The following is a 71,740-nucleotide window of genomic DNA, read 5'->3' as shown; positions in this document are numbered from 1 at the left end:
CATTCTCAGTAATGCAAATACATCCCTAGTTTTGAATTTCCCCTCGGGGATGGAAAAAAGTATCTTTGATGTGATTGATTTTCCACCATGATGGAAAAACAGCATCACTATTGTGAGAATTTTGTGTTTTAGATCTTTATCAGGAGAATACACAGCATCTGATCGGGGTTTAGAGTATGATGCAGTGACGCATTTCTCATTAGTAAAACGTTTGACATTGACAAGACTTTCAAACAAGATGGTGATGAAAAAAAAGGCTCTACGCTAAACCCAGTAAACATAACAACATTGTACACTCATCAACACATATGTACTGTCAACTCCAAGGAGACGGAACAGGAAAAGCCTAATGCTGGCTGGGCAGCATGCATCCTGTAAGATGACACCCAACAACCTCAGAGAAGGCAGTGACAACTGCTCATCTTAACAAGCACTTGGGCAACCTTGACACCATGACAATAGGGATTCAAGAGTGTGTAGGTTCAAACTGGACGTTAGATTAGAAGAGACTGATGGCATTCATAGAAGGGAAACGCATACTAAATGTCAGCCAGCATCTGCTAAGAAAATCTTTTTTCCAGAGAGTGTGAATGTGACTCAGGACGCCTTCAGTAGTGGTGTTGGGTTTCTTGGCCAGCGCAGTGTAAATAGCCATAGTGGCCCTGAATAGATCTATAATGGCATCTGTAAGAGACAAGCCGAGGGTATTATTTCCCCTCTTGACACCTCTCAGTAATACTCCATCCCTTTGAGCCTACAGCCCATTTTTCTTCTTCTGACTTGTGCAGATATTTATGGAGTGCGTGCATCAATTTTAAGAATAAATAGCATGGTGCCTTCCTAATCGGGCATGGAAAATCTGCTGAAAGGTTTTATCAGTTTCATACCATGGTCTGTAAAGCCATGTCATCGTACTTTAAAAAGGTATGCTATTACTTGAATTTCATATATTCTGAGATAATCTCTGCTTTGCCCCGTTTACAGAACAAAATTAATGAGAAGAGCAGTTTGTGTGTAACAAACTGAGGCCTTTAAGACAGACTATATATAAATGTAAGTGATATTGACCAAGAGACACAGAATACCTGCTTATCTGCTAGCAGTACCATGTTTCCACAACAACTCAGAATGGTCAAACCAAAAACTGCTCTAAAGGAGACCTCTTAAATTTGAACCAGTTCAAAGGTTAGATAAAGGCTACATATTGTTTGCATTCTACTCCCTCATTACTTACATGTAACATCCTGCTCTTTTAAGCAAGACTTGTATGATTAAGATTACAAAATATCATAATGTGCAGATTAATTTTATTGAAACAGTATATTGGAGCATGGTGGACTGTTTGATCGGAAAACTAAATCAAAAAGTTTTAGTATGAATATCAACAGTGTAAACTTAATTTAAATGAAAATAAATAGGACGATAAAACTGGTTTAGAACAACCATCATCGCTTTAATAAATCCCAACTAGCCCAGCTTGTTTTCCACTGTAGAAAAAAAAATGTTGCTTTCAGGTTAAAGTTTAAAAAGTTGTCTTGATTTGCATGCAAATGATGTCCTATTTGCCACTTTTGATTTTAAGGTTGAATTTGTCTTGCACAAATAAACTGGAGTGTGTTCACATGTGGATATCAACATCAGAACTAAGTAACATTTCCCAGTGGAATGTGCTGACAACCAAAAGGCCAAGAATAGCTTTGGTGGATAACAAAACAGATACAAACACTTCCTCCTTGTTCTTCTGAACCGCCTGTGCACTACTCAGAGGCAGATTTATTTTTTTACCTCTTTCATCACTCAACTGTGTTGTTGGGGTCTGGATTTTCACATGAGAAGCTTTGCAAGTTCTAAGAATGAACACATCCTGCATCATGACGCTGATCTCCATCGATCTAGTTAAACCTGTTCTGAGACGGCGCCTCCCCAACTGACTTATTGCTGCCACTATGTGTTAACCAAAAACAATACCATGTTTCTCAGATATTATGACAAATATACATATGGCTGCTTTAACAAAGACCACATTGGCATTACGTTCTCAGTCGATGTCTTCTTTGAGACTGACCAAAGAATCTGGAACATTGGCAGCATGAAGTGTAAACACTTCCTGGATGTAATGCTTATTTCAGAGCGCAGATTAAGACATCATGATTAACACACCTGAGAACTGTAACATCGACACAAAGCAAAGACAGAACGGTGCTGAAATAAAGCATAGGTGCAACACTGACCATTTTTCTTACAAACTCAAACCATAAGATAAAAAAAACAATCTGCATAACACAATGTACTTTTAAAGTACTGTCCACAATGTGTTAGCATGCATCTCTTTACCGCCCTAAGAAGCAGCAGCAACTGTGGAAATGACCACTAAACAGGGCTTAATCAAATCCTGCCTGGGGTCTATATGTCTTTTAGCTGTGTATTTAATATGGCTCTGACTCTCCCCATTAAACCTCACAGCTCCCTCTGTCTCAGTTTATTGCAGCCTCTCTGGGGAAGAAGGGCGTTACAAGACACGATGAAGCGCGTTACGAGGGAGCTTACGACGGGAGTTACGAGGGGCAGTTCGCATTTCACGGAGGTCTAGGAATCCCACTAGGCATCTGGAGGAATTTACGAGGACGGAGGGAAAGCAAAGGGGGATGGATTTGGAGGGTGGCTGAGAGACAGACCAGGATGCTGCTGATGCTCCTACCCTAGTAAAAGCAGCTAATTTAGAGAAAAGGCACACACACACACACACACACACTCAGACAAGCAAGCAGAGCTGTGAGGACATGAATGTGATTGCTGACTGACATGTTTAAACACACTCAATTACACAAACACGTGTAAACATGTTATAATTCTGTGTATCCATAACTAACTATAGACATGCAGCGGTAGTGAGATGGTGTTGCTATGCATTCAAAGATGAGTGGGTGGCATTAAAAGATCATTCAAGTTTATTAAAACTCGGCAGTATTTTCATTGTTTTGGCCATCATATCCGTTGGATCTCATAAAATTGTACTAATAAAAGGATTTGCCGACAGATTTGACTTCACAAAATGTTTGACAGGTTGAATAAGCGGCAGCCAGACAATCACAGAATGTTTCCAATATTGAGTGTTACTGACAGTATAATAGTTTCTCAAAGCATAGGCTGCAAGGTGCACTTTACACTGCTCTATTGAAGTTTACAACCAAAAGTTTAGTCACAGTTTCAGATTAATAATCTGGTTAGTATACAATTTTCACATTTCCAGTAATCCCTCAACATGTCAAAGTTAATGTATCACTTGGCCATAAACTGAGTTGATGAGAGAGTCCAGAAGTTAATGTTACTTGCAAGAAAAACAATAGTCATGAAAAGCAAAACAAAATAAAACATAAAAAATAATTAAATGATGGCTGGAGACCTTAGCCAAATGTTTTGCCACGGTAACCAAAGTTAGGATATTTGTAAAATGACAAGGATTACAACTAATGTGGTTGCAACTTTGCTAAATTTTTAATTGAAAAAAACTAATGACCTTTTTCTTAAAACTAAAATCAAACAGCCAAAGGTCGAACAAATGTGCGGTAGCTGATACTTAAGTCCGCTTTTAGAGTTTGATCTTAAATGTCTTGACTTTCCTTCTCCTCTCACCAGGTATTAAAGTCTCCTCCAGAGATCAGAACTACAATTGTCCAAAATGAATCCAAAGAGTTAACAACTTCTAGCTAAGCATCACAACAATTCTTATGACTGTCTCGTTTTGAGTCATTCGGACTAGAACTTTATCTTCTTGGCTGGACAGTAACAACAGATCCAACCCCATAAACACAATTGTCTGCCCCAGACTGGCTGGCTGACTGTCCAGTGCTGTTGTCAACTGGCACAATGCGGCTTCAATTACATTAATTCCACCATTTAGGTGGCATGACCTCCACTGAATGAAGGTAAAGTATCTTAATAAACTAATTTCCTCAATAGACTGGCTGTCTTCCCAAACTCCTCCACAGGTGTAATTTTGAAAAACTAAAATGCATAACCATTACATTCACTATTATGCATCTCTTTTATCTGCTCTCCCCTCTTTATTATCTTGACACAGCAGGCAACAAGTGGCCAGTACAGTAGGAGGTGCCTAATGTTTTCCTCGCTGAGTCACTTCTAAATCTGGACAATAATATGTCACCAGGCAGCAGGCACACAGACTAAAGGAGCACCTGATCGCTGTAAACCAAACATCTTTGGCATGTGCATAATGCCATTTTAAACATTCAACAAGACGTGATGAAGTTTTCATATCAGAAAACTGAAATACAAAAATATGAAAATGAGAAACTCAATCAGCTCTACAATTATTTGATGTTCTAATTCTTCCAAGAAAAATCTGTGAACGAGTTCTGTGAAGTTCTGTGAGACATTTCCTAAAACTTCATCTCGCCAACTGTTGCATGCTGCCACAAACTAGCAGATGTCAAGAAACTATTTTGGAGGAACATAAGTGAAGCAAAAACTGACCCAGCAGCATATTTGCTAACTCTGCTATGCATTGTTCAAAACCCTGTTTATAATGCATATACAAATATAATGATATACAAATATCACAATAGTACAAGAGGCTTTACATTTAACTGTCAGAAGTTTCAGGTTTCACTTGAGTTCACATATAAGTTTGTTAAAGTACAGAGGTGGAAATGGGACAAGCTAATGTTGATGCACTGCTGATACACTTCTGAACTGGCAACCGGAGGTAATCACAGAGCTACAGTGGCACGTGAAAATGCACCACTCTTATCAACACCGTTCTCACTCATTTGATACCACATCTCAGGCTTGCTGTAGGTTGCTACACACTGATGCAGCACTGAGCCTCCTCCGTTTGTTTAGTCTGTGTGTTTCACTTAAAGGGGGCAGCAGAAGCTTACAGAGTATGTTCTCATTTTTTTTCTTCCTTTTTCATTAAAAAGGGCTTTTAAGAGATGCACGGCCTTCACTCATGTGTGGCAACATTAACTCAGCAGTGCTTTAAGCTCTCAGTCAGTCATAATAACGAAAGATTTACACTAAACCCAAGAAGATGTAAATGCAATTATGTAACGAGAGCGAAACTATAACAAAAAAAAAAAAAAACACTGCAAAATACTACCGTCAGCTATGCTGCAGTTTCCATTTACAAGTGGAAAAATAAAATTCTGCATGAAACTTACTATTTCCTGGAAAGCACAAAAGAGAAACAGTACTTATCTTCATATTGACAATGAAGGGATGGGATTTGAACTTCTGCCAGGTTTCCCAGCTGATCAATACCAGAAAAAGTAACGAAAACAAGGTTTTGACCAAAGTCTGACAGGGACCTAACTCACCTTCTCTCAGCATGCCAACTGCAAGACATTTCACATAACGACACGCTTGGCAAGATTTTCTCCTCCTTTTGGTGATTTCACATTCGTTGGATGCTGGGCAGCTGTATTCAATGTTACCTAGAGAGGAAGAGAGAGAGTGGAACGACAATGTAAGACTACCGTTTCCCACTTTTTGCTGGTGTAAAGATAAAATTCTCATTCATCTTTCATGTGCTTAACTTCTTTTTTTTTTTACCACAAATGTTACATTTAACAGAAATTCAAGTTATCCTGATTTAAGCCTGTATTGGCCAACCCTAAAATAGACTTAATCCAATATTTCCAGTAAAGCAATCTTGTAAAGTCTTTCATTGGATTGCCCCTTCCTTGTAAACTCTTTAACTCCACACCTACACTTTGTAATTTAGGGTTTTTGTCTTGAATTTTTGCTTTTATCATGACACTGACATTTAAAGTATTGGTTTTAAAAAAAAACTGATTTTAAGAATAAGGATTTAATTACTTGAGTGTATTCAAAACGTATTTTGAATGTGACTCACTTCATTTAAGATTTTTGTTAAAAAAAAACAACAAAAAAGTGGAACAAAAAGAAAAGAAATAAGTCCGGGTGGGAGAAAAAAAAAAAGTTTACTGTGATGTAAACTGGCATCTACTGGCCAAAAGGACAGGTTAAGCCTGATGGCTTTGTAGGCACTTCTAAGCTGCCTCCTCAATCAGAAACAGGAAGTATTTCATGATCGAGAAATCAGCTCTTCCTGTCTGATGTGAAAGCCACTCAACTCTGCCCTTTGGCCCATTTACAGCAGCCAACTTCTATAGGCTTTAAAGAGAAACCCACCAGGTCCTCAACCTGGGCCAGAGGTCAACACAATCACTTTAAAACACCTCCGTTGAATGCGGTCGTCTTTTAAAGGGAAGAAGTCAAAGCAAACACATCCAACAAAAGACATTCTAGCAGTCTGTCACTTAATAACACACACTCCTACATGTTGACTGTATAAACAATGCGTTTCATATCAGCCGTTTGCAAACAGATCTTTATTTAAAGCCTTTCTTGAGTTTTGAAAGCAGGAGGCGGAAGCTATGAACTATCCGATCAGGGCTTGTTTATACAAAAACAGACGCTTGGGGTGCAACTCCATCTGCACAATGTTGCTTGTAAAACAGGTTTATACGATGCAGGAATTCATTATCAGTCATGCATAATAAACTATAAACCAAGCATCTTCCTGTTCATGAACTTTTCTGTGTTTTGTCTTACGTACCCTGAATGGTCCTTTTAAAGAAAGCTTTGCAGGCCTCACAAGAGGCCACACCATAGTGATACCCCGAAGCCACATCACCACACACCAGACACAATCGTTTGGCCACTGAGCCCAGCATAAATTCACACTTCACTTGGCTTTCTTCCTCCTCAAACCTCCTGGATGGAAGTAAGAAAGAACATGCAGAGTATTGTTAGCGTCATTGGTCACTTTATATGAGACAAAGTAAGAAAATGCAGCAAGATGTGTTTTATACATCAACCTGTTGGTCCCCCCATTGTTGACCAGTGCTGCTGCGTGTCCATGGAGACTTGGCGAGTCCAGCCCGTTACTATGATGAAGACCCTTGGTGAGAGGACCATAGCTGGAGTTTGTGTCTGAAGAAGAGCTTCCCGGACTTGGCTGAGCTGGGCTGACATCACCCTGAGAGCTGGGTCTGAAGGGCTCACGCTTTATTAAAGAGGGACAGGTGGGGTCCAAGCCCCTCAGTGACATCCTGCCCAGATGTCTGCAGGAGAAAGAAGCGACAAGGAAAATGAGGAGATTCGTGTCGTAATGATGGAGCGAGCCATCTATAGAATGAGTGTCCTTGGCAAGATCTTTAATAATGTATTTAATTGACACTGAAGTCTATTGGCTCTTTGCTTTTATGAGTTTATAAATCAGGCATCATTTCAGCATTTAGTCATCTTGTTATAAGCAGCCTAAATGACAGTTTATGGGGTCATATCATTTCATTCTACAATACAAAGCAACAAAGACTCACTGATGAATGCATCCCCTCCATGTCCACACACCCCCATTTGTCCATCAAACCATCATCCTCAGTGTTGTCTAGAACAGCCGTTTGAGATCTTCCACATATGCAAAGCTGCTGTCCATTACACTACTTAGTTTTCAAAGGAGGTGATTGCTTAAGCAAACATAGGGAAATACCCTAAGCGGTGATCAACACCATTAACTTGCTTTTCCTATGTCTTTTTTAAAAATTATTTTTACCTTTTTTTTTCTTCTCTTTCTGCTCAGTTATTCATCACACTCGGCCAAACATTTCTCAGTTGACTACTATGTACTGCTCACAAAGATGTGTTTGAGATATAGATGAAATTTTAAATGAAGTTTCTCAAAAATACTGATGCAACTTTATATTTTATTAAGGTTAAAATTGAATATGGAGTCAAAGTGCAATGAGGATAAAAAACTAAGCTAAACCTTTGTGGGGTTTTTCTTTTTAATGGACTTTTCGCATCCAGATTCTTTTGGAAACGGGTTTCATTTCTATAACTTCAATGAGAAACTATGGAGGTAATGTAGGTTTGCGTGTTGACGCTTGTGTCACGGCTCTGTTATTAGATACAGAAGTGACCACAGCAGACTCCCTGTCCCCATGCTGAGGAGAAAAAAAAACATGTGAAACCAGCTGAAGTGTACAGTAGGCTCTAGGCATGTGAACTGCTCTTACACACAACCACTAACATCCTGAAAACGCACATACACCCATTGTGGTGTCAGACTTTCGCACGTGGATATAGAAATAAGAAGCCTGTCTCCTACTTCCCATTCCTGTGTTTAGGAACATGCTACACTTCCCTGCACACAGACTAACAGAGACATTTTAAAGCATGTGTCCTCATAAACACCTTAACACATACTTACATGCAACTGTGTGACGCCAGGACAACTTAAGATAAAAAAAAAAAAAAGTCTCTGCTGTTTCCCAGTGTGTTACAAGCTTCCATTTGCAAACAAATTAATAATAATATCCGCCCAGCTGTGATACCCCCCACCCACTCACGGTCCAGTGATACGGATGCCCAACTTGGTTTGTTTCCTGCCATGTAAATCAGTCTGCCCATCATAACTTATTTGGTAGGCAAAAACTTTGGCTTGGTTTAACCACCCACTGAGTAAACTATGGCCATGCGCTGCTGACCCCTCTACATAGCCACAAAGATGAACAGAGAGATGCACAGTAAGAAACTCGTAAGAGAGGAAACATCTCATTAGGAAAACCAAACAACTGCTTTGTGATTTCTACTGTGCCCAGAACCAGTCTTCAGATTTCTTATTCAATGCTCAGAAACATTAGAAACCCAATAAAGACCCAATTTGTGTTCCTTTATGTACCTTTAGCTCTGCTCAGATCTGTTTTTCTATTGAGCAGCATGCAGCAGTTTCATCTCTGCATTTTAAACAGATTTTTGTGATCCAAAATTGAAGTGTAAAACTGCCAGCCATAAAATCAAACCAGTTGGCTTACAAAAAGCTAAAACAAGGACAATAGAGAGATAGACAGAGAGATGGAGACAGAGATAGAGAGATTAGATAGATTAGATTTATATATCCAAGTTCCAGTTAAAGAATCTCATCCAATTTCCTTCGTTAGTCCTCCCCTTCATCTGTAACCCCTCAAATATATATATAAATTTTAAAAAAAAAAAAATCAACCTTATGACACACCAGTAACCTCACTGGCTATCCATCACAGGTGTCCATATTGCTTTGTCATGTCCTTGACAGGTAAAGAGTGAGATATACTTTGTCTCTCCTGCTGAAATAAATCACAGGGAGGAGGGGTTGAATGCTTTGATAATGAAATGGCAATAGAGTACAGTGAGATGGGAAGTGCTATTGTATAACCTTGTATAAAAGCACATCAACAGACTCTACAGTCCAGCACTGGACGAATAAATCAGTGTGTGACAAAGGGGGGGGGGGGGGGGGGGTAAAAACAGAGTGAGACAGAGCCAGCATGAAAAAACTGGGGAGGGACAGAAAGAAAGGGGCAGGCCTGTGGCTCATTAACCCAGGAGCTGTGGGGGTACAGAGTCATAATGAAAACAATGACCCAAGGGATGAAGAGGGGGGAAGAAATATAGAAAAAGGTGGGTAAGTGATTAAAGTGTGTGGAAAAACTGGAGGAAAAAGACACTCAAAGGTCCAACTTTCATGAAGTAAAAAAATACACCAACAAAAGAGTCAGTAATACCACAAAAATCCTAAATATTTCTCAGCCCTTGTTGTCTTAAATCAGAACCACAACTCTATAGTGGGGTGATTTAAGTCTAGAGGATCTTGACTGGTGTTCCCTTTTTCTTTTTAGTGCTTTCTTCCCTTCCTTCCCTTTCTCCTAATGAGGGAAAGTTGAGCAGGAATCAGTGACACTCTCAGCCAGGCTTAAGAACCTTAGACAGGCTTTGCATGAATCTGGAAGATGAGGTGCTTGAGGTTGGAGCTTGGACCTGCAGGCTCTGGAGACTTGGACCTGCAGGCTCTGGAGACTTGGATGGCGTGCCACACAGGGGATCATCTGCAGCCACCATCTCCCTCTCTACAGTTCTTTATCTGCCTGCTTGTGTCACAAGCAATCAACCAACCTGTGTGTCCACATGTCTCATGTCTCCCTCTCTCTGTCTCCTAATTGTCTTTATCTTTCGCTGCTGAGCAAGGTTAATTTCAACCCCGATATGCTCGATGAGATGTGTTCTCAGCGCAGACTGATTATGCCACAGCTGATAAAGGTGCAACACTGATGATAATGAACTTTTTTTTTTTGCTCCCTATTTTTTATGATTATAGCAAAGACAGGCAATCAAAAAGAACGTCTAGAAGTAATCAGACAGCTTCTTTGTAAATCTTTTTTCCCCAAAGTTTCACATTGTGTCAATGCTGGGAGGATTTTCACCAGCTTTGGATGGCCAGTTTACCCACTTAATGTATTACTTATTACATAATTAATAGCTGAAATATAACAGCAGACTTAGCACGCTTGATAAAATTAAAAATTTTCCAAGGGAAAAAATAGATATTTGTGTAAAAAAAAAAAAAAAAAAGTGGATTTACAGCATTATGATGTAATGTATTAATTTTGTTTTCTAATGAAACACAGTTTTTTTTTTTCATTCATTTGATTCCCTCATAGTGGTGTAGGCCTTTTAAAACACAACACCACAAGGATTTATCAAGTTTTAATTGTGAGCAGTGATGAAGGAGCATCAGAAATAATTTTCACTCTTACATTGACTACCACAGTGCCCTAACCTGAACACAACTGGGATCTTGGGATGTGCTGGAGGACTGAAACAAACAAAAAACATCGCAACTGTGGTTGGAAATAAATGCTGACAATGCCAAACTGTACTGAAATGATACAATGGCAAAGGTGTGATATTATCAACCACTTCAATAATTTTTCCCATCATTGGGCTAAACACAAAAATTATATAAAGTTAGGAAACTTAATTTTATTATAAGATTTTTGTTAGAAAAATGTGTTAAATGGAAATAGAACTAAACACCTTGATGTGAGTTTTAGATCAGTGTTTTTCAATCATGGTTCTTCGGAACCACTGGCCTGCATGTTTTACAGGTAACCTCAATTTAACACACCTGGATTAAATGAATGACTAGTCAAAGTCCTATTAAAGAACTCTATGAGAAAGTTCATAAAGTGGATCACGTGTTTTAGAGTAAGAACACATCTAAAACATTGTAGTGGGCATCCTCAGGTAGTCCTAAAGACAGACTGAAAAGAGTTTTAAAAATAATAATAAAAAATTACAAATATGAACAGATTCTGCAGAAAGGAAGTCATTTCGTCTTAAATGTAGGTGATTGTGGGAATGAATATAGCTGCACTGCATATTTATTCATTTACTTAAGCAGTGCATTGGGATCTGACGTTTTAACTAAATTAATCTGGCAGCTGTTCACATCAGAAAACGCAACATTTTGCTCCATGACTGCTTCACCTGAAGACAACAAACATGAAGTTTTGGCAGGGCGGCTGTTTTCTCGGATACTTACTCTGCGTCAGAGTGATAGCTGAAACACTCTGGGAGGTAGAGGTCGACTAAATCCATGCGCGAGGCGTCACCATAACCCGAAGAGTTGAAAATGTCTGCTTGTTTCCGTCCGCCTCTTTATTCAGCTGACAGCTGTATTTTGTCCTCGCTTCTCACTGCGGTCTCACTTTATTCCGCTTCCACACTTTCTGTGTCCAGCTACTTCCCTCTCCTCTACTGTATCACTCAGCTCCGCTCACTGCCCCCCGCGTGGGTCTTCCTGTCACTCACACTTTTCACCAAGAGCCCCCGGCTGCCTTTGAAGTCCGCACTGTTGTGACTACAAGCTGCGTGTGACAGGGGTCTCCGAGCGAGGCAGCCAGCAAGACCATTTGAATGGCCTTCCCCCACCGCACCACGTTGAGCTGAAAGCTGATTGGGTACCCACTGATCCAATCAGAGGCAGAGCCGCTAGGGCAGGTGGATATAATAATAAAGGATGTGGGGCGTGTTGCAGGTTTTACCCCCCTAACAAAAAGTTAAGTAAGAGGCTATGGATTTGAGTTTATTAAACATAAAATCCACTGCATTTCTGCAGTGTGTATAAGGGAAAGCTAATATACACAAGTAATTGTAAGATCTTTACCTAACTGAATATTTATAATCAATAAGGTTGTTTGAAATTATTCAAACATGGAAAACAAACCTATTAGTATCTCCTATGGTGCACAATTATATTACTTATTTCTTTATTTCAGACCCAGAAGGATCCATATAAAATAATAACAATACAATACTAAAATACAATTAAAATAAATTAAAAAAAAAAACAAAACAAAACAGTACAAAGCACTCCACAATTGTCAGTGTCCAACATATTAAGATGTTTGCCAGTGGTTTCACAATCTGGAAGAGAATCTAACTGCACTGTGTACGGTGTTAACCAACACAGCAATTATGTTATTTTCTGACTCAGACACCCTACACATACATCTAGGTTGCCCAAGACAACAGGGCAGGTTGGCATTAAAAAATTAATATATAAATAAAAAATTATCTACATTAACATTTAATTAGCTTATTAATTAATTACCTTAAAATCGATTTAGGACATTTATCAAGCAAAACTTGGCAAATGGTCAAATATTCTTGTTTAGCTGTGCTGAAACTCATCTGCTTTATAAAAGAAGTGATTACACTGGTGACAGGATGAAACAGGAGGCTATCATTTTGAACTTGGAAAAATGTTCAATCTTAATGCATTTTAGCTATTAACTACAGACTAACCATGAGGGAAAATTTATCTGAATAGAATCAAAGATCTTTTATCAAGTCAGACAAGGTAATGCCTAAATCTAAGAGGAAGAATGTCCCTGTAAATCTGCCATATGAATGACAGATCTTATATCAAATCAATAACTTTCCACACAGACGCTGTATGAACACATGGACATCCACGCACAAATACATCCATTCAAATTTTACTTAGCTCTTAAATGACTTGCCTGCTAGTGCGGCTCCATTATTTAAGATAATCAGCCTTGGCTGTGGGCCTAATGTGAAGCTTTTCGCCTTTCACTCTCAAAGCACACGTGCAAACAAAATGAGAAGCAGAGTAAGTTGTGTCAAGTAGGCAGAAAGGTTAACAGGTGAAGTATGACGTGACAAAAACAAGACACCTCAGGAAGAAAAGACAGCATTTAGATAATTTAATTTGACACAGATCTCTGCAGAAGCCTGCACAGTGATCTGCACATTTACTTTTACTTCCTGGTTTGATTTTTAACAGGGATTTCACCTGTGGTTTGCATGTTTCCTTACACATGGGTGGGTTTCCCTCTGGGTGCTCCAGGGTTCTTTTACACTCCTAAAACATACATATCAGATCAGTTGGTGATTCACAGTAGCCCTTGGAGTGAGTGTCAGCTTGCATGGTTGCTTATCTCGTTTGTCTCTTGGTTAGCCCTGTGAGGGACAGCAACCTGTCCAGGGTGTTCCCTATCTTATCCAGTGGTAAGCAGGATAAACTCCAGGCTCCCGCAACCCGGACTGGGATAAGTCCACATAAAATAAAAAAATAGGAATAAATCATAATAAATCACAATATATACGTATTGGTGGAGCACATAATTAGTAAAACCATGCTGAGTCACTGGCTTCATAAAAATGAAAAATAAGTTGGTGTTTGATTTAAAAGAAATATTTTCAGAAGTTAGGTTAATATATGATTAAAATAAGATAACCTGGTTTCCTCTGGGATCAGCATGAGTAAAGAGTCTAATTGTGTTTTACTTTAGTGCAGATCTCTCTTTCAAAAAGAAAGAAAAAAACTGAATCGTAGTTTTAAAAGATATAGCATCAATGTCAAAAGAGTTTAGTACTCATATAATTGCTGGATACACATAGGTAGTTCTAAATTGGAAAAGGTAAACCTAGGTGCTGGACCAAGGGAAAATTGAAGTAATAGAGAAATATAAGTCTGTAAACCAGTAGTGGCTTCCAACGCGGTTTATTGACCCACAGTAAAAATTAACATTACGGGCCAAGGCTCATACTTAGACTAGTATAGGAAAAGTCTGAGGAAGGGGCCTTGGCCCAAAATGTCACTTCACTTTGACATTCTTAAAACATTACTTAATTAATTGTGTTTTTATGGGTAGAATGGCTGGCATTTAAAGTTGTTATATGGTTTAACCCACTTTTCACCTGAATCTACTTCACAGATATACAGACATCTCCCTTCACAATTCACTGGTGAAATTCAAAGTTGCTTTTTTCCATAAATGATAACAAGCTATTCTGGTCCTGAATAAGTACAAACTTTGAGACTATCACGTCTTATGCAGGAATTCCATTTACATGACACTATTCTGGACTTATTTGCAGAAAAATGACTTTTGCATCAGAGTTTCACATAATATAGAAGTTACTTTGGTTTCTTCTGTGACCTTATAAGCTACTATACACAATATTCTTGAAGTGAATATTGTTATTGAACAACTCCTGGATTTCATTTATTCAAACTCAGAATGTCTCACTGTAGGGTCCTGTTAAACCTATAAAGGGACTTTTGGTAATCTTTTCCATTCTGATGATACTGTTCACAAAAAACTTCTGCATTACTGAAATGAAGATTTCAGATTAAAACTGAATAAACACCAACATCAGATTACCCAGAATAACCAAGACTCATTTCTCTTTTTTATCTCTTTTAGTACTTGTGCCAACATCTTTGGAATAATTAATATTTACACAGCCATAGAAAAAGCTTCCAACGGGTTTGCTAATTTTCAAACGCCACTGCGAGCATCTGAAAGTCTTTCTCTTGTTTGTATCTTCTCATCTCTTCCTCCTTGATTTCTCAGCAGGATACCGCTCTCTGAGCTAAAGCAATCTCCATAGGAATGAAATCACCTGTGCTAATCTGTTGCTGAGACAAAGGCCAGACAGCAGACTGCATGGAAGGGGCTTTATCTCATTGTGCACAACATGAAAACTCCCTGCAAAACTGCAGCCGCCATTATGGCAACCATATGCACATATATACTAACAAAAATATGAACACATACACCATAAAACTCAAAAAGAAGGTACACAAGAACCATGAAAGTGAAAAAAAAAAAAAGATTTCTAATATATTCCATCCAAACTACAAAATAAATCTTGTACAGTTTAGATTTCACTGAAGAAATCTCTAAAGACAAATTATCTTCAAAAAACCATTTAGGAAACAATGTTGACAAAAATGAAGCAAATCTTATCTCATCAAAGGCTTTAACTTGGCTGCTACCATCAATAGATTATTTGCTCATTACTGGGAACAATTAAAGTGATATAAATAGAAAGGACAGATTACTAAGAATCTTAAAACCCACTGAGTAGATTGAGGTTATTAGGGTACTTTCTGCACTGAGGCTTCACATATAAATCTCAGGCTACATTATTTATTAAATTTTCTTTAAATCTCATTTTATTTATTTTGAGGGGAGCTTTTTTTTGTCACCTTTATTAACGAACTTTAATTAGTTTGATACCAAACAGAGTATTGACAATCCAATTTTAGTAGTTATTACCTACACCATATAGGAGGTAATCAGCAGCATTGGTTTGTCTGTAGCAACAAAATCTAAGAAGTTATAGATGGATTTTGATTAAATCCAGCTCATTGCCTGGATCCAGGGTTTTTTAAAACACTTTTTTTTACTCAAGAGCGAGAGGGTTCATTTTGTGATTTGTGCTTTAGATAAAAAAAAAATTATTGCACATAATTGGCTTGGTGGAGGTCTGTGCTCTCCGAGCTCTTCTAGTTTAAGAATAAAGCAACTAATTTGGAAAGATCTGGGCTGAGCAGGTGATATATATAAATCAACAAAAGGCAGACAGCAAATGCGTGCTTGTTTATTGTTCCAAACCCATATTAGAGAATCACATATGAGGCAGAACTGCTTACATGCCTGGAATTTTTTTTTTTTAATCTCACTCAGTTTATGCTGTTAATGAATTTTCAGTCAGAAAATTTAGATATAAAGCATATAGTACATATTGCACAAAACATTTTCAATTCCTTTTAGTATAAAGGCAAAAAAAATGTATTGTGATGTTAGCGTGTCTATGTCAAGCTTAAATGCCAGCTGATAGTTGATGAAAAACTGTAAGGCAGGAATAAATGCATGATAAAAATTTGTCATTTTATTTAGTCATGTCAAAAGTTAAAGTAATACAATTAATGTTCACTTTTCTTTCTACTGAATTTGACCCATCTCTGGCATATGCTCCACATCTATTTCAATATGTCTATTTCTCTGCCACTAGAGCAGTCTGTAAAATGTAATAATATAAATAACACATTTTGACTGAACAGATTGTTGTGCAGAGTAGAGTGCTATTTTCACATAAAGCTGCTTCCTGGTTTAAACAAATTCCTGGAAAGTTCAGAAACAATGACCCTGATCGCATTTGGAATCTTTAGTCTGCACTGATCCTTGCAGTCCAGCATTGGTTGGTCTCAACCTCTTTTGGATGACAAACATGCGCTTCATCAAATAAACAAGCTGAAAAAGCAGCTTTTTCAATTCAGAGGAAATATGTCAAAAAATAGAGAGAATGAATGACAAGCAAGCTCCAAGACACGAGCAGAAGCGAAATCCAGAGTTGACAGCTTATAGAAACATGGAAACAAGCTAAATACGGCAGATGAAATCAAGCATGCCTGGCCACAGTTAGACCTCAAAAACATTTTTACACTGCCGAGCCCCAACTGGAGACAGAAGCTCAATTGCAGCTCTGGAGGGATGCTGCCTATAATGGAGCACCCAGCTGCCAGCTATTGACCCCGCACACCAACTGTATATATTTCTATGTGAAGAACAAGAAAAGTCCAGGTGAAACAGGCACAACTCAGTGTGTGCGTACACTCCCTCTTTCTCATTCCTAAATTCACAGCCACCAAATCTCAGCCTCAAGCGACAGTTGTCACATTTGTCACTTCCGAAACCGGACAGTCACTCAGCAACTTCAATCCTCTTCACACACATTAGCATTAACCTTAGAACCAGAAACTCGTTATCTGCTTAGTTTATATCTGACTCTTAGTCATCCATCAATTACTGAGACAGAGGGACAGACCATTGACACTGTGTGCAAACACCATTGTCCCATTGCACCAACACTGCACCTTTCAGACACTGAGATGCTTTACAAAATGGGATAAATACAAGAAAGTAAGACAACAAAAATAAACAACCCTGAAAAATAGTCATCATTTAATGCAAAAAGAGGGAGTATTTTTTTTATTTTTACATGCTTTGCAGTTAAAAGTCTTTAAATAGATGGATGGGAGGGAAATGAAACATAAAATAACTGACAGATGAGAGCTTGAAATAGGATCAGTTTCATATCGATCTGTGGCAAACTGTATCAGGATCAGAGGTCATGCACACACATCCATGGAAGAAACCTTAGAAACCTCCTGGGAGAAGCTTAAAGTGACATAACCATAGAAATGTCACTTAGAGCTACTGAGACCTGCTGATGTTCCTCCTCAGAGGAGGTCAATGGTCGTCAAATGCTTTTCACTTATCTGGAGATCCTACAGTCCCACTGCGGAGGAAGTGAGTCACTGCCAGGAAATGTATATGCACAGGAAGGCTCTCAGGCAGACAGGATTTCATTAGGACTCATTTAAGGCTGTTTTATGAATATTTGAGAGAAAAGTGAGAAATCCAGCTCAGCTGCAGGCTTTTACAATTGATTTATGCATGATAACCACTTGGCTGGATTGCCCCCTAGTGGAAGAATGTCCTTCATATTCATATTGTACAGCAATAAATGGGCGGGGGGGGGGCGGCTGTTTTTTTTTTTTTTTTTTTTTTTTTTTTTTTTTGTAGGACTATCCTGTAGCTAGGCATTTACCTGGTAGCATACAATTGTTCTCGTCTCATTAGAGCATACTATTGTCTTCCTCCAGGTGCCCATCTGGAAGGCCTTTTAGGGTGATTAGTCTATATAACCAAGCCTCTCCTAACAACATAATATGATTAACACAGCAAAAACTCTCCATATTCTCAACGAGAACTATTGGATTAACTGGTCATCTGCTGGTTAACTTCCTCCTACTGGTCTCTGAATGTTCTGCAGTGCATGATGGTAAAAAAAAAAAAAATGGAGGCCATCTTTTTCCATTCACATGTATAAAGTGGGAGTTCAGAGTAAAGCTACTTGTTGTCTTTTCCGAAAATAAGTTAAAGATAATGTACGACTGGATTTCTTTTGCTTTCTGTAAACATCAGTTATTTTTCTTCAACACATGTTTTTTTTTTCCTCTTTCTTTATCCAACTCTGGGTTTTAAAGATAGAGCTGCAGATAGCTGCATATTGTACAGATTGTAGGGCTCTTAAAGGCAAGTGTAAGTACATTTACTTTAATAATGGAATTATCTCCTTAACATTCACGGGGCAAAGGGAAAATCTACTTAAAGGGCCAATCCAAATATATCCTTTTGACCCTGCCTGGAGAGCTGTGGACTAGATAGTGGTCTTACTGAAAAACACCACAGCTAGGGAATGTTAAATTTATCTAGTTTATGGACCACTGTCCTCTTTAGATGCTACTTGAAATATTTTATTTGGAAGGCTGGACTGAAGGGCTATTCTATTATTTCCCCTAAATGCCCAAAATCCAGTTACATAAACAACAAACAAAATGGAGGACATTGTAACAAGCACAAAGGCGTAAAAAGCAAACAATGGTTCACCAAAGTAGACTCGGGTACAGCACAGATTTTAGAAGTAAGAATTTGATTCAAACGTGTTACACTTCTGCAAATAATAAAGACTCATGTACATTTTCAATAGATCTCTACATAAAATATCTCATTTTTATATTTGTTCACCAAAGTAAACTTATTAGTTGCTATATTTAAAGTACCTTTTACCATTTTTTAACTTCTATTTAAAAAAAAAAAAAAAAAAAAAAAGTCACTGTTGATAAGGGTCCCGAGGAGCCAAAATTTAAGCATAATAATGGTTTAACTTTCCTTTTTCGGGACTCTGTGTTTTCTGATGCACCTGCACCTAAAAAAGCCGCATGAAAGAATATCCTTTTAAAAAGAGAGATAACTCTTGTGCTATTACAAACCACTTAATTTCTGTCTTTGTAAGGATGCGTCCTACTCATTTAACAGTTGTCATAATTCCCTATCTGTTATAGTTACAGTGAAACAAACCTTTGCAGAGTGGCTAAATGACTTGTTACTAGTTTCACTGTAATAAATAAATAAATAAATAACTTTTTAAAATCTCTAAGTTGTTTGCATCTGGTGGCCATTACCTATAAAAAGGTGTTTTGTTTTGTGTGTGTTTTTGGGGCTATTCTGTTTAACTGATCTTATAAATTGTGTTCTTGGTTTATGTTTTCTTGTTTATGTGGGAGGTTATGTTTCATTGAAGGTTATTTTTTCCAAAAGATTTTTTTTTCTCAAATGTGTTTTTTTGTTGTTTTTTTTTGTTTTTTTATAAACAGAGCTTTATAATTTTATAAGTCTTTTTGTAAAATATTGAAAGGTTTTTTTTTTTATGCTTCATTTGTTAATTTTCTGAACTATAAAAGCAAAACATTGTGATGTTTTTGATTTTATATTTCCTTTATTTTATTTAAACTGGAGATGTTAGAATAACCTTTACATTAACCAAGTACAAGAATATATAAATATCTTCTTTCAGTACATTCATTTAAGAATATGAGAAGCAGTACCACTAGTCTCGCTTTTTTTCCAGTGTTGGCTTTTTTTTTTTCCCCTCTCACACAGGCACCTGGCTCCCTGGCGAAGAGTCTCTGATGTGGGTCCACACGCTGAATCCGGGGAGTCAGCACCACACATGCCTAATGCTGATGTCAGGAACTATTAGAAACACTTTCACATGCCCGCACTCACACCGAGAAACAGCATGCAGTCTATCTCATCATATCACTTTTATCTCCACAGGTGGCAAATTTAGCCCTCTGGCTCAGTGTCAGCATGTCTACACTAAACAAATCAACACAAAACACACAAAGAAAAGAGCTATCCTGTCATGTTTGTTTTTTTAAATAAAAAAAAAAACTCAAGCACAGCTTTATGAATTTACCTTGTGGATTTCTGCTTTACATTTATCTACCCATCCATCTAGACACACCTTTAACTTAACATGTTTTGTCAGCAACTCCACAGGTGAGCCAGCGTCATCTCACATTGTGTTGCTCCATGACGAGATCAAGCCAATGCTCAACCCACACTTTACATTCATGCTTTCTTTCTTCACATTTTCTTTCCTTCTTTCTGCAACTCACCCCTGTCCCTAATCATTTCATCATGCTGATGCTTCCAGATGCAACTTTGGGACATTTCAGCTTACAGGCGAGATGTAACACCACTGCCACTTGTCTCTCTCAAGGCTTCAGGGTGATTTCCCAGTGACCCCACCTTCTGGTCACCCAGTCAGTTTGCTCAGCACAGACTACTGATTCCTGGCCAATTTCTGGTACACCATTCAAAATGTAATTTTCTGCAAGATTACACATGATAATGACTCGCATTGGAGGGTTGCCATAAATGAACACTTCCAATTATACATGCATAACTATCGATCTGTCAACAGAAGCAGTCAGGAGGAGGAGAGGGGAGAGGAGGCACAAGGCTGGACATGTGTACAGTCATATATCTTTCTTGATACTGCTCACAGAAACAAACACACACACACACACAAAGAAAGAGTGGGTGCTGCTGCAGATGCACTCAATGGGTGAATAAATAACAGAACTACTTACAAAGTCTTACAAAAAGGCTTTGAAGGTAGTGTCGTTGGGAGCCAATAAAAAGCCAGAGAGATGAGTTCACCTGGGATCAGAGTAGACCTTCACCTGCAAGCACACACAAAACACCCACACACACACCTCGGAAACATCACACCGGACCGTTTCTAAGCAGATAGGAGCAAAAAAAAAAAAAAAGAAACACGTCGGTCCCATCCACTGCGATTGAATCTACTTGTTCCCATCCGCTCGTCTTATTGCTTTTGCTCAGTACTCACTGTCAGTTTCATCCACGGGCTGGCTGCTCTTCCACTCTACAGCTGCAGTCAGTCAGTCTCAAGGACAAACGCTCCAGCTCTCCTCGCCTCCGGTCTCTGTAGCTCAGCGATGCAGCAGCGCACACACAAATTCATGAACACACTCACACACACACACTGTGCCCTCTCCCTCTTTCTCTGCTTTCAGCATCTCACTCTGATGTGCTGCTGAGTTTACCTGCCTGGCTTTGCCACAGGGGAGTCCTGAGAGAGTGTGTCAGAAAGTGTGTCTAAGAGACTGGGTGGGTGTAAGGAAAGGGGGCGCAGCCAGCATCCCCCTTTTTCTTGTATGCAGAGGGGGGCGAGAGTAGAGGACACACAGTGTTCCAACATACCCAGAGATACAGAGGTTTTCTGTTGCAGGCTGGCAAAACGAATGGGGGGGGAGACGACACGCATCGTATTTCAGCAATGTTGACTCAGCATGTGTTGATAGGGCTGGAAATATTTTAAGTTCATGTTTTTCTGAGTGTGGGGCTCCTGGAAAAGTTCCCTTGAAGTTAACTAAAAGGAAGGGTCAAGATCAGAGTCGGTGCTGCGGTTGAGAGTTGCTGCATTTCATCTTTAACGAGTTAATTTCATACCAATGTCTAAGAAAAATAAGTAGCAACAGCAAATAAATCCTTTGAAAACTAAATTACACTGTTAGGCACCGGGTGATCATTATCTAGCTTGTCCCACATTTATCAGCATAAAGCTGTTTGGTATGCAAGTAACCAACAAGCTAATGATCAACAGGAATGAGATTCAGATTTCATTCAGGAAAGTATTAAAAAAAATTGACTCTCAGGCCATTACAACGTAAATCATCTGATAAGATATTATAAATATTTAACTATTTGGTCAAAATCCTGAGTAAAGTAACCCCTTCTGTCAACATTGGCAATAATGGTAGTAGGATTCAGGAGGATGTTTCTGACACTAGTTGAACCATCATTCTGAACAGAAAAAAAGAAAAATTAGAACAATCCAGTGAAAATGTTTCTAGAGCGTTCAGGATCTCAGGCTGACAAGACAATAAACTCAAGCATTTTTCAAGAAAACAACTAAAAGACTTCAGGAAAACTGCAAACATCCTGAATCCCGTTCCATGTAGTTGAGCGTGACCATTTCCACCAAAAAGCATTGGAGAAACATCCAAAGTGAAGGTATACCAGGTTTGTAGAAAAGGACTTCAGTCTCAGTTGTGTCAGTGTGGTTTGCACAAATACTAACTCAAGGGTCTGAATATTTCATATAAACGGGCCATTCCGATTTTATTAAGTTTACAAATCATTTCAAAAACTTTTCTTTTGCTTTGACATCATGGAGAAATGTGTGTGAACTGACAAAAAATGAAAAGAAAAGGATGGAATCCAAATTCAGATAAGTTTGAGGTTTATTAGCAGCTTTGTTTAACCCATTCAGACCTGAGGTCTATATAAATGAAGAGAACAGTTGTTTCCTGGTCTATCTTACACTTTTCCTTTCCTTTCCTTTTTAAACCATAGAACAGATACATCTGGATCTGCATTAAACCAAGTTGGGGTACAGAAAGCGTGATTTGTAGAAGTGATGAGACATGTTCGACTTCATTTGGGGATACCAACCTCAACACTTCCACGCTAAATAAAATTACAGATGAACTTTTAATTACTTGATCAGTCTTAATAAACTGATAATTAACCCTAAAGGGCAATAAAACTATATTTCTAATATAATTTCAACCTCAGCCAATATCTCTTTAAATCAGCCTGGGCTTTGCAGGGTTAAAAAGACACATATACAGCTACAATATAACATCCCATAAACCTTCACAGTTATAAACAATGGCTAGCCAATATGCTAACAAAGCTGCATCACCCATTAAAGTCTTATAAAAAAGAAACTGAGGAAGAATCAACATTTTAAAACAAAAACTACTTTCATCATTTGTCTGCAGTTGCAGTTTATTTTGTTTTGATGCCCAGTTCTGTGTGATTACGCATTAGTCGGTCTCTGCTTGCCCACTGTCCTGAGAAAAGGTCTCACCAAGCTAGTTAAATGAAAACACCTGGTACCTACAGGTATGAGAGCCCTTTAAGTGACACCAACATTCCCACTTTATTTTTTTCTTGGCAACCGTCTCCAAACTTGCATGGAAGTGCTAGCACCCGTCTCATTCGTCACTTCAGTATTTACTGTATAAAGTCATTTAGCATATATAGAACTGTCTAAATGCTACAGTCTGCAGCAGTGTCTTTTATAGAAAAATGTAATACTATTTAAAACAAGACAGGAAAAAAAAAAATTTTGTACAAATGATTAGTTTCTTTTTAAATATCTGCAAAATTCTGCAGTGACTGCACATCCATGCATACTGAAGCAGAATGAAAAACTGGCTTTTGATTTCTTTAGATATATATTGTTTGTTTGTGGGGAGATAAAACATTGCAATAGCATGACTTGCCCCATTATATGGAGAACAAAAAGCATTAACATCCAGATACCCCCACTTATATCTTTGCAGAATACTCCAACTTCATTACACACACACACATACACAAAAAAGCATAAAAGGTGTCTTGAGGTAAAAATCTACTCAAGCCTTTACTTAAAAAAAAAACAAAAAACATGTGCAATATTGGACAAAACCATTGTGGATTTGTTTTCTAATCAATACCGCTGACTGCTATCAAAGCGCGCTGTCGTCAGTGGCACAAGCTGAGGCACTGCTCTCAGCCCAACACTCCAGTTCTCTGGCCTGTAATGCTGGCATCTGAGGTAACATGTGATGAAGCATCAATGACTTTTTTTTATTTTTTTTATCTCCAACATGGAGTGAGAACACAAGAGGTCCTTTTTCCAGCTCAGTTTTTGTCAATCACTTTCACATGACAAGGAGTCTGTGTAGGTCCTAGGTCTCTTAACAGCCTCCCCAATATGGGAACGCTTTCATCAAAGATGTTCGGGGTATACCAAGCCTTGCTTCTTCCCTTGTTTCAGCTCACATGCCTGGATTACTCTGGAGTAATAGTAGTATTACTAACAATAATAAAAAGGGAAAAAATAAGTAAAAAAAAAAAAAAAAGACCCTGAGGAAAATCATTACTTTATGTTTTTGTTTGGGCATCTAGCCCTAGTCTGCAGCAGGTTCAGAGTCCAGAGACTGGGTCTTCAGTTGAAACCTAAACCTGCCCCTTTAGGTCTTTGAGTGGCCCGGACGGGCTCAGTGATTCCCCTTCCATCTGGGCCCAGCCCCATCCCTGGAGTCCAGCCCATGGTTTGCAACATGCGGTTTCCCATGTTTGTGTCAGGGATGGGAGGGGCGTTCTCCCCTACCACACCTGAAAGAAAAAAAAAAAAAAAAAAAAAGGTTTAACACATTCGAAAAAAGGGATATTTCTATTCTAAATATGGCTGACATATGCAAAGCTGAACAGTAATGATGCATCTTAACGCCACTTGCTAATAGGTCTGGTATTAATTCCATAACAGAAAATTATATGGCATTAATTTTGATTTAATCCAGTATCAGTTTGGATGAATGACTTAAAGTAGTGGCAAAGTTTGCACACGGAATTTTTTTTCCAGAGTTAAAACACAAGTTCTTGTTTTACACATTTGACAGCATGTCTACATACTGACGCAGCTTTAGCGCAAACGTAAACATCTAATTGACTTAGCCACATTTCCAGTCATGTCAGGAATGCATCCAAATAAGTGAAGCGTGCATGTTTCTTGTCTTGGACAATGGTCATTTTATCCTCTCTTTTCCAGGAAGTTCACTTTGGTCACAGAGCCCAACCAATTACTGTTTTTAATCCTCTCTTTATAAGTGAGCAGGGCAAAGTAAAGCTGCTCATTCCATGAGCTGCTAGTGTGCTGCTCAGGACTGGCTACCCTGCCTTTAGCAACGCAGTATGTCTATAGTCTATCAACTGGCCAAAGCATAAGAAAAACATTTAGCTTAACCCTTCTGAAAATACAAAATAAAGCTTCTGTCCTTTGTTGTACATCAGAGTGAAATAGGAGGCATGGAGGAAAGCAGACTGAGCCCACTAAGCTCAATGAAGTGAGAAAGAAGAGCCAAAAATAAAATAAAAGGGGGCAGCTGGCAAGAGGTACCAGATGGTGTGTTAGGTGTAGCTAGGTGTACATCCAATACCTGAGGGTGCAGTAGAACCAAGGGGGGCTGCCTTTCGCCTCCGCTTGACATCCCCTGTGCACAGAGAGCCGAGATGTCCGCTGGTCTGTCTGCAAAACCAGACAGGAAAATATGGCAGGATTAGGGTGCTGGAAACAGTAGAAAATGAACAAAACCATCAAACAACATGATTTTTTTTTTTTTTTTTTTTTTTTTTTTAAGGGAGGAATATTGACACTGTACCAAAAACAGAAAATTAATCTTGAGCGCTGAACGTAAACTGCAGGAGTTTTCAGTAAAACTGTGCTCACCTGCTTGCAGTTTTTACTGAACAGCTCCTTCGGTGCCCTCTGTCTGTCCGTGGGTCCCAGTGCAACTGAAGTGGCAGCGAGGGGAAGACAGAGGATGAAACTTAATATCTGAAGCACCTTTGACCCTTTTAAAAGAGAATAAGAGGAAGTAAAAATAAAAAAAAAACACACAGCTCACCTGTCCATGGTCTCTCCTCGAGCTTGAGCTAAACCAGGGCCTGTTAGAGACATCATAGATTAAAGCACCACATTGATACCATGGCAGTTTCCAGAGAAAAATAACTGGAGATCAAGATTGCTATCTGCTGCTAATAAGCTACGACCATCATGATATATTTTGCAGAAACCCAAAAATCGTTTTAGGTCATCTTCCCCACCCTTGACATTTGCATTGGAGGAAAAGTTTAATACTTTGATTAGTCCCCACGTATAAATGTGGAACTAGTTAATCTATAATGCGATGTATTGTACTGTAATTCTCTCTGCTTCCATAATAGTGTAACAATAATTACCAGCAGTGTTTATGTTAAAGACATCATAATATGAACTTAAATAGAAGCTTAAGTGAGAAACTACAAATTTTTCACTATTATCCTCTTGTGTGTGTGTGTGTGTGTGTATATATATATATATATATATATATATATATATATATATATATATGTTATATATAATTATAACAATGGAATTAACAAAAATGTTATTTCTGATGAAACATAATTAAACGCAATGACACAATGAAAGAGAGAACTCACTCATGGGCGTCTTGCGTTTGCCTGCCGAGTCTTTCATTGAAGCCCTGACTGGAACTTCCCTGTAGCCCAGCCTCAGGTCCCTGCTGATTTCCATGGAGACGACTCAACCTGGCCTGAAACCCTGACAAAAAATAATATGGTTTCATTGACAAACAAACTCAGCATTAAAGTTCAGAAATTGCTTAATTTGTTTGCCAATAGCATTTTGATGCAGGAGTTCAGACCAAAAATACACTTTAAATGTTACAAAGCAACTGAGCTAATCACATTACAGTGGAGGGGAAAGGCAGCTTTGTACAGTGGGAGCCAATCCACAGTTATATTGTTGAATATTGGTGTTTGTGGGAGGTGTTTGCCGCCTGGTGGTGACTAAACACACTGCAATAACATTGTAAAACTTATGAGTACATTTTTTGCTTTGAGTCTTCAAACTAAAAGTCAACTATAAAAAAATCCATTCAAGCGAGATTTCATTTGCAAGGTGACCAATTTTCTGAGCGTTTGAGCTGCAGCTTTGAAAGCAAGCATTCCTGCCCGGTATCATAGAAATCTACCTCTCTGTGCACTGGGACTCAAAAGTGGAAAAGATCCAGTGAGAATGCTGTTGAAAACTGGGTCAGCGAGGTCCAGCTCCTCTGATGCTGTCTCCCTCTCCCACCAGGGAACCACCCCAGCTATCCCACATGCACCACCAGGTCCAGAACCAGACCCAGGCTCGCCCTCATAGAACCAGTCACTCTGTTCATCATCACCTGGAACAGACACAGAGAACATGACCACAAAAGAAGAAAATGTTATAACGAGGCCTCCACACAACAGGAGCCTCTATGACGCAATCTACCCCTCCTAAGTGTCAGATCTCAAAGGTAATTGGATGATATCGGTTAGTTAACTGAGAAATATTGCTTCATCCAGAAACCAGTGTCTTTTTTTGTACTTGTGCTGTATCTATACAAAATCAGGTTAACAATGATCTACACAGCCGGTCCTATTTAATAACATAAATACTTTTAGACTTGTTAGGGAACAAACCTTGCCTGCCCTCGTCATTGGTATAAAGGCCACCATCACTGCTGTTACTCACACTGCTGGTCTCACTGAAACAAGGATTTAAAAAGGGGAATTAAAACAGCTTATAAAGATTTTGAGAAATCAAGACCTGAAATGCAGCAAAAGGCTAACAACGATAAACAGGGAGGTTCAATATCTATAAGTATTAGTAATTAGGATTTTTCCTTTATATACTGAATGCGACAGATCGCAAACCTTTTTTAACAAAATGAAGTTCCACTGTAAATAATGTAAATTAAAAACATTAAATGTATATTAACTGGAAACATACAAAGACAACATATCATTCAGAACTTTGAGATACATACATAAAATTCAATTAAATTTTAAAGATAAATACTTTTCAAATCCCAGACGGAAGTTATACATTTATAAAATTGATGCACAAAACACATTTCAAGGAAGTAAAAGATTGAAAAAATAGTATTATCAAACTCTCTAAAAATACTTGCAATATTTCACAACCGTTGATTGACAAAACGCAGTACTCTGGCTGTGAAATTTAGGTCCCAGGGTGATCCTGTACTGAACAGAAATGTTTCAGCAGTAAAAAAAATAATTGCATTAAATATTAGATATTAAGATTTGATTATAATAAAATTTCCACTCAAATATAATTTTAATGATTTGTAAATCATTCCATGATGGTTATTTTATATTTTGTTAAAAGATCCTCATGTTTCAGAAAGTGGATTGTTTTCATACATAATTTTAATGGATTTTGCATTTCTGCTAAATTTTTTATTTCACATCCAGTTAAAAAAAAAGAACAAATTAAAATCATGTCCTCACATTTTGTTGTCCAGACTACAGCCATCATTAAGATGCATTTGCTGAAAAACTGAAGTTATCAAATATATGGTCACTGAATAAAAATGTTTCCCAAAATACCAGCTTATGGTATTTCACTGTGAATTCATTATGAAGCAGACAACGGTCTGTTTATTGATACCCAACGCTACAACTTACCTGTAGTCCCAAGGACTCACAAGCACACTCATCTTTAACAGAGACAGAAGTCTTGACACTCACTTGGAATCAATAAAAAAAAAAAAAGTCAAAACACTAACCACCTGTCACTCATGTCCTCATCTGAGCCCTTCTGCTCCTCCAGCTCCATTTTGTCCTTGGGTCCTTCCACTGGAGAAGAGACAGGGTCCTCACTCTCCACCACCACCCCTTCATCTGTAGCTTCCACCCCCAACCTGTGGGTTGCCAACTTCCTCTTCTTCACCCGGTTCTTTCCTCCCACCAACCCCATCAGTCCACCTCCACACAGCTCCATGGCAACCCTGCCTTCATTTGCGCCGAGTCTATGCGGCCTGCTGCCAACGCGGGCTTTAGGGACCGGTGGGGGCCCGAGCATGATTGAGGAGGGAGGTTCTGGTTCTGCGGGTGGATCCACAGCCATACGTTTGACTTTACGCCGCCGTCTAAGACTGCGAGTTCCCTCTACTGACCCCAAGACAGCAAGGTCATCAGGCCAAAGTGGTCGCTTGCTTCTTCCCAGGTCAGCTGCATGAGGGGGTCTTCTTTTGGGGCCTAGCTGTTCATCTGAGTCACTGTTATCACGAGCATGACTGTTGGCAGCTGAGACACTTCCTGTGCTGGCACGGTAGTCCTGCAACAAATGGCAGGGTGGTGAATACCATACTGTGGTGCTGCTGCTAAATTAAGAACCTCTGACGAACTCATGCATGTCAGTCTGGTTAAAAATGACATGCATGTACTGACGAAATCTCAACAATGTAGCATCAAGGAAATCTCTTGTTGCTAACAGATGATTGTACACTTTTCTTATTTTCTTATGTATAGAAAACAAGACATTTGCATAAGAGAAGGCCTTCAGACAATCTCAAATGATCTACTCAAAAATCTTCTTGGTAGCTGGTTGAGACAAGGTTTCAACTTAACTTAAATGTGTAAAGTTCAGTGGTGCGGCCTCACCTTATGCTCCTCCACACTGGACTCTGAACCTTCACTCAGATGGCCAGTCTCCCAAGGCGGATGTGGATTGTCTGAACGCCGCTTTCTCCCCCTCCGTTTCCGAGCCTGTCTCTTCAGCAGACAGCCCACTGCCAGTGCATGGTCTCCTCCATCCCCAAAACCACCACGAGCAGCTTGTTCTGAACTCTCCTCCAGCGCTGACACCAAATCATGGACAAGCTCGTCCATTGTCTGGCGAAAGTGCCTGGAGTGAAGGAAAGCCATCTTTAGTATTTTGCATATTTTCTCTCAAACTTGGGGCCTTCAATACATTAGAACTATAGATGGTCAATCACGATCATGGCCACATAACTACTGAAGAAAGCAGGGTGGTGTTTCATTATAACTGTAAGCAAGTTGCTTGTGCACTTTTATGGGTGCATGTAAGTCAGCACCAGCCAAGATTTTGTGCATGTAGGCAAAACGTGTGGACTGTCTTTATTTAAAACACACACACACAGACACAGACTATGAGAGCAGCCCTCACCTTATTTCCAATGTACCAGTCTAAATAACCTGATGTGGCCATAAACATCAGTAGACATCGTTGAGATAGCTGTGACTGTCACGCCATAGCCAAGCTAGTACTCATATTTTACAGTGAACCTGTACATTTCTCCAGGACTTTTTGACACAAAGCACAATGAGTACATTTAACAAATACTCACGTTATTTAATCTGCTCCAAAACCTAATCCTAAAGCCCAATATATCGTTAGCAAACCACAAAGATATTGATTTTCTTCTTTATTTGGCGATTAGAGTTAGCTTTGTAGCTTAACGTCTTCTTGCTAGTTAGCTCTATAAATATTTCAGCTAACATACAATTACTTCATCTTGAAAACCATTCCAATGCTGAAAAGTGAATGTGTTTTAACATCTATGTCAGTTAAATTGTAGTAACCGTCGACCATAAAAAAGATAAAAAATAAAAGGTCCAGAAAAGCTTAGGTGCTAGCCTACTAGCATAAGCTAGCTTGCGTTCTGTAGCCGGCTGATGCACGAGAGTTGAGGGGACGTGAGCAATATGTTACGTCTCGGTGATTTCAAAGACCACCTACCAGCCAGTTCCTGCTTTGCCGATGGTTTTTAGATTAGCTGCACGGAACATTAAAGCCACCAAATGCCAAGTATATTTAGCCAGAAACAACAGACGAAGACTGACACATTGTAAACACCATACTGACACAAAAATCAGTTAGCTGGATCAATATGCGACAAGAGGAGGTGGACGCCGAAAAGCCAACAGAGGCACGATGCTGTCTTCAGGTACTGTAGGAAAATATGGGATTTACTTGGTATATTGGCAGTACCATCTCATTGTAAAACAATAACAATTGGCTTTTTTCCGCCCAAATTTGCTCGACTCTAAAGATCTACTGTAAGCTGGCTAAGCCGTTTTTTATACAAAGTTATGATTAACTATGACATAATAATATATTTGTAACTGCAACCAACTATACTCTGATGTATTCCGGTTTGAATGCTGCAAGTGAAGGCAGCCTCAAACTGCAATTCATGTGTATTTCCCAGTGCTGAACACTAGATGGCGGTGTAGTATAAACTGAACTAGATGGATACTCAACTCTTTTCTTGGTCTGTCAAATGTATACCAAAGGTCACAATTTCCCACATATTGGTGATAACAGTGTTATGATAATTACATTGGATGAGTCAGAAGAGAATGTCACCACGTGCAACAGGTGGTGTTTTTTGGTATTCAATAACAGCACCATCATGGTCAGCAGGGGGTTAGTTCTGGAACAGCTGTCACAGTCTGTAAACTAAGTAATGGGACATTTACACCTTGAAAAGACTTTCAGGCATGCATTAGGAGGGGGAAAGCTGTTTTTCTATACAATTAGTTGTCTAACTGGCGTGCGACCATGTAAGTTGCTGACGTCCACTCAGACCAATACGCATGGGCATAACCTTCTCAAATACCTAAGAAGTCAGAGGCTCTGGTGGATGACGACCGCGCCAGAACAGACTCAGGTTTCTAACAGGGGGCTCAGGTAAATTTAGTAAGACGCTGTTCACTTGCACTTGACAGTCAGACACTTGTGGTGCCCGAGTGAGGACACACACTCATGAACTTGTGGAGTTTCCAGATAATAGACAACTGCTGTGGGGCAGCACAGACGAAACCTCTGCTGGGAATAAACTAATAATGGAATCATGATATCCACGGTCGATGAAGAGGAGTTAGATGATTCTGTTCAGCAGTATTCTGCTGAAAACACCTGGAGTTGGGTAAAGTGATTTTAAATAATCTTCATGCATGAAGGAAACACAAAAAGCATGGATGATTGATTAAAAAAAATTACAGCAGTTTTGTGCTTCTCAGCATGTTCATTACATTAATAAAGAAATATATTCAAGACGACTAGTTCAAGTCCAGTAGCTGGTTTACAGCACACATACAGCGTCAACAGGAAAGTGTGTTTAGATAAACCCACATGTAAGATGAAACTGAAACTTGTGAAGAGTGTTATGGGTGCTCATGAGGTGACAAACTGGGTGGAGTAACACCCTGATGGACCAGATGATTTTCTCACATCCTCACAATGATTGTATCTGGAGGGAAAACCCACATTTGTCATCCACGATGACAGCTTTAAGCCAGATGAAATACTAATAAATAGGTAAAAAAAATGACAGTCTAAGGCAGATCTTTTCAACTTCATTAAAATGTATTCATGGATGTATTTTTATTTTTTTTTTTATCTTAAACTACATTCATATAATCTTAAATGACTCCTTAATTTCCCTGCGTTTCATCACTATAATTCATCCATGTTTTAGGACATTTTCCTTTAATCGCTAAATCAAAGTTTAACAGTTCCAAAGTCTCTGACTCTCAGGGCATAATGACATGACCCAATCAGTAGCTCAAAAATAAGCCAAGTGCATCGAAACATTTTACACAATGACTTGTGTTTGTATGTGTTGTTTTCAATTAATTGAGGCAGATTCTGTGAGTTTAGTTAAGTTTATAGTTAAATAGAACCCAGAAATTAATCACCTGAGTAATCTTTTTTCATTGATTAGTGCATCAAAATGTATAGAAAAGAACAATATTGACTTTAAATATAATGTATAATATATATTAGAAATGTTTATTAAAAATCTTGTGAAAATTGAAGATGTGTTTGCTTCATACTGTTGTTGAACAGTTGCCATCGAACTTGCTACTGGTCACCAAAATGATCATGCATGTAAAGTATGAAATTGCCACCATGTGTTTTTATGTCCAGAGTGCCTTCTGACAACCTTGTTCTTAGAAACATGCCAGTAAAGGACAGCTGTATGGCTCAGATATCGTTGAATGACCCACTGACAGTGACATGAAGATTGATGTGGGTCAGTCAGTTTTAGTGACCCCTGCTGGGTTGAAATACTGTGGACTGTAAATGCATTATTATGAGACATTCAATAAAATATTTAGGATTTTATTTAACAGAGTAGAACTATTTAGTGTTATTTCTTTCAATGCTGATATTTGTGTGTTATTTTTGAGAAGCTCAGATGCACATGGCATATTCAGAATGTGGCAAAGCTCTGTACAACATCTGCATACATTGTGATAATGAAGCCCTACTGTTGCTGAGAGCAGAAAAGCTTCAAATTCATTGTTTGAATTGTAATAGTAAACTGAGCCTAAACAAAATTTAATTAAACAGCACTGACTTCCAAAAGTGGTAGTGCACTGCAATAAAAATAAAAGTATGTAGAAAAAGCAACAACAGTCCCACAAATTCATTTATTTGTAAAAATTTTATAATGCCACTGAAGTTGCAGATACTATCAGGTTAAGCGGTTTAATGAAACAAAGTTCCCAGAGAAAAAAAACTTTTACTAAAACTAAACTGGCATAACCTACAAGGTAGTGAAAACCCCTCAATCAGACACATATGCAGCTGTAACAGTGACATTACACATGTGACACTTCTGTAAAATCCCCCAGTCTGTTTAATTTTATCTGAGCTTCTTCTTATTCTCATAAGAAGAAGCTGTGACAAGAGAAGAAAAACTTTCTGGTTCAGACTACATAGACTGCCTCACAATGTGGAAAAGCAATTAAGACCCTGTGCTAGCTGACCTCCTATAACACAAACACACTTTGCCCACAGTGATTGCAGAAGCAGAAGAGCAACACGTGAGGTTGCAGAAGTGTGTAACCCATCCAAAACTTTGGACTGTCGCCTGGAAGATTTGGATGAAGAAAGAAATTATGTTGTCAACATTCTGGATGTGTTTCCATTTCACTCAAATACACACTGAGCAAAAGAGTAGCTCTGGCAAAAATGTACCTTCACCTTTGTGATATAAAGCTAATTTTTATCCCAAGATGATATCAATTTGACTTTGTATCTGTTCAGTGTAGCTAGGGTGATGGAAATTACGTGTTTATTACACAGACATTTTATTTCTGGCTATCAAAGTGGTTAGTAATCATGCTAAAACCAGCAGCCAGTCAGCCACATCCTATCCACACAGTCCCAGTGACTGGGCTGGGGGGGGGGGGGGGGGGGGGGGGGGGCTCTCATGCTGAAACAGCTAACATCGCCTGTGCAACGAGGCTGTGCTGTGATTGGTTAGAAAGATCACCTCACCGCATCAAACTAGGTGACTTTAAACGCTGACGTAGCCACGTCGCTTCCCGCCGTCAACCATGAAAATGATCTCTTTAATAAGTCATTACATTGCAGTTCACTAAAGTTGTGACAGAATAACTCATTTGACTTGTTCCTTGCGAAAAACACCAAATAAATGTAGGCTATTTTTGTTTTTATCTTATTTGCGTCATCGCTTAAACATTTAGTTGTAAGTTTGTTTTTTGTAGTGACTAACTGTGTCCTAGTAAAGAAATGAGAAAACAATGTGACGCCGCGTAAGAAACTATGGTAACAAAGCGGCATTAATGTTGCCACTGTGGCAGCCGAAGCGGCGCGTTTGGCAACTCACGAGCTCGGCGCTGATTGGTCGAAATAGAGTTTGCGCTGCATATGACGTTATCCTCTGACAGGCTGCGCGAGGAGTAAAGCGAGACAAACAGAGGGAGAAATAAGGGTTGCTTAGACTTAAGGAGTTGGTTTCCACCGCTGCGATTTCTTGACAGAAAGTTATTACTAAATGTCAGACTCGGACATCATTTCTGTCCGGAAACAGGAACTAGTTTATTATTTGTTCACTATCATTCACTATTGAGGAAACGCTCGTCTCGGTGTGCTGGTGCTGCTTTCTGTCAGCATATTAAACATTAACAGGTATGTTTGTCTTCATCTCTTTGTGACTTCATACAATTCTTGATTTTGTGGTTAGCAATCTTAACTTAATTATCTTTGTACGTATCTGTTGTAACTAGTGACGTAATATTCATCACTACTGTTTCCCTTTGCACTGCCTGGAGAATAAATATGAGTCAGCTTTTTACCAACATATAATAGAATTGAATATTTTCCATGTAAACATAATATTTGAAAGTCCGATTAGCTATTCAGTTCAGGCACGTGTATTGTCATGTGCCTTTCCTTTTAAATAAACCAGTACCTTTTCCATTTCTGTGTAAAGGCAGAGTTTTTCACTTCCTCAGATAGTGAGGAGAGGGATTATGTTTCTGAAGCTTAGGTCTGTGCTGTAATAGGAGGCATCCTGAAAGATTCAATCCACATTTGCACACTCATTATCTGCAAAGTGGCCCTGCCAGATTCCTGCAAAACTGCAGCTTGTAAACTAATTAAACTAATGAGCATGCCACTGTAAAACAGACAAGTTAGTAGTTAGGCTTGACTGTGAAGGGGGCTGGTATTTTAATCCATCACAACTGTTTTGTGTCACCAAGAGCTGCTTGTCTGTGTTTTTGAGACACTCTTCCTTTTTTTGGTTTAATCTTTAGCACAAGGAAGTCTATTTTTGGATGAGTCTGCTCAGCACAGTGTAGCCGCAGTGTTGTAACTCCATGCCTCAGAGGAAAAGTCAATCAGCAATTTAATACAGTGAAGTGAATGATAATGTCATCTGCGCAGGATGTTGCAGGAGACAGCACGTTTTCTCAGATTCACCTGCTATTCTAAAATTAGAGCCTCTGTTCTTTAAGAGGATCCTCCCATTCTCTAAATCATATGAAAAATGGAGGTGGGGGCCTGGCAGTGTTCCACCTCTTTGCTGGTGATGCAATCATGTAGAACCCTGCTGCCAACTGAGTCAAGGTCAACCCCTTGCTTGTCTTTTAAAACTTAACTTTAAAAACTCCCAGCTGCCTCTAATGTTCCTACCTCAGAAAACTTAAAAGATCTACTCTGCGCCAGATTTCATCACAGTTACCTTTTAAAACCTTTAATTTAATTTACCCCCCCCCCCCCCCCCCCCCCAACTCATCTAGTGTACATCCTGTGTCATTTGCAAATTATATTCAAATATTTAAGAAAGAAAGGCAAACTGATACCTGTGTACTTTTGTTATATTTGCATTTGTTGAAGGAGGCAATGCTAAACTTTACCAGTTGTTGGCAAAATGTTCAGTTGAAATAATAATAATAATAATAATAATAACTTTATTAATCTAGATTAAGAAATTCACCACATCCCTCGCTGTACTAGAGAGCAGTGGGTTTGCCATGTGTCAGGAGGGGTTAATGGCCTTTTCTCAAGGGCCTACAGTTGTCCACATCTGTTATTCACAGTGTTGGTCAAAACTGAGCGTACTGAGTGGTCTGTATCTGTTATGCAACAACACAAAGATGATCAATCAGATACACTTAGCCTGGCTATTTTGGTAGCTAATCCTAAAGGCATTTTAAAACTCATCTTGTGCTCTTGACATTTTGATGCTGAAGTTTAGCTCGGCTAATAAGGAGGGTTATAATATAACTGTCACTTGAGAACTTCAGACTGGTCTAACTTAGTTGTTCCATGAGCGCTGGAGTCTGGGATTTGCTGACTGAAAAGCAGTTGAGTTGGATTTACAGACTTGGGAGGAAAAAGATAGAAGGTGGAATGGGAAGGGAAGGAATGGGGTGGCGGTGAAGGTATCAACAGGTCTGGACAGTGCTGTGAGATCAAACTGGCTGGACAGGAACCAGCTTCCACTAACAGAGTGGTTTTAGATTACATTACTGAAATGCTTCGCATGATTTCGACAGCTTTGATCGCCTGTTTTAAAAACTGCAGAACACTTGATTGCTAAATAATTTATTTTCTCGTCTCTTGTCCCTCTTTTCTCTTATATAAACAGACTCGTCAGACCATGAACTACGTGGGCCAGCTGGCAGGTCAGGTGTTCGTCCAGGTCAAAGAGCTGTACCGAGGCCTCAATCCGGCCACCCTCTCTGGCTGCATTGATGTCATTGTTGTAAGGCGGCCCGATGGCTCTTTGCAGTGTTCGCCCTTTCACGTTCGCTTCGGCAAAATGGGCGTTCTCCGGTCCCGAGAGAAAGTGGTATGGAAATTTTAAAAAAAAAACAAAAAACAAAAAACATATGGCTTGAAAGGAAGTTTCTAGTTTGCTCATCTCTTACCTTTTCCCCTCATTTTCCCTCTGCTGCAGGTGGACATGGAAATTAATGGAGAACCAGTGGATCTGCATATGAAGCTTGGGGACAATGGAGAGGCATTCTTTGTCCAAGAAACAGAAAATGATCAGGTGATGACCAGGAGAGAATGGATTTTCCCTCACCAGACGTTGTAGTCATGATAATAGAACCATACTGATTATGCACATGCATGCATTTACATGAGTCTCTGTCAAATTCAAATAAAAAACACATCAAGCTCCACCCAGCTATGCTGAGAAAAGGGAAAAGGCAGTGTTTACCAGCAAGAGACATTATCTAAGCTAGCTTCCTATTTATGCATAGTTGTAGTAGTTTGAAAAAGGTCATGCTGTGTGCAGAGTTGGCACAGCGACCTGGAATGTCTTCCTTTCATTTTGTAACAGCCTCCCTCTGTTTATCACTGAATGAGACTGATGATGAAGGAAGCATTCACTAACCTGGGTTTTTTTCTGGGTTTTCTGACCTAAAATTAAATACTGTAATCTTATAGTTGAAGTTTTATAAATTTCAAGTCTAATTTTGGTTCCTTTTACAAATATGTGACTCAACTCAGTTTTAAATGTGTCGTGCTGTTTTTCCTGCAGATTTTGGAAATTGGCACAATGAGTGTTTTCATTTTGGTTAATCTTTTTTTAAAAAAGGACCAGCTCCCACATAACATCATAATAAAAAGTTGTTTTTTTTTACTACTATGCACACGTGAAGAAGAGGGCAGCCAAAAGTAATAAACGAGCGACAAAGTACTGAGAAAGGGAGGGGGGATTCTAACAAAGGAAGTGGGTGATTTATTCTCCCCAGGGTGGTGTCAGATTTCCAAGCTTGGAAGTGCAAAGACAAGAGGAGTAGTTTGTCTCTGAACCTATTTTGTTGCCACAGGAAAGCAAAACGTGAGGCAGTATTGTCAGACCACAAATCATATGACTAAACAGAAGCGTTTCCTTTCTCTCTCTTGCCAAACATCTGCATACATTTATATTTAGAGGCACTGACAAGAGGAGATCCTCCTAGAAAGCATTTTTCTTTCCTAGAAGCAGGGCTCCTGTAGGGATCTTTAAAAAATTACCTTCTGTTTTGGACTTACCAGCAAACTTCAGCAGAAGAATGTCTCAGACCAAATACATGCAAAGCACCAGTAGGAATTAATCCAAACTTTAACATTTAGCTTCACAGTGGACAGTTACATACCAGGAAAAGTGTGTCCAGATGCAGTTTTCTTTTTTTGTTTTTGGCTTGATAAATACTTTAATAGTTAACACTGATGTTTTGTGTTTATGTCTTTTAAATAATCAAATACAAACCAAATTGTTCTTTAGTTTCATGTAAAAAGCTCCTAAATCACTTCAGTTCAAAGTACATACTTAGAATTTCTACATATAAAGTTTCAGGGGTGTTCACAGGTTTGTTTGTGTTGACAGTCTTTTCTTTACAAAGAAAGCATTAATTATCTGTCTTGTGTTTCTGATTCATGCAGGAAGTCGTTCCCGCCTACTTGGCCACCTCTCCCATCTTGTCAGATGGAGCTGTAATGATGAGCTCCTCTGGGCCACCTATACAGACCTTGGGCTCTCTGGGGAACAACGGGGAGAATGGCAGCATGATGATGAAGAAGAGGAGGAAACGGAGGAGGAAGAGTCGGGCAGACAGTGCGAGGAGGGAGGAGAGTGGCGACTACTCAGCTGATGAAGACATGTTCTCCATAGACATTAGCTCCGATGAAAGGACGGAGATGGAGAGCAACAGGTGGGAAAACTGGAAGCAAATGAGGAGAAACAATAACAGGAATAGATTGAAGCATATTTAAAAATTTGAAAACAAATATGACAGGAGTTCAGAGTGTGAGGATATGCATTACAGAGTAGTAATTAAATAAATCACTGAATATATGATGTAGAAATATGATGTTATCTTGTTTTGTCATTAAAAAAAATCCCTTTCATGCTTTGAAATAATAAATCTTTATTTCACATTTGAGGCCCCATTTAATACTTCTGTTTTTCACTATATCCAACTATCATAAGAAGTAAAAACAAAGCACAGAGACGCCTTGTTTTCCACTGACAGCAGTCTCAGTTGACTCGCCTCACAGGATGTTACATGTTGAGGGCAGGCAGAGAGCAGCTCAGACATGAACCGTGTTTCTGTGGTCATGGCAGTTGTTACAGAAAGAAAAGTAAAAAGAAAAATGCAATGTGTGTGTGTGTTTGTGCTGCAGAGCTTCACCTCGGGATGTTTTACGAGATGAGGCAGCTGGTCCAAGCAGCAGTTCTTTCAAACAGACTGGCGTCTACGCCCGTTCAGACGGGGACTGGAGCCCAGTTCATAGGTGCTCAACTCATGCAAAATCTACACGTGCTTTTTGTGTCTCATACATAAAACACATATCTAACTCATGTTCTACATCGTTTCCTCTCTCAATCCTGGTAGCTCACGCCCCACATTTCCTAAGAGTGACTCTGAACTGATCACCAATCAGTCAGATGCAGACAGTCAGAATCCAGCCATGCACTGGGCCTGGGGAGAACTGCCACAAGCTGCCACGGTACCAAACTGTCAACTATAAAACACATCTAGATATTTATAGTATGATTTAAATGCCCCAATTGGTGCTGTTTTCTTTAACATCTTTGGTTCATATCTACCTCCCCTGGTTTTCTAGCCTTCCTTCGACCCATCACCTATTTATCCCGTATCCATCCCCGTATCTGAAAGCACACACTTCCGTGTGATTACTCGCGACGTGTCTTCGGAGGGAAGTGGATCCCGCCCTGAAATACCGACGCTCCGACTGCTAACGCAGAAGGACACGGCAGGAAAGGAGGAAACAGACATAACAGTTGGGACTGAGTCAGAATCCATGAGGCTGGAGGCTCAAACAGTAATGTCAGACATGCAGATTAACATGGTGGAAGGCATGGCAGTAAGGGTGATCCCCGACATGGAGGAGACAGCACCTCGTCCAACCGGGAAGACAGACTCTCCATCCAAGAGAAAAGGTAACAGTTACTGTTTTTCCCTTTGATCATGTATCTGCTTATGACACAGTATTACATTCGAACCTGCCAGCTGTTATTCCCCGTCTTGTGCAACGTGCCTCCAAGGCCTTATTTGTGGCATGGTGTTACAATCACCTAAAATGACATTTAAATCATAATGGGAGCTATTCATGATTCATAAATATGTTGCAGTCCAAAACAGGCAACAAAAATGGATACGTTGAGCAGATAAACATCTGTATATTGAAAGCTCAGTCTTGTAAGGTAAACAAACAGTCAGCAGTATTTCCAAAGAAGCAAAAAGTCTTAAAAGTCTCAGGCAAACTCATGTCTGTGTGTTGTATACAATCGCCGTTAAACCAAAAAGTTGGAGGATTTTCTTGTACATAGGCTCAGAAAAACAATTTTTAATATAGTTGAATTTGCATTTTTCTCTTCCAGAAAAAAGGAGTCGCCATCTTGGCTCGGATGGAATTTACCTGGATGACATCACTGAGCTCGAGCCTGAGGTGGCAGCCCTTTATTTCCCTAAGAGGTACATAGATAAAGAGACACATGCATACATCTGTTCACACAACTGTAGCAATGACGAATGCAATTTGATCTGAGAGTTCTGCCCCACTCTCATAAACACTTCCTCGTCCCCTGCAGTGACAGTGGTTCAACCATGAGAAGCATCTCTGACCCAGGGCTCCACAACACCAGCCTGTCCCCACAGTCGATGAGCTCTGGAGGAGACAGTGGAGTGGACAGCTACTGTGATCCCATGTCTGACCTGCCGTCCATCACTATCTCTCTGTGTGGGGGACTCACCAACAACAAAGAGATCACTAAAGGTCAGCTGTCATGTAAAATTCAAAATACACGTCACACACAATGGTGTGAGCTCGAACTTAACCTGTGTTTCTTTGCCCTTATAGAGCAGTTTTGTGAGAAGATCATCTCCTATAAACAGTTCACAGAAAACCCTTCGGTCATCGATGACCCTAACCTAGTTGTGAAAATTGGCTCAAAGTAAGACATTACTTCTTCCTGTAGTAGACTCACATTATATTATGTGGATTTATTTGATTTGCACACTTAAACATGAAAACATTGCACTATTTTGTAATCCTTAAGACAACACTTTACAAAGAAATGAGCTAAATGTTTATTTTGCTGTATTTCTTGAACTTAGGGAAAATCTTTTCTTGCTTCCCTTAGGTACTACAACTGGAGCACTGCTGCTCCACTTGTGCTGGCTATGCAAGCCTTTCAGAAACCTCTGCCAAAGGTAAAAGGTGGTTGCATGCAGTGCAAATAATAATGACTCAGTAGATTAATTGTATTACATTACTGCCTTGCGCTCTCTTCTGGCCAAAGCTGGTACTACATCTTGTTTGTCACACTCGCCGCAACAGCGAAGCATCCTCTGGATCTGCTTTGCTTTGACACTACAGCTAAACATGCTCTTCTCTTTTGTTCTCTTCTCTCTCTCTTTTATTTTACCACATCCTCATCCTTTACTTTATTAATTCATTCATTAGACCTCTTGTCTCAGTTATATTCAGTCATCCGTAGAGTTCCTCCTCTGTTGTCTGACTGGTGTTCTGGGCTACAGCTCTGTATGTCACAGAGGAGACGACACTCTCTCGTCTCTCTTTCTACCTCGTTTTCTCATCTCATGTCCCTCTCTCTTCCAGCTTTGTTCTTCTACTTCTTTGCTTAGAGATGCTTTTTATGCCACTTTATTTTTCTCCATGCCTGCTGGAAAGACATTTATGTGCTTCAGTTTGTTGATTTACAATCTGGCTCGGGTTTAGTTTTTTTAATTTTTTGTTTTATGGTGTTGGTTTTTTTTTTGGATGTTTGGGTTGTGCGTGCACCTCTTCAGGCTGCAGTGGAGAACATTATGAAGGAGAAGATGCCCAAAAAAGGAGGGCGGTGGTGGTTCTCCTGGAGAGGCAGAAATAACAGTGCCAAGTCGGTAAGTTCTTCTTTTCTGCTCTTTTCTTTGACTTTACTGGGTTCAATACTGTTTTATCATTTGTTGTTGTTATTACTCAATAAATGAGAATGAACCTCTTCTTTAAGGATTCAGCTGCTGATTGTGGGACCTGTGGCTCTGCTGAGCAGATTGGGAAAATGAAAAGCAGGTAAGAAAATATTCCTGACCCTAAATAGCATTTCAGTTCTTATTTTGTATGTGTATTTTAACATTCAACACTTTGGGAAACTATCTGATGTCAGACATAAAGAAGAGTCATCATCTAGTGATGAGGACCACCTCACGGCCAAGCAAAGCTCCCCCATCATCCAGTCAGAGCCAGGACTATCATCGGGAGGTGTGTCTTATAAAAAAACGCTCCGTCTCACGTCAGAGCAGCTGGTGAGGACACAAGTTTGGATTCAAGTTTGAAATAAAGTTGTAGTTTAAGAATTTTTCTTCTCTCCTTCTGTGAATTGTTTTTTAAACATCTTATGTTCCTTTCTTTCCCCTTCTCATGCACAAAGCTGTCTCTTCAGCTGCAGGATGGTCCCAATGATGTTGTGTTTAGTGTAACCACTCAGTACCAGGGAACCTGCCGCTGTCAGGGAACCATCTACCTCTGGAACTGGGATGACAAAATAATAATCTCTGACATAGATGGAACGATTACCAGGTTAGTGATGCAAATGTGTACTTTTTAACTTGTACTTCAACAAGTACTTTAGTTTGCAGTGAACTTAAATGTAGCTCCAGCGGTAAGATCATCTGTATGCCATGCACCTCTGTGGCCTAATGACTTTTTAATGGAGCGGAGAAGCAGTCGCCTCTCAATGGTTTCATTGTCACATTTATTCACTGCTGAGAATGACTCCATTATTAATTTTGTTGGAATAGGAATTCATCTGCCTTTTTAACAATTAAATTGTAAAAAACAGTTCCTCAGTCATTTCCCAGTAATACATTTGAAACTTCTTTTTGGTTTCATTAATATATTTATTAAGATTTTCAAGTTGTGCATTCTGATCTTTTTTATCTTTTGCTCCAAAACTACAATCACGTGCTCCAATGTCACCCGTTTAATTCTTTCTGCAGGTCAGACACGTTGGGTCACATACTGCCCACACTGGGGAAAGACTGGACTCACCAGGGTATCGCACACCTTTACCATAAAGTCAGCCAGTAAGCGCAGATTTTTCAGTTTGTTTAAGATCATCTATTATTTTTCTCCTAATGATTTAATGTAATTTCATTTCGTTTCATTTTGATAAAAGTTACCAGAAACCTTGTTTTGTTTTTTTTTTAGTTTGTAAAGTTTATTTTGATATATGTCCAATAAAATTTAAAAAAAAAACCAACAGCCAAAACTAAACTAATATTGCTTCTTCTTTCAATAATTATTTTATCCCTATAAACTCCTCTTGTTTGATCAAAATGACATGTCTTGAAAAATTCTTGACTGTAAAAGGCGTACATGTAACTAACAATACATTGCTACTGTTAAATGAACATGCTTCTCAATCACAAGTATACATATTGTACATCCCACACGTTAGCTAAATTTGACACTTCTAGGGCAGAAAGATCAATCATTATGTTGACTTATTTGTTAGCTCATGAAATGTCATTTTAAATAATAAAAAGACCATAAAGCAGGGTGTCCAGCTCCGGTCCTCGAGGGCCAAAATCCTAAAGGTTTTTAATGTATCTCCGCTCAGAAACACCTGACTCAAATGAACAAGTCATTGTACTGACATTTTTGGCTCATAGATCCATTTAATTTGAATGAGGCATATTGAAGCAGGAACACACCAATAACCTGCAGGACAGCGGCCCTCGAGGACTGACTTTGGACACCCCCGCAAGAGATGGTAACAAAGTTTAAAACTTGATTTAGAACTGAAAAAATGTGATTTATTGATTAGGTTATTATTTTGTCATGTAATAATCTCTGTCTCTTCATCAGAAACGGTTACAAGTTCCTGTATTGCTCCGCTCGAGCAATCGGTATGGCTGACATGACCAGAGGTTACCTCAGCTGGGTCAATGAGAGAGGTACCATGCTTCCTATGGGTCCTGTCCTTCTGAGCCCAAGCAGCCTCTTTTCAGCTCTGCACAGGTATTCAAACACACAAACACACACATACACACCCAGACTCTTCTGGAATGGCAAACAACAGGAGCTGACCGTGTTTTTTTTATTTGGTGTGTTTTTGCAGGGAGGTGATTGAGAAGAAGCCAGAGAAGTTCAAGGTGGAGTGTCTCACTGATATCAAGAACCTCTTCTACCCCAACACACAGCCTTTCTATGCAGCATTTGGCAACAGACCAACGGTACATTCACACACCTGAACATTGAATGTGCTTACAATGCTAACACTCGGTCATTTTAAGCCCATCATTTCTGCCAGATGCACAGTATGTATTTGATTTAGATAGATCTGAAATATTAAGGATATCAATATTTTTTTTCTTTTTATTGTAGGATGTGTATTCCTATAAAGAAGTAGGGGTACCACTAAACAGGATTTTTACTGTGAACCCAAAAGGGGAGCTGGTGCAGGAGCACGCCAAGACCAACATCTCATCGTAAGTCCTGCATCCAGTTTGCAAGATCTTTAGTAGGAAGCAGTGTCACACAGCCATACACACAGATGCTTTCAGCTCATTTTATGTGTCTTTTCTCCTTAGTTATGTCCGTCTGGGTGAAGTGGTAGACCATGTGTTTCCTCTCAAGATGCGATCCTCTTCATCAGACTTCCCTTGCTCTGACACCTACAGCCATTTCACTTACTGGAGGGAGCAGCTCCCTGAGGTGGACCATCAGGGAACTACACCCCCACAGACTGCAAATCCCAGCAGCTGACCTGTGATATGCTGGGCTTCCCCTCGCATGGTCGAGAAGCAGCAGCAATTTGGAAATAGTTATGGTTATATAGTACTGTAAATTCCTTTAGACAATTCAGCACTTTTATCTACACAGCAGATTCAACTTAGTAGGGCAGTCTGCTGTGACTAGTCTCAAGGCACAAAACTGGTACAGGGGCACTTTTATCAAAGGACTATATATGTGTGTGTGTGTATATATAGGAGAAATCATGGTTATTTATTTAGGCAGCTTAGCTAGGTAGGAGTTAGAGTTGACTTTACTTCTTTTTATCCAGACCGTTGCGTTCTGTGTTGCTGCATCTGTTAAGCAGACCTCATAACTCAATAGTGCACACACCAGATGGCAAGTTGTGCAAAAACAATCAATTTCGATTTATTTTCTTACTCTGACCTTTTTCGTTCATGATAAAATCACCTTATAAACGCAATTCTCCACATGCAATGGGTAAGCTGTATGTGTGCGAACTGTTTATAAGGAAACAGTCTCAATCAGTATTACTATTGTGTTAGTATTGGAGTACATTATAACGATTCTGAAATCACAGCGATAGTACAAACATATATATGCAACTTTATTTAACCTTTTCAAAGTGAATGTCTTCAAACAGAAGAGCACAATGCTTTTCATGGCCATAACCGTTTGCTTCATCTAAAAATGAATATTATCTGTGTGATGATTTGTTTAATTATCTTTATTTTTCTATCTAAACCACAGTGTGCATGTGCTGAGTGAGAATCATGTGACGTAATGAAACAAACATTAATATTATCCATTCAGTTTCAGTTTGCAAAATAACACACTGTATAGTCTATGTAGACTACTAACATGGACTACCTGAATAGGAGTGACTGATACAGTATGAAATGTAGCTTATAAATGCAGCCTGTAGACTATAGGCTTCAGTAGTCACAGGCTGATTTGACAGATTTTTTTCATGTAGCAAATGCTAAAAAAAGAATATTAATTTCTTACAAAAGCATATACAATATGAAGTTATATATGGTGTTTGAGAGGGAACTGTTGTTGTTGTCTCCTGCCTAATGTATGAGTTGTGGAAAAAGTATGGAAATGTGTCTCAACTTTAAGCCTTAACAGTAGTTGATGAGAGAAGATGTCTTGTTCCAAAACTATGCTGTTATTCTTTCCATGAAAGAGCTGAAGCTGCTTCAAAATGTTCTTGTTTCTGGCTTTGACTGTGAACATGATCTGTAATTGGTTCCACTTTGACTGCGTCATTGTTAAAATGGTGACATCAAACTCAGTAAAAGATTACTTTGGTACCACACCGATTGTGTTGTGTTGTTTTGTTCAGGGTTTGTTTCTGTGTCTTTTAAACCCAGCAAGATGCCTCCAGACTGTTTTGTTGTCCTTGAAAATGAAAGTTCATGAATGTTTCCACATCAAGATCCACTTTGTAGCTGCTACACTTTTACTGAAGTTTTATTTGCTGTCTCTTAACTCTTAAAAAGTCAAAAGTGTCATATTTGATACATACAGTTTCTTAGACATTTTGCATCACTTTGTGGTGGAAACTTTACTCAAAACTTTGTTGTACACCATATAATACTGGTCTCCTGTCCTCTGGTGGACACCAGAAACAAGATTACTCTACAATAATGTTAACCTATCACATGGTAATAAATTATAAAAATACTAAAAAATAAATGGTATAAAATTACTTTTTTTTTTCATTAAAGGCTCAAAATAAGACTTAAGAATTAAAAAAAAATTGGGCTTTTCTGTCCAGTGTTTCTAAGGTTGGGCTTCAACGGATTAATGTGTTTCAGATAACTCACTATCGATTGAGCAACTTTTGCCAGCTTTAGCAGTTAAATGTGTTTAGATCTGTAAATGTGGACTGAGTGTAACTAAAAGGTAACAGTAAGCTCAGCTTTCAATCGTTAGTCCAAGTTATAGCAAAATTGTGAATGTGAAGTATACAGTGAAGTGTCAGGAACTACCTCAAGTCAGGTTTTCTGAAGGGGTGGGTGTTTTAAATGCTAAATAAGATAATAAAGAATGTCAGCAGTCATGGTGTGACCTGATTATTAAAGAAGCACCACTCCATGCCACTTTATGCTCTGACACACCTTCTTTCACGTTTTTAAATCAGCTTGTTTGAGTTTTTTTTTTTTCCCAATGTGCATAACATGCTAGGTTGTAGGACTCCATGGAAGATATTCTCTTGTTTAAATTATTTTTAGCATTAACTGTGACATGAACATTTCAGTAACTTAGAAATGTGATACTGCCAGTACTTCTCGCCAGGCTCTGCTACAGAAAATGTGGAATTATTTAAAGAAACAAAGAGAGAGAGAGAGAGAGAGAGAGAGAGAGAGCAACAGTTGCAATTTATCATTTTATAAATAAGCTATTATTTATTTTCCACGAGTCTCACGCGCCATGGTTTGTGGAGGTTACTTCAGAGCAAGGAGGCTAACGGGAGGGAGGGAGGAGTTCCCCAAAGCCCGCAGCACCATTGGCCAGGCCGGCAGGTTGCTCCACTGTGCGCAGACCGAAAAAAAAAAGAGCTTTCAAGTAAGAAAACCGAAAGTCAATGAGGACAGTCAGCTCAGCTGCAAAGGTCGTGTTTGTTTTCTGGTGAAAAATGACCAACACGGTAAGCAACTCATTTTTAAAAGCTTTTTAAAGCACAGTTCATTCGCTCCCCTGCATCCCTTCGCTCCTCTCCTCGACCGCTTTACACGCATTAAAGGTTAACAACAGCTATAAAAGATATGCAGGCGCTCAGTAGTGGGACAGATCAATACAAACGAGTCTTTTTTGCCGTCTGAATTAAGCTGAGGTTGGTGTTTATAGCAAAGTGGAACTGAGTCGCATTAAGCTGCAGAAACTTTGGCCTACTTCTTAACATTGACATTGTTTCTAAGCAGTTGTTGCTTAGTATTAAGCTGTTCGGGTCATAGTGCAAAACAGGAACCAAAGGAGATAAATGTTGTTTCTTCTTATCTCGGCTGATTTATTACCGATTGAAAACGTTCAATTAGTCTCTAAAAAGCATTTCAAAGCGATGGAATACACAGTTTCTCAAAGTATACGGCTCTACAAGTTATAGTAAGTTAAAATGAAAACTGAGTATTTTTCATTTTCACTTTCTAAAGACACATTTACATTCCTCTCTAGTCATATGATTTTCTGTCTTTATTAAAGCTGTCCAGCACTAACTTGACAACTTTAAAATTAATCGTGCCTGTTTCTCCCAGTATGAAGATTTAGGTGGTGCTGGCCTGGAAGATGAGGAGTTTGTGGATATTTTGGAGGAGAGGAGGCGCTACAGTGATCTTGGCTTTGCCTTCAGGACCTTTAGCCCCCAACCTTACAAAGGAAACCCACCCTTCTCCACTGCTGAACTCAACCGAGCCGTGCTGGAGTCCCAGTACATGCGCTACGTGGCCAAAGAGGTGAGATGCAGTTTTTAGAAAAGACGTAGCATCAAATTTTTACATTGTGTCATCATCAGAACAGACCAAGATTTCTCCCCCTCATCACTTTTCAGGTTGCCACGGAGACAGGGTCATCTGTGGAGAAAATAAGAGAAGAAGCTTGCAAGATTTTGGATGAAATGTCTCAAAATCTGCAGCTGGGCTTCATCAGGCTGATGGGATACACAATGAACAAAGTATTCAAGAGGCTCTTCAGCGGCATCTTAGTCAACGTGGAAGGTGTCAACAAGGTCAGTTAGAACTAACCATGGTACTGAGTAATTACTGTCAGCACAGCACACAGTGGTACTATAAACTTTATGAACTTTTAAAATTCTCTCTGCACAAATATGACATATATATTCATCAGATCACGTGAATAATTTAAAAAATAAAGTAACAAATAAGTAAAAAACAATTGTATTGGTTATTTGGTTATTTGGTTATTTGCTTAATATAAAAATATAACAGAATATTACATATTGTAATCATTTTAACCACCATGAATTAAACTTAAGGTGAAATTAGTGTTTATTTTCAATTAAACATATCTTCAGGTAAATAAGTTAATAAGGTAAATAAGTTTTTGATCCTCACCAGACTGGAGAGTCTAAATCCCAACCTCAGGTTAACTGAAGAACTTTAGGGCCCTGTCCCTTAGACTAACTTTAATGTGCATGAGTCCACCATCAGGAAAACAGAACAGTGTGAATGGCATGATGGCAAGAAGAACGCAACTGCGCTCAAAAACAGCATACCGTACATCTCAGAAAATTAGAATATTATGAAAAAGTTCTATATTTTTCGTCACTCATTTCAGAATGTGAAACCCATATATTATATAGATCATTACACATAGAGTGAAACATTTCAAACATTTATTTCTTGAAATTTTGATGATTGTGGCTCATGATAATGAAAACCCAAAATTAAGTGTCTCAGAAAGTTATAATATTACATAAGATCAATGAAAAAAGGATAGTTTAAACAGAAATGTCAGGCTTCTGAAGAGTATGTTCATTTCCATGCACTCAATACTTGGTTGGGCCTCCTTTTGCATGAATTACTGGAAGCCCAGATAGTTACGATATCAGCCTTCAGGTCATCTACTACATAGTTGGGTCTGGCGTCTCTCATCTTCCTCTTGACAATACCCCACAGATTCTCTATGGGGTTCAGATCAGGTGAGTTTGTTGGCCAATCTAGCACAGTAACACCATGGTCATTGAAGCAGCTTTTGGTACTTTTGACAGTGTAGGCAGGTGCCAAGTCCTGCTGGAAAAAAAAAAAAATCGGCATCTACATAAAACTTGTCAGCAGAAGAAAGCATGAAGTGCTCTGAAATTTCCTGGTAGATGCTGTGTTGACTGTGCACTTCAGAAAACACCGCGGACCAACACCAACATGACATGGCTCTCCAAATCATCACTGACTGTGGAAACTTCACACTGGACTTCAAGCAACATGGATTCTGTGCCTCTCCACTCTTCCTCCAGACTCTGGGACCTTGATTTCCAAATGAGAGCTAAAATTAGCTTTCATCTGAGAAACAGTCCAGTCCTTTTTCTCCTTAGCCCAGGTGAGATGCTTCTGTCGTTGTCTCTGGTCCAGGAGTGGCTTGACACGAGGAATGTGACATTTGTAGTCCATGTGGCCCAAAGATTCGTCTGCGTGTAGTGGCTCCTGATGCCCTGAGTATAGCTTCAGTCCACTCCTTGTGAAGCTCTCCAAATTCTTGAATGGATGCTGCTTGACATGCTTGACTATGCCTTTTGCTGGTGCACCTTTCCCTTCTACTCAACTTTCCATTAATCTACTTGGATACAGCACACTGAACTACAAGCTTCTTTAAAAATGACCTTTTATGGCTTTTACTCCTTGTGGAGGGTCAATGATCGTCTTCTGGACATCTGTCAAGTCAGCAGTCTTCCCCATGATTGTGTAGCCATCTGACCCAGACTGAGACCATTTAAAGGTTTAGGATACCTTTGCAGGTATTTTGAGTTAATTAGTTGTTTAGGGCGTGACACCATGACTTTCTAAGATTGAAGTTTTTCCACAATATTCTAATTTTCTTAGACGCTGCATTTTGGGTTTATTATTATTATTGGGTTTTGGGTTATATTTATTGTCTATAAGTCACAATTATCAAAATTTCAAGGATTGAATATTTGAAATGTTTCACTCTATGTGTAATGAATCTATAAAATACATAGGTTTCACATTCTGAAATGAGTGACAAAAATACTGAACTTTTTCACAATATAATTTTCTGAGATGTACCTGTAGATGTCTGTAGTTAGAAAAGTGTTATGTTGTGTTAAATACACATAAAACAAAAGAACAAAACACTGCACTCCTGAAAAATAACCCTATTGAATGTAATAAATAAAATATAAATAAAATATAAATATAATAAATAAAATAACACTATGGAACATGGTGGTAGGAGTATTATGATTTAATGTTGTTTAAAAAAAAAAAAGCAAAAGAATGAAAATGAACACATAATGAGGTTAAAGTTTTGTAATGACTCTCTTGAGGAAGCCCACCAGCATGAAAGATTTCAATCTTTTTTGTTTTCAGAAAATGAATAAAATTCCTCCAAGCTGGTATGCAGGACTGATCAGCAGCTTTTGAAAGCATCTAGTTGTACTTATTTCTGCATTTAGCCAGTTATTGATTTGTTAAATTGTATACATTTATTCAAAAATGGAATAATTGTAGCCCTGCAGTAGCTACCTCACCAGGGAATGCCCATCCCAGTAATCCCAGTGATGGGATGGGCTCCAGATCTTCTGCGACCATTAATTGGGCTAAATAGTTGAGAAAATGAATGAATAAATAATTGTAATAATTTATGGTATTACTTGTTTAACCAGATTCTGTTTATCTACCTTGAAGTTTTGTTTATCTGTGAGTTAAATAATCATAAATCCAAAAGCTATTTTCAGAATGTCTCTACTTTTTCTTTTGCTGTAGCTGCAACAAGCTGTTCAGGAGAGTCCTGTGATCTTGATGCCAAATCACAGGAGTTATGTGGACTTTTTGGTTATCTCCTACATCCTCTTCAGCTACGACATCCCAATCCCTGTTATTGCTGCTGGAATTCGCAAGTATCTATTTATATAAAAAAACAAACAAAACGTGGTTTTATTAGAGCCATCAACGTTTGTAAAGTATAGCCACTGACTTGTCTTTTTTTTCATTTCATATTGTCTCTTGTCTTCCACTGTAAAGCTCTTGCAGGGATGAAGATTGTTGGAGAGATACTTCGTCGCTCTGGAGCTTTCTTTATCCGGCGTGCCATTGGCTCTGACAAGTTGTACTGGGCCGTGCTGTCGGAATATGTCCGAACCATTGTCAGGGTCAGACACTTAAACATAGGCTTCACCTCCTGCTAACAGCGTCAGTGTCCAAAAACGTTGTGCTCTAACAGTTTAACATGTATTCCACAGAAAGGATTTGCTCCTCTGGAATTTTATGTGGAAGGTTTCAGGAGTCGCACGCTTAAGGCTCTCACACCAAAGTTGGGTGAGTTTATTTGTCCCTGACTATGAAAGCACTGTTGTCTAAAGGAGATCTGATTAGTTTTAAAGCATCTAAATGATTGTTGCTCTAATTTTGCTTCAGATAACCACAGTTGTCTTTGTCCAAACCCCACAATTCAATGCTTGATGTTTCTTCTTCTTCTTCTTCCTCTTCTTATTATTATTATTATCATTATTATTATTCCCAAAAGCCTCTTTAGGTGTGCTGCTCTGCTCCTGTATGTCTAGGTCCATGCTGCAGGCTGTTTTTCACATCCAGTACAATCTGGAATATCAAACTCCCCCAATCCAGAAATAATTTATATATTCATGTTTAGTTTTTAGAAAAAACAGATAAAGGGAAACCAGGTTGCAGTACTTTTAATTCTGTTCGACATAACTTAGAAAAATTTACTTCCACAAAACTTTGGCTCAAACCTAAAGCCCCAAATAAGTATCAGTGGACTAACATAATAAAGGACATATCTCAGATGGAGAAATTAACCTACATTATTAGGTTAAACAAATCCAATTACAATAAAAGTGGGAAAAGTGGATTTCTTTTGTAAATTTGGATACTTAATAATCAAACTTGTCTGGTGCTGGTTATGTATATACGGTACAATGTTGTCTGTGGACTTTGTGATAGATTTGCATACTATGGGATCCTGTCTTTTGTTTTTTCTACATGAGTGACCTAATTTTAAAATACATTTGTGAATATATCTTCATGTATATATACCAGCCGTTTAGTTTATTTATTTATTTGTTCTGAATATTGGATGTGACCTCCTCCGACTCCACATCTTGTTCGTTTCACTGTTATTCTATGCTTGTCCCACATGTGACTATAAATTCTAATAAAAATTAGTCACAAAAAAAGAAGAGTAAAAATGAACTACATGAACTTTTCCAGCTTTTATTACATGACTGCCACATGCCTGATTCTTTTACAACCCAATTAGATGTGCTTGCAAGTGAGATCTGCTCAATTAAATTTCTGTGGAGAAAAGGAAAAAAAAAAATCCACATTTCTATTACAGAAACATTTCTGTTCATTTAACATAAGCTGTGTGTATTATGCATACAAGCCTATCTATGTGTCTGCTTTTACAGTGACTATATGTGTCTGCAGGTATGCTGCACATGGTGCTGGAGCCCTACTTTAAAGGGGAAGTGTATGACATCACATTGTTGCCTATCAGTATCAGCTATGATCGAGTGCTGGAGGAGTCGTTGCTTGCACATGAGTTACTGGGTGTCCCCAAACCCAGAGAAAGCACCATGGTAGGCTCTGGTCGCTCTGTTTACCTCATCATAAACTGGTCATGAACTGTTTTCCTGCACTCTTGTAGTTATTGTCATAACAGGACTTCAACATGTTCTGTGTGGACACTCATTTGTTTACACTTTTTTTCTTTCAAATTTATTTTATAAGTTAAATACAGTCAATTTTTCCACAGTTATCAAAGCATTTACCTGATATATTGCCCATTAAAGTTGTTGTTATACTTGCATTCCAAAGACCCGATAAGTTTGTTGATGTGAATGATTGCGGATCAGATCACAACCATGTGCACTTTTTCTTCTTTTACCTAAAATGACGTGAGCACCATTTAACCCATGCATGACATTATTTATTATTTTTAAAGAAGAAAAAAAGTAGATAAAGATTAGAACAATTTCAGTAGTTAATAGTAAAAAGTGAACTGAATTATAGTGTTTATAGTTTACTGAGAATCTGTGAGATATGAAGTTTTAATAAACTGTTTTATTTATATCTTAATAGAAAAACATCAGGTTTTAGACGACTAATTTAAAAAAACAGTCTTCGGTCTGTGTGGGTTATGTCATCTTCACACTAGTAGAGTTTCACTACTGCATCCAAATAACAAAATTTCACAATAAATCTTCCATGTTAAAGTTAGAAAGATCATGCATAAACAAATTGTATTTTCTTACTTGGGGTGTCACTCTTGCTCTGCAGGGTTTGCTGAAGGCTAGCAGAGTTCTGCAGGAGAATTACGGCTGCATGCATGTGAACTTCGGCCATCCCTTATCTGTTCGACAGCTCTGTGAGGACAAGATAAATCGCTCCCAGTATAACCTCATTCCTAGGTAGAGAAAAATCACGACTTTTTTTACATGTGTATTACACTAGTGGTTTGCAGATGTAGTTCATTTGATTAAACCCAATCAAAATAAAGTTTTAACAGCCTTAAACTGAATGGTATTTCCCTTTTAGTCACTCTTGTTTGAGTTTGACTGCAGCATAGCTCTCTATCTCCACACACTCTTTCTCCTCTGCTTGTATGACTTTTCCCAGAGATCTTCCTAGGAAGCCCACACCAGAGGCCCAGGCCTGCGTGAACTGGCTGGCTCATCTGATTGTACGGATCCAAGAGGAGGGCTCTCGGATCAGCCCCTGGTCTATGATGGCATGTCTATTGCTCCAGGTTCCAGGCACAGTTTTAACAGAAGAAGGTTTGCTGTGGGATCAGCTAAAAGAGAAAACCCTCTGGCTTAGGAAGCTGATGCTGGACTTTGGGGCTCATTTGAATTGGCCTGGTGGGTGGGAAAGTGCATTCATTTTATATATTTGCTTGTTTATTTTTATAGTTGTCTCCAAGATTGAGAAATTTACAATTGCATTGACTTTTTGAGGGTTACTTACACATACTTTAAAAGACCAGTAGGTGGCACTTGTTTAGCCACTTGCTGATGTGTTAAAGGAAGCAAATCAAAGTTAAAGCGCAGTAGTATCTGAGTGTGACAGAATCACATGTCAAGACTGTAAAGGCTTCTTTAACCTGGTTTGAGCTAGATCAGACAGATTAGGTGAATGTAAGTTGGCACAAGTTTCACATTCACTTAGGAGATGCTCCATGGATTAATGTACTGTAAGTAACTTAGCCTAAGACGAACCCACTGAACTGTCTCACATTACAAGTCTCTTGTTTGCACACATATACACAAGCAAGCATGTGTTAGCACGTAAAGACGTATGATCCTCTGAAAATGAAATCTTTCTCTGAAACAAAGATCATGTGTCAAAACTGCATTGCAGAGCACATCCCTGAATCTGATGTGATGTCATCCACAATGGTCCTTCATCGCTCCATCGTTCACCGTAAAGCAGGGCGTGTCTACTTGGTTCAGGAGGACGATCCTGAAAGGAAACATCTAATCAGCCCAGAGGAGGGTGTGATGAGAACAGCAACGGCAGTTCTGATGATGGTTTCCTATAGGAATCAGGCCCTGCACATCTTTGTGCGTCCAGCCTTGCTCGCCATGGCCATGCATATCACGAAAAGCGTGCAGAAAGGTGGGTGTTCTGCACAAGCAGAGATCTTTATCCCATTCTGTGACTCTGTAGTATTTGCTCCTGCCTCATGGGAATCCATTGTTCTGTTCACAGATGAGCTCCTCTCCTTCTTCTGCTTCCTACAGGATGTCTTCTCCAATGAATTCATCTTCGTCCCTGGCAGATCATCTCAGGCAATGGCATTTTTCAATCAGTTATCAGAAATTATAATTTACATCTATTTTTTATTTTTTTTTGCCTCTCCCTGAGCCGTCACCTTATCGTGGTGGAGGGGTTTGTGTGTCCCGAAGATCCTAGCAGCTATGTTGTCGGGGGCTTTATGCCCCTGGTAGGGTCACCCATAGCAAACAGGTGTCATGGCAATGACAGTGAGACCTGGAGGGGAGTGATTGGGAGGCATGGTCCCCCCCCCTCTGAACCCAAATGGTGTTTTGTTATTGGACTTCTGTGCTCGTCATGGATTGTCCATAACAAACACCATGTTCCAACATAAGAGTGTCCATACGTACACCTGGCATCAGGATTCCCCGGGCCGCAGTTCAATGATCGACTTTGTAGTCGTATCGTCGGACCTGCGGCCACATGCCTTGGACACTTGGGTGAAGAGGGGGGCGGAGCTGTCAACTGATCACCACCTGGTGGTGAGTTGGCTCAGATGGTGGGGGAGGAAGCCGGTCAGAGCTGGCAGGCCCAAATGTGTTGTGAGGGTCTGCTGGGAACGTCTGGCTGAGTCCCCTGTCAGAGCGAGCTTCAACTCCCACCTTCAGCAGAGCTTCAACCATGTCCCGAGTGAGGCGGGGGACATTGAGTCCGAATGGGCTGTGTTCCGTGCCTCTATTGCTGAGGCGGCCGGCCGGAGCTGTGGCTGTAAGGTAGTTGGTGCCTGTCGTGGCGGTAATCCCAGGACTCGTTGGTGGACACCAGCAGTGAGGGATGCCGTCAAGCTGAAGAAGGAGTCCTATCGAGCCTTCTTGGCCTGTGGGACTCTGGAGGCAGCTGATGGGTACCGACGGGCTAAGCGGCATGCGGCTTCGGCCGTTGCCGAGGCAAAAATTCGGGCATGGGAGGAGTTCGGCGAGGCCATGGAGAAAGACTTCCGGACGGCTTCGAGGAGATTCTGGTCCACCATCCGGCGGCTCAGGAGGGGGAAGCAGTGCTCCATCAATACTGTGTACAGTGGAGGTGGGGAGCTGCTGACCTCAACTCAGGACGTTGTGGGTCGGTGGAGGGAATACTTCGAAGACCTCCTCAATCCTACCAACACGGCTTCCCATGAGGGAGCAGAGCTGGTGGACTCAGGGGTGGACTCTCCTATCTCTGGGGCTGAAGTCGCTGAGGTGGTCGGAGGGCTCCTTGGCGGCAAGGCCCCGGGGGTGGATGAGATCCGCCCGGAGTTCCTTAAGGCTCTGGATGCTGTGGGGCTGTCCTGGCTGACACGCCTCTGCAGCATCGCGTGGACATCGGGGGCAGTACCGCTGGATTGGCAGACTGGGGTAGTGGTCCCCCTTTTTAAGAAGGGACCGGAGGGTGTGTTCCAATTACAGGGGAATCACACTCCTCAGCCTCCCTGGTAAGGTCTATTCAGGGGTCCTGGAGAGGAGGGTCCGCCGGATAGTCGAATCCCGGATTGAGGAGGAGCAGTGTGGTTTTCGTCCTGGTCGCGGAACAGTGGACCAGCTCTATACCCTCTTTGGGGTCCTGGGGGGGGCATGGGAGTTTGCCCAACCAGTCTACGTGTGCTTTGTGGACCTGGAGAAGGCATTCGACCGTGTCCCCCGGGGGCTCCTGTGGGGGGTACTCCGGGAGTATGGGGTATCGGACGCCCTTGTACAGGCTGTCCGGTCCCTGTACGACAGGTGTCAGAGCTTGGTCCACATTGCCGGTAGTAAGTCGGATTCGTTTCCGGTGAGGGTTGGACTCCGCCAAGGCTGCCCTTTATCATCGATTCTGTTCATAACTTATATGGACAGAATTTCTAGGCGCAGCCGAGGTGTTGAAGGGATCCGACTTGGCGGCCTCAGGATTGGGTCCCTGCTTTTTGCGGATGACGTGGTCCTGTTGGCTTCATCTGGTCGTGATCTCCAGCTCTCGCTTGAGCGATTCGCGGCCGAGTGTGAAGCGGCTGGGATGGGAATCAGCACCTCAAAATCTGAGACCATGGTCCTCAGCCGGAATAGGGTGGATTGCCCTCTCCGGGTTGGGAGTGAGGTCCTGCCTCAAGTGGAGGAGTTTAAATATCTCGGGGTCTTGTTCACGAGTGAGGGAAGGATGGAGCGCGAGATCAACAGACGGATCGGTGCGGCGTCTGCAGTAATGCGGGCTCTGCGCCGGTCTGTCGTGGTGAAGAAGGAGCTGAGCCAGAAGGCGAAGCTCTCGATTTACCAGTCGATCTACGTTCCTACCCTCACCTATGGTCATGAGCTGTGGGTCATGACCGAAAGAACGAGATCTCGTATACAGGCAGCTGAAATGAGTTTCCTCCGCAGGGTGGCCAGGCTCTCCCTTAGAGATAGGGTGAGGAGCTCGGTCATCCAGGAGGGGCTCAGAGTAGAGCCGCTGCTCCTCCGCATCGAGAGGAACCAGTTGAGGTGGCTCGGGCATCTGGTCAGGATGCCTCCTGGACGCCTCCCTGGTGAGGTGTTCCAGGCACGTCCCTCTGGGAGGAGACCCCGGGGAAGACCCAGGACACGCTGGAGGGATTACATCTCTCGGCTGGCCTGGGAACGCCTCGGGATCCCACCCGCAGAGTTGGCAAATGTGGCTGGGGAGAGGGAAGTCTGGGCTTCCCTGCTTAGGTTGCTGTCCCCGCGACCCGACCCCGGATAAGCGGCAGAAGATGGATGGATGAATGGATCTATTTTTTTGCCATATTGGGTGTAATGGGCATGCTCGCTTAGTACAACCATAAGCCACTGCATTCTTAGCCACTGCAGCTAAAGTGACTAGATGACTTTAAGCTTGCAGGCATGGTCAAAAGGCCCTTTTCAGGTTTAAAATATACAACAGAATAGAAAAGAGATTTCTCAGGATTTTAGAAACTTTTTGTTTGGCCTGTTCAAGGTTATAGAAAAGCAAGAATGCATGCGATGTTGAGCTGTGAAGTAGATGGCTCATAGCTGCAGACCACAGAGTGTAGAACAATCCAGAGCATCTGACAGCTGCTTTCATCATTGCATCAAAGAAGGTAGAAAGACTTTTTAACATTTTGTCCAAATATCCACCCAGCAGAGGGCACATTTGGGATATATGGTGGAACATGACGGTTGAGCGTGAAAGCCCATTCCACAAAAACGCAGCAGTTGTGCTATAATTTGTATAGAAATATTTACGTTTTTTTTTTTTTGCACGGTAAAAAAGCTAAATAGTAATGCTGTGACAATATGATTTTATCCCAATTCGATTTGATTCAGATTTTTTGGCCGATTCAATTTAAATTGCGATTCTCAAAATTCTTCGATATTGCCGATTTTTGTAGATTTAAAAGAAAAAATTTTAAAACTTTTTTTGCTAGTAATTTTTCTTGATTTCAGTTAGGAAAAAACAACACAGTAGCCAGACCATCATTCTGCTGCTATAATACCCAAGAAGACTAGTAAAAAAAGAATAGTGAAAAATTTTATTTATTTGAAAAAAAAAAAGATTTTTTAACCAAATAATCATTTTTAAAACAGTGAAACAAGAAAATCCCGATTTTTTTATTTTTTGATTAGATATTCCCACCCCTGCTTAAATAGAGTCCAACTTGTATGCAGCCTGTATCGGATGTAAAAACACGCAGCCTCGATCAGTTTTGCTGTTGTGATGCTTTCCAAGATTTTACTGATATTGTTTTCAAATCAGGACTTTGAGGAAGCATGCTGCCTCCTGAAGAAATGCGGAGCAGTCTGTGTCACTCAGCAGGAGGTGACGGCCTCAGCTGCTAGAATGGACGTGTTATCCTTCCTGCAGGAGCTGATAAAACCCTTCGTTGCCTCTTATCAGGTTCTTTAACGTTTTTATCTATCTTTCAAATAACACATTATGCTTTGAGATTAAAAGTATGCCATTGGGTGAGGAGAAGAAAGCGTCTATTTGTAGCATTCCTCTGTATTTGTCTGCATTCTTCTGTTAATGAAGCCAAACTTAAAAGGGGATGCTCACTTGGTGCTGTGTTCGTCCAGTTTCACAATGGCTAATTCATTATAAAGCTCTAACTGCAAGTAAAGCAGGAGGCTTACAGGTGTTTTTTCTATCCAGCTGATGTTCAGGTACCTCTGTGAGGAGGGAGATCATGTGTTCACAGAGAAACAGTTTCTACCTGCTGTGCGAAACCTTGCCACGGAGCTCATCCTCTCAGGTAAAGCAAAGTGTGTAAAAAGATCTCTGACTTCTGCGAGCATCAGCAGCTGGTGAACTTCTGATTTTTGGGGGGTGTTTTGGTTTCATTTTGTAGGTAAACTCCACACGTACGAGGCCCTTTCATCGGACACGCAGAAAAATGTTTTGACTGCACTGCGAAGACTGGAGGCTGTGACAAAGTTAAATTCAGAAAATAATGAGTACAAAGTGAACAAAACGGCTGTCAGAAGAACTGGTGACATGCTCTGTAAGTCTTGTGAACTTGTGATGAATTTTTACCTTGCTCTCTTTAAAATGTTTACTTCAAAGTCAGTGCTGTGTTGTTGACTATTGCTTGTGTTTACTGCGCTTACAAGCAACAGCCTGAGGGATTTTGTTTCCTTTCCTCTCTCACTTTAGCTGGGAAAATCCCTCCACAGAATCTCCAGGCCACACCAGATGCCAGACTTTAGTCTCAGTTGGAGCAGATCCATCTTTTGTGTCACCTTGCGGTCGTATTTTCCCCTTCCTCATTTTCATCCTTCTGTCTCCTTATGCTGCCATTTCTGTGCCGACACTGTGAGGATCAGCGATCAGACTTAATCTGACAATGCTCCACTCTTGAGTGTTGGCCACCTCCGTATAGCCACACTCATCCCTTACAGAGCAGAGATCTGAGGTGGAAAGCTGAAAGCGACCTGCCACAGTGACTCAGATGTAGCTTGTTTTGTTTTATGAGTTTGATCAGAGCTGAAAATAATTTTGTCGTCCCACACAAGAAAGTAAATCTGTGAGAATGAATAAATGAAACAAGGTCTAATTAAAAGATTAGGATGTAGGAATAAGTTTTTAAAAAGTGGAAATGAGAACACAGATGACAATATATAAAAGCCGGTTTATTTTAACTTCTGTTTACATCTTCCAGTAGTTTGTCCTGTATTAATATTTTTTAAGAAAAAACATTATGTTTTAATTATGTAAATGAATTCTTATGGTATTTTGTTTAAATGTTTTTTTTTCCCTTTTGTTTACAGCTTTAATGATCTCTATTTTTTTTTATCTTAAAGCTAAAATATATAAAGTAGAACAAAAGGACATAGTATTAAAGTAAGTTTTGAAGTCAGGTTCACGTTTTTATGTAAATATGTGTTGAAAAATCCATGCTTAACAAATATTTTAAATATACTTGTTTTTATAATTAATTTTTTAAAACTAATTCTGTTGTTTTTTTTACCTCTGTGTCTTCATGCTTTTTTTTTTTTTCTTTTCCAGCTCTTAGCTTTCCTTTCTGATCTCATGCCTTTGCCAGAAGCATTGCTGGTGGATCTCTGGATAAGATTCTAATAAGTTTTTATTTCTTAAATATTAAACTTTTTTTGTTAGATTTGTTTTTAATTTCTATGAACAATAATGCACTTTAAAGTAAACATTACTTGTAAGTAAAATAAGATAATTTATTGTTAATCTGTTAATGTTGTCTGTATGTTTTAAAGATCAAATATACTCATGAACAATGTCAGATTTCATCTGTTAGAGACATTTATTTTAATTTCTTTACATTTCAATAAATGCAAAAGAGATGTAACAAAACGCAACGCACCATAGATTACTTTCCTTCTTCACATTTAAGTATTTATTTAATTCTTTCCTTTCCCCCCCTCAACAGCAAGTGAAAGCTGAGGTCAAAGTTCAGCCTCCTTCTGATCTGCAAACCAATCCGCTGAGCCTGTAACCTGTCAGCAGCTACATGAAGGCCTCTTATGTGCCAATTAACCGTACATTGGTTTTACATGGACAGAGATTATCGGTACACAGGTGGTACGTCGACCTTGATGCGTAAAGCGCTGACAGGGTCCTGACAGAACACCGAGATGTACTCCAGCACTTTCGAATTCATCTTTTTCTCACTCTCCTTGGCTCTGAGCCGCTCTTTGTCCCATCTCTCCTTCTCGCCGTTCATTTGGGAGAACAGGTTGATCTGGATGGTGCGCAGCGTGGCAGCCAGGATGTAAAAACCTCCCTGCAGCATGTGGCAGAAAGCTGCGCCCACGCTGAGCGCTGCGCCCATCAGGTTGGGCACCGTCTCGCACACCACGCATACGCCTTCCAGGAAGTGCAGCGTGCCTTTCTTTGCCAGGGATTGGCCTTGGTGGAGGAAGCCGTGGTGGGATGGACTTTGCTGGGCATGACTGGCCAGGTGTCTCGCGCAGTCTGCGAAGTGGGTGGCGGCTCTGCGCAGCGGGAGCAGGGCCAGGTACAAGTGACAAGCAGCTTTGGTCAGAGCGTGGAAAAGCAGGCGCAGCTCAAGCACGGCGTTGCCTGGAGATAAAGACAGTAACCGGGTCAGCTGGAGTCTAATTTACCGCAGTGGCTAATGTCACAAACTATTACAAACGGTGTCTGCCATTGGATTAAAGTCTACACTACAGCTATGTGGGTGGCGGGTGTCGTCTGAGCACGCGAGCCGCCCTCGGTGCGTCTTTACGCGCCTTCCCGAGCACAAAGTCACTACAATTAAACCCTTCTACGTGCTACTAAGAGGCAAGAAAAAAGTCTATTACAGGAGTTTCGGCTTTGTCCGGACGTATTAGAACAATTCAGCGCATGGCTAGTGTAAGATTATCCAGTCAGGAAGAGTTTAATGAGACAGAAGGTCATTTATTATTACAATTTGAAATGTAACTTTATCAAGATCTTATTTATTAGGCAGAAGGATTCCTGTGCCAGTTTCTGTCATTTTTATTTGGCACAAATGTGAATTATTGGCCTTCTTTTTTCAGGATTGTATCTTTTAGTAGTCGCCCGAGTAAGATTTCTACCTGCTATGTTGGACAGAACGATAAATAAGCAAGTCCTAATTTTGCAAGCTGGGAGTTTTTATGGCAGTAAAGCTTCCAAATCTCTACCCGTCATTTTGATCTTACCATCTATGAAGCAGAAAATCCACAGCAGGGCAATACTCGCTGCCAGCGAAGTCCACCAATCCATGTGGCCTCCGCCCTGTCCAGTCCTGGACCCTTCAACGAAAAGAAAGAAAGCCTTGAAAAGATAAGGTATGACCTGGCCAAGCCCTGCCCCCGCCTGCCTTTACGCAGCTAATACCCAAACATCCCGTAGGTTATCGGTTTTTCCGAAGGTGGAACAGTGGACACCTTAAGAGCACCTCAGCTGTCAACAGGCGCATTAAGAGCAAGCCGACATGCTACAACTGCACTGCACGATAACAGCCAACAGAAGCTTTACAGGAAGCTTCACAGACTATATTACTCTTTATTCTTTTGGTTTTACAGTCATTTTAACCTCCTTTTTATGGCTTATTTTATATTTCTAATAACAACAAAGATGAAATATTGGGTGGGGGAAAAAAAATTCAAAAGACCAAAATCACATTGTACATATTTTTTTCTTCTTATAATTTTTAAAAATGCATTATTAATAGATTTAATGAAGTTTCTTCGCTAACTGTGAGCGCCAGCAGCGCCCTGAGAGCGTCTTTGCGGTGCGTTGCAGTTTTGGCTTGCCTGTGCGGTTGTCATGGCAACAGAAAACCTCCAGACGGCAGGACACCTGTAGGAGGAGGAGACAGAGGAGGAGAAAGAGGAGGAGGCCTCACTCCAGTCTCAGTGCCCATAATGACAACTGAAGCCATTGTAAGGGAAGAAAGTTAGAACTTAGCAGTCGTCTGACTTTAGAAATTGTTGCAACGCCTGAAACAAAAACAAGGAAATTTGCTCTAAATTGTCGGTTTTCCGTCGAACCACTGACCTGGATGTCTCAACTGAACATAGGTAAGAATCTTGATGACGGTGACGCAGGTTGTAAACTAAATTAAACTAAAAAAGATATCTGCTAGTCGTCTTGGAGAAAAACAACTGAATATTAACTATAATAACATACGTGCTTTTATCTAATACAGGGACAGTTTAAGAAAATTAAAGTTATTTAACAATGACATTTATTCCCCTCAAACATATAACTTGCGTGTCGTCCATCACTAAAAATGTGCTTAATTCATATAATTTTGTTTTTGAATTTGTTTGTGGTGTCATATATATATATATATATATATATATATATATATATATATATATATATATATATATATATATATATATATATATATACACACACACACACACATATCTTAACATTACACTTTCACAGATGATCCAGTGTTGGATGCTAGTAAAAAGGATTAATCCAAAATTGGTTTATATGTTGCCATTTTCTATACACTCCTAATGGTAATTTTTTTTTTAAATGATCATTTACGTTTTGTTGGTTCCATTTAATTTTGTTCTGTTTTACACCTACAGCCACCATAGCGGTTATCACTGAATTTGAACTGCTCTTACTTTGGAAGAAAGAGTGAAGCTATGACCAACTAATTATTTATCACTGGTCTTTAGAGGACTGTGTAGGGGCAGTATGTGTGCTCTGACCAGCTCAGATAGTCTGAGGATAATGAATGGCTTGCTATATTTCTCCTTTGAGTCATGTCTGAGCTCACAATGCTGTAGTCTCAGGGTCCAAGCTAAGATGAATAGAAAAGTCTCAGGTTGCTGAGAGATTCTGCTGCCTCTGGTAAATATGGACAACAGAAAAAAAGCATGGATAAGATGAAATTCATATGAATGCATGTAAATCTGTAGCACATTCCAGTGATCCTAAATATTGCATCAAATCTTCAAAATATTGTTTTCAAGTAAACAAAAAGTACTAGAAAAAATGTCATTTTGCACAGATAAGTCTCACCAAAAAGGCCAGCTGTGTAATGACATGCATGTTCTACTGCACGTGTTAACGTAACAGCAAGAAGCTGCTCATGTTTCCAGGTGGCGACAGGATCTGTCCTAGCCCATTGTTCTTGCTCTGCTGCTTGCTGTAGACCTACACGACTATTTCTGGTCAGTCTGTGAACTCAGGCTGGGGTTTCCAAAAGTTCACTGTCCATTACGTGCTGCAAAGATTTTGTTTGGACAGAGGCTGGAGTTGAAGTTTTAGATGTTTGGCTCATCATCTAACTATATTCCTTAAAACGACTGTATGTTTTCTCACAGTCACACATAAAAACAATAAGTGCTCACTGGTTTGAAATGGGTGATGTTTTAGGGCTGCATGGCTGAAGTGAAAAACACTACGGAGAGGAGAGGACATCCATCTCAGCCGAGTATCAGGATGAGGAGTAGGCCAAGCAAAAAAAGCAAGACTTCCTCTGCCTTTGGGCAAGCACCCTGCTTGAAACAGTACCAGGTCTTTCACACCTCCCTTAGACAACTTCAGGTACTACACTGAACCAAACTCACTCTGTGCCTGGGTTAGAAGTTGTGGAATTTTCTTATTTCATGTATTGTTTAGGCAAAGATGGTGTCTGACAGTCACCAAGTGCAAGAACTAATCCAACCTTTAAAGGACACTGAAAATGGTTTTATGAAGGTAACATCTATAATTTTGTTACTTTTACTTTAGACCAACAGCATGGATTTGACATTATTATTAACTAACAGCACACTGACTGTTTGCCCATCTATCTGATACCCTCATTAAGGAGTTAGAGTGCTTCCTGAGCCAGCAGGACATAATAGAGCTAAGGAGAAAGGAGCTGCTCCACAAGCAATGGACTGAACAAGTGTGGTTTCCCCTTCAGAAGAGAGTGGAGGAACGTGTGTTCAGCTGCAGCCCCACAGAGGTCAAAAAGCTGCAGAGTTTAGTGTACAGTGACTATCTACATCACTCTAACTCCAAGGTGAAGCTTTAGCATGTTTAAACTGGATGTGAAATGCATGAAATCCATTATAAACACATCTTTCTTGTTGTAAACGTCAGCATGTATGCATCATCTAACAGTTCTATGAAACGTGTGATGTAAAAAACTCACTTCATACTGTATGATAGATGGTGACTTTACACCTTACGATGGGGAACTTCTTCCTAATTCTGCCATCTTTATGCCTTTTTTATATTATCCCCTTAAATGTTGCATTTCACCATGACAAGGTGTGATTTCTTAAGGATCAAATAATCCTGCAGAGCATCCCAGATTTGCTGGTTGGTGCTAATACATGTTCTGTTTTTATTTTAGAGCAAAACCGTATACTTCAAGGACACATGGTACCTTTATCCTTGTGAAAAGAAAACGGCTTCTTCTTGGGAAACAGGTATCAGAATTTTAATTATGTGCGTCATGGAGTCAAGAAAAACAGGTCAAGTTCATGTGAAAATAAGCATAAATATTAAATGCTATTTAATTAAAATGCACTTTTTTTCACTTTCTGAACAGTATTCCTATTAAAACATCTCACATGAGTGCGGCTGTTTTTTCCATATTAACAAGCCATTGATCTTCTTTTGTAGGAAACAAATGCACATGGAAAAAACCACAGGAGCTCTCTCAGAGCTATGTTCCTCTTGATAAATGTCTGCCATCTCAGGTCAACCATCTTCCACTAGCCTCATCCCATCATCCAGCATCTACCTCCATAAAAATCCCAAGGAAAGATGACACTGCACAAAACAAGTCTGACAGGTTTATATATTTAAAAGTTTTATCTTTATGTCATATTTCCTGCTGCATTTTCTGTAGCTTCGCTATACATTTATAGCACATTGTTCAGAATGGCAGCAATAAGTTTGACATGTGTCTCCTCCAGGCTTGATACCATACCATGCCACATTGATGCAACATCAGATGGAAGGTGCCATCAGTCCAGATGCTGGTTCTCCAGATGGGCACGTCGCCAACAGTCAAAAAGTTTACAGCAACTGAACTAAATAAAATTTATATCTCATTTATTTATTCTCATCTGACTGCCTCAGTTGTTTTGTAAAACCTTCAGAAACCAGAAGAACACGATGAACCAGAAAAAAATGTTTTTGTATATTTTTTTTTGGATGTTGATTGAACATTGTTCAAGTGTATTTCTTGTATAACCAAAGCTTAAGGGAATTCACTTAAAAACGCAAATGACACTGCTGCAGTTTGCTTTTTCCCCCGTTTTCCAAGGTCATTAATGCAGTAATTGTAACACTGAGTGTTTTGCATAAAGCGTCTTCTCCCAAATTAAGATTCAGCACGTAATGTTCATTCATTCATTCATTCATTTTCCGATCCACTTATTCCAATTCAGGGTCGCAGGGAAGCTGGAGCCTATCCCAGCTGGCTTTGGGCGACAGGCAGGGTACACCCTGGACAGCTCGCCAGTCCATCGCAGGGCCACACACAGAGAGACGAACAACCACACTCACGCTCACACTCACTCCTAGGGGCAATTTTAGAGTGACCAATTAACCTATCATGCATGTCTTTTGGATGGTGGGAGGAAGCCGGAGTACCTGGAGAGAACCCACGCATACACGGGGAGAACATGCAAACTCCACACAGAAAGGCCACTGACCAAACCAGCCAAGGATTGAACCAGTGACCTTCTTGCTGTGAGGCCACAGTGCTAACCACTGCGCCACCGTGCAGCCCACGTAATGTTTCACTTAGAAATCCTGGTCAAATGTTAAAATGTGTTGATTGGTATGAGGAAATGAGGGAGAAGTGTCCACTCAACTAAATTATTTCACTCTACCAAACTTTGGAGGTTGAATACAAGAACACTCAAGGATCCACATCCTTTGTAGGGATTCAGCTGAAGTCACAACCAATTAACGAATAAACCAAAAACTAACAAGTCTGAACACACAACACCCCTTTCCATACCAGTCTGACTGCCTGGCAGCTTTAGGGGAGAATATTCCCACAGCACAGTGGACTCCAGTTTTTACAACATCTCCATGGCTGAATAATACAAATAGGACAGTATGCGGCTCTTACCACATCAGGAAGTCTACAACAGGATGCTGCAAGAATTGTCCAACCTCTTTTATATGTTCATGTTATGTTCTTTTACATGACCATCTTCAGCAACCTTCTAGGCCAGTAGTTCTCAACTTATTCAAGCTTATGAACCTATTCTTACTTAACCTCTGTCAAGCAGCTTCCAAAAAAAAAAAGTGGAAAATCAGGTTACCTGCTTTGTTCTTTGAAGGGCTTCAAGAAAATCAAGAACTAGACCCAACTGTTGGACACTAAGTCTTGAAAGAAACCTCATTGGTAGAGAAATAGAGGGAATGGGCTTGGGAGCCTTGGCTCTTGTGATACAATGGGAAAAATTAGTTTTAATCCCTAATCCCTACAGTCCTTAAGATAACTTTAAACTAACATCTATGTTTTTCAAAATCTTGCATGAAATCTCACGAGAAAAGTTTTAAAGGGTCAGAAAAAGCACTTTTTAATTTTTTTTTTTGGTTTAATGACTTTTTAAACAATTACTTAAAAACACTTAAAGGACAGTGGAGACATGAAAAGACTAGGTTATGACTCCTTTAGCAAGCTGGAACATCAGTCCGTTTTGCAGTTCAGATTGGTAGAAATTCACCTTTTGCTTCATGCATGCTCTGGATGGGGGACTGGATCAAAGTCAATATTCGATGCAATCTGTTGATTTTCCCTGACTAGCATTTATTATGAATTGCCTTGAACTGTTTTTTTCTGTAAAGTGTCCTGAGATGACAGTGTTCTGAAGTGGCATTATCATCATTTTATTCTGTTTTTATTTACATTTCAACTTCATTGGAATTTGGGTTGTATGAGATCACTGGATATGCTCCTGTCCTCTTCATGTTTTACTGTGTCCAAAGACTGTCTGTTGACGTTATGTTTCAACAGGTACTGTTTGACTCATAGGCTTGTTGGCTAAAGTAACTATGCCACGATGCCAATATTCCACCTGAGAGGGGCAGCACACATTGTTCAAAAACATGTCATGAAAGAGCATGACAAAATAGCCAGAGGTAACACAAGATGATCAATAAATTCCAATTAAACAATGGAGACAGGATTCTTTTTGCCAAAAGGAAAAGGAAAATGAAGCTTGCTGACAAATGGAGGTGACGTTTATACAAAGATCCCCACACATGGTGGTTGCAGTCGATCACAATCTCAACTTTGACTCCATTTTCTTGCCCATTGAGTCTGTGGACATTAATGGGACTATTTGCAGCTTCAGTGAATGAGACTACAAGTCGTGGATGGCATGTCTCATCAGCTCCTTGGAGGGACCGACTGAAGATGACATCAGAGAATCACTTGGCATGGACCAATAAACACACTTACAGTCAAGACTGAGGCAAATGGTTTCAGACTGTAACAGTTTAGCTGCAGCACAAACCGTCTACAGCAGACTGTGATCTATGATCCAACTATTTTTTTTTATGGACACAATAAATACAGGTGATAGAGATCAGGGTCAAACCAGTCAAACCCATACACAAGTAGATGCACTCGGTGGAGATGGGGTTGGCTCAGAAGTCATTCAGCATCAGCATTTACTAATGTACATTGTAATAAATCCATCTCTCTCCTTACACTGTTTTAGTATGTTGTTTTATTGACAAGGACATTAAGTAATTTTTGTGTACTTACACATAAAACAGGACCTTATGTGCCAGTTAGCTCTGTATTGCATTTTAAATGGAGAGAAATTATTTTCACACCAGTGGCAAGCCAAGCTGGATTCTTACAGGCGCCTGTAAGAATCAACGTTCAACAGGTTGTGATGTACTCCAACATGTTGTAACTTTTTTTTTTCTTTCTCCAGGACTTTCAATCGCTCTTTGTCCCATCTCTCCTTCTCCTCACAGAACAGGCTGTTCTGGATGGTGCGCAGTGTGGCAGCCAGGATGTAAAAACCTGCCTGCAGTATGTGGGAGAAAGCGGTGCCCACACTGAGAGCTGCACTCATCAGGCTGGGCACCATCTCACACATCACACATAAGCCCTCCAGGAAGTGTAACATGCTTTCCTTGGCTAGAGGTTGGTCTTGGTTGTTGCCAAGGTGAGATGAGCTTTGCTTGGCATTATTTAAAATGTAATCATTCCAGTCTGTGCAGTCAATATGGTGAGATGAGCTTTGCTTGGCATGCTTGGCCAGGTATCTTACACCGTTGGCAAAGTGGGTGGTGGCTCGGCGCAGCTGGAGCAGGGCAAGGTACAAGTGATAAGTAGCTTTGCTTAGATCATGGAAAAACAGCTGCAGCTCGAGCACAGCGTTGCCTGTAGATAAAGACAGTAACCAGGTCAGAAGATATATATTTTAACACCTTGGTAAAAGTTACAAACTGCAATTGATGTCTGTCACTGCATTAAAATCTGGACAGAAGATATTGTCTGAGCCGACCTCAGAGTTTCAACATTGTCAGACTTTTTTGCAACAATTGTACCGATTAAACAAGTGAACAGAGTAGTATTTTACCTACTAGGAACAGTTTAGCAAAGCAAACATTTTATTACTATTATTGCATTTACAAATGTGGTTAATTTGCCAAGACCTTACAGATAACATCTTTTACAGCATATGTGTCTGTAATCTTTATTTGGTACTTGTGTGAGTTATTAGTCCATTATCCTATATTGTTTGGCATTGCATCTTTTTGTTATCATGCAGCCTTCACACTAACACAGTAGTAAACAACATCAAACAGAACAATAGATAAAGCTATTTGTGGTTTTGCAAGCTATGAATTTCTATGGAAGTATGTCTAAAAGTTCCAATTCCCAATAATCTTACTGTCTATAAAGAAGAAAATCCACAGGAGGGCAAAAGCTGTTGATCGCAAAGCCTGCAAATCCATATGGCCTCCCCGTCAGGTGGTGGATCCTTTAATGGAAAAACAGAGCACTCCCAGCAGTGAGATCAGAATGCACACATTTTCTATCAGTATGCAGAGAGATAGAGTGAGAACACTGTATTCATACCTGCAAATTACTGTATTGTGATGTCTAGAATTTTGATTGTACTTCTACCAGGAGACCACTCCCATGACTTTTTCACTTGATTTCCATACTTGAGCCTATTTAGTGTGCACACAATTACAATTGTGTGTCCAGACCGACATAGAATTTTTCAAACTTATGTTCAGTGTTGTAATTATTATTTATTTATTTTTTTCAGGAGAGGGGTTATTAACTTTATTTTAGAGCAACTGAGGTCTTAATTCATGATTTAAAGTTGTCTCTTCAATAGAGCTGAGTTGTGTAAATACATGTTGCCAATTGGCAGGCTGATCCCGAGTAGCAGCAAGATCCTTATCTCAAACTGAACTCCACACAAGGTACCACAGCAGAATTTTACTGTAAGAATAGCAGCTGGATTGTCATGTTCAAACTTGAGCTTGTTGTAATTTTGTAGTAAAAAGTACATGTCAGTAAATATTATATTTAATTGGTAACCTGAATGTTTGTATTTTTTCTTTTTGTAAAATATACAAAATTATCCTCCAGCGAATGAAGATTTTCTGTGCTCCATACCAGACATAAATGTTCCTGTAGAAAACAGCACCAGAGCTTTTTCCAAAACAGGAAGTGGTACATGAATAAAAAACATCGGTAGTGATTATGACATTTGATTATTTGATTTTTTCTGAACAATAATTTCATGTACAGTATGGCAGGATCAGCTCAAGCTTCTTATGCCTCTTTTTTTATTTTTCTTTTTAAAAAGCTTCATAAAACAGTCATTTTGAAACTAGGTAATATAATATTTACTTACCTTTGACCACTTACAAAAGTGTTCGGCTCAAAAAGGGCTAGCTTAAAGAGAGAAGAAAGTAAAATCTAAGAAACAGAAACTTAATTCTCTCTGAAATATCAAAATCCAAGCAGTAACCCAGTTAAGACATACCTCCAATGGCTTCTATGTCAGTCTGTGCATCCGGTTCTTCCAGGAAATGTACTCAGGTGTGCAAGTCAGCTGACAAAGCCATGGGCGTAGCTTTGTTTTTGTTTGCCTGGTTGTATTCAAGGTGCTGCACATCACGACAGGAAATAAAAAGTGCTTTACAGTGGATGGGAGCTTCTCTTTAATTCAGCCATTCTCTATCTCTCTCTTTTTTTCTTTTTTTTACATTTTCCCTTTACAAATGCTGCATTTCACTACATCAATGTATTTCTTATGGATCAGACATTTCCAACAGAGTTTGCAAATGGGTTCATTGCTAATACCTGTTTTGTTTTCATCATATATTAAAACAGCCTCCTTCAAGGGCACATTGTTGCTTTACCATGCCACAAGATTGAAAAGACCCCTTTTTTAAGCGGATATCAGTCTCTTAATAGTTTTCAAGAAAAACAAGTCAAGTTCACCTGAAAATAAATATAAATATTAAATGCTATTTAATCAAAATGCACATATTTGTTTTTCACTTTCTGAGCGATAATCCAAATAAAAAATACTAAACCTATCTGTAATGAGTGCAGTTGTTTTTTTCATTCTAAAAAGCCATTGATCTTCTTTTGTAGGAAACAAATGCACATTGAAAAAAACCCAGCAGCTCTCTCAGAGCTATGTTCCTCTTGATAAATGTCTGCCATCTCAGGTCAACCATCTTCCACTAGCCTCATCCCATCATCCAGCATCTACCTCCATAAAAATCCCAAGGAAAGATGACACTGCACA

The 71,740-nt window shown here is 39.7% G+C and overlaps 4 protein-coding genes across 10 annotated transcripts in view; 2 read left to right on the top strand and 2 right to left on the bottom strand.

The window, feature by feature from the left end:
* Positions 1–11,520, bottom strand: part of LOC306767865 (estrogen-related receptor gamma-like) — a 20,177-nt gene extending 8,657 nt beyond the window's left edge. For 3 of the 4 annotated variants that reach the window (XM_079256006.1, XM_079256008.1, XM_079256007.1), the window contains exons 1-4: positions 11,411–11,520; positions 6,867–7,112; positions 6,605–6,762; positions 5,340–5,456 (exon numbers count right to left, since the gene is read on the bottom strand). In XM_079256006.1, coding sequence (XP_079112132.1) covers positions 5,340–5,456; positions 6,605–6,762; positions 6,867–7,112; positions 11,411–11,466 — 577 coding nt within the window. In that variant the 5' untranslated portion in view covers positions 11,467–11,520. Of the gene's footprint in view, positions 1–5,339; positions 5,457–6,604; positions 6,763–6,860; positions 7,113–11,410 lie in introns of all 4 variants that reach the window. The other variant, XM_079256005.1, reaches the window with a different exon arrangement.
* Positions 11,521–22,371: 10,851 nt separating this feature from the next.
* Positions 22,372–30,400, bottom strand: gpatch2 (G patch domain containing 2). Of its 3 annotated transcripts, none has more exons than XM_079254958.1 (10): positions 30,283–30,400; positions 29,184–29,427; positions 28,307–28,857; positions 27,198–27,262; positions 26,720–26,917; positions 26,166–26,286; positions 25,589–25,628; positions 25,411–25,475; positions 25,121–25,209; positions 22,372–24,299 (listed from the first exon to the last, which is right to left on the bottom strand). In XM_079254958.1, exons 1-10 carry the CDS (start codon positions 30,330–30,332, stop codon positions 24,130–24,132), a joined length of 1,593 nt encoding a protein of 530 aa, XP_079111084.1. In that variant the 5' UTR covers positions 30,333–30,400; the 3' UTR covers positions 22,372–24,129. The 3 variants fall into 3 exon arrangements, 2 of the variants coding, with proteins under 2 accessions (XP_079111084.1, XP_079111085.1); XM_079254959.1 differs by having other exon boundaries at positions 28,310–28,857; XR_013771608.1 differs by lacking the exon at positions 25,589–25,628 and having other exon boundaries at positions 24,254–24,299; positions 25,411–25,535.
* Positions 30,401–31,281: 881 nt separating this feature from the next.
* On the top strand, positions 31,282–45,900 carry lpin1b (lipin 1b). 2 transcript variants are annotated; one of them, XM_079256030.1, is made up of 20 exons: positions 31,282–31,474; positions 36,458–36,661; positions 36,770–36,865; positions 38,248–38,516; positions 38,989–39,099; positions 39,201–39,315; positions 39,433–39,769; positions 40,211–40,304; positions 40,421–40,605; positions 40,690–40,783; positions 40,973–41,042; positions 41,643–41,735; positions 41,843–41,904; positions 41,999–42,137; positions 42,263–42,411; positions 42,831–42,917; positions 43,702–43,854; positions 43,955–44,069; positions 44,221–44,324; positions 44,427–45,900. In XM_079256030.1, exons 1-20 carry the CDS (start codon positions 31,400–31,402, stop codon positions 44,599–44,601), a joined length of 2,727 nt encoding a protein of 908 aa, XP_079112156.1. In that variant the 5' UTR covers positions 31,282–31,399; the 3' UTR covers positions 44,602–45,900. The 2 variants fall into 2 exon arrangements, with proteins under 2 accessions (XP_079112156.1, XP_079112157.1); XM_079256031.1 differs by lacking the exon at positions 31,282–31,474 and adding an exon at positions 34,101–34,491.
* Positions 45,901–47,028: 1,128 nt separating this feature from the next.
* Positions 47,029–60,416, top strand: LOC306767201 (dihydroxyacetone phosphate acyltransferase-like; the record flags this gene model as incomplete). The annotated part of the gene is made up of 15 exons (XM_079255125.1): positions 47,029–47,163; positions 47,850–48,047; positions 48,143–48,319; positions 51,051–51,184; positions 51,313–51,436; positions 51,527–51,602; positions 52,734–52,885; positions 53,586–53,716; positions 53,925–54,166; positions 54,666–54,923; positions 55,017–55,096; positions 58,764–58,904; positions 59,160–59,259; positions 59,356–59,508; positions 59,661–60,416. The coding sequence occupies 15 exons, from the start codon at positions 47,029–47,031 to the stop codon at positions 59,711–59,713; spliced, it is 2,154 nt and encodes a 717-aa protein (XP_079111251.1). The 3' UTR covers positions 59,714–60,416.
* Positions 60,417–71,740: the final 11,324 nt, after the last annotated feature.

This window comes from Telmatherina bonti (genome assembly GCF_933228915.1).
Source record: "Telmatherina bonti genome assembly, chromosome: 16".
Classification (NCBI taxonomy): Eukaryota; Metazoa; Chordata; class Actinopteri; order Atheriniformes; family Telmatherinidae; genus Telmatherina; species Telmatherina bonti.
This window is presented reverse-complemented; position numbering and strand designations above follow the sequence as displayed.

Bases quoted from the DNA above. Each gene is read 5' to 3' on its own strand.
- gpatch2 (XM_079254958.1), bottom strand. From the start codon at position 30,332: ATGTTCCGTGCAGCTAATCTAAAAACCATCGGCAAAGCAGGAACTGGC. The intron at 27,263-28,306 runs GTTAGTGTTTTG...TCCTTGTTTCAG, and splicing joins GAGGACATGAGTGACAGGTG to TGAGACCAGCAGTGTGAGTA. The intron at 25,629-26,165 runs GTGAGTTCTCTC...TGTCTCTAACAG, and splicing joins CAAACGCAAGACGCCCATGA to GCCCTGGTTTAGCTCAAGCT.
- lpin1b (XM_079256030.1), top strand. From the start codon at position 31,400: ATGATATCCACGGTCGATGAAGAGGAGTTAGATGATTCTGTTCAGCAG. The intron at 31,475-36,457 runs GTAAAGTGATTT...TTATATAAACAG, and splicing joins CTGAAAACACCTGGAGTTGG to ACTCGTCAGACCATGAACTA. The intron at 40,305-40,420 runs GTACATAGATAA...CGTCCCCTGCAG, and splicing joins GCCCTTTATTTCCCTAAGAG to TGACAGTGGTTCAACCATGA.